Source organism: Frieseomelitta varia, unplaced genomic scaffold (genome assembly GCF_011392965.1).
Source record: "Frieseomelitta varia isolate USP_RPSP 00005682 unplaced genomic scaffold, Fvar_1.2 scaffold_14, whole genome shotgun sequence".
Taxonomy (NCBI): domain Eukaryota; kingdom Metazoa; phylum Arthropoda; class Insecta; order Hymenoptera; family Apidae; genus Frieseomelitta; species Frieseomelitta varia.
Genome location: NW_025109083.1, coordinates 109,884 through 180,317, shown reverse-complemented (window position 1 = coordinate 180,317; position 70,434 = coordinate 109,884). Strand labels below are relative to the sequence as shown.

Sequence of the window (70,434 nt, the reverse complement as noted above, 5' to 3'; positions counted from 1 at the left end):
CATCTGGACTAAAATCCCATTCTAGAAGGTCAAGATATGCTTCAGTTAGAAGGCAATGTGTTAGCTGACGCACAGTATTAATGTCAGACGAACTACTTGAAACATTTATTGAGTCAAAATGCCTTAACAACCATTTTTTTGTAAATTGTAGACCATTTGTATTAACTTTTAAGAATTCAGCAAATTTGGCTTTTTCATATTCAATACTTGAAGCAACTATATTTGGTCTCATCATAGTAATGGTAAAATTTGCTAAATCAAGACGCATTAATTGCAATACTTCCATTATTCCTTTGAATATTTCAATAACATCTGTTTTTTGACTAAGTTCTCGAATTTTTTCATCCCTTACTGGTGCACAAATTTTACTCATAATAGATATCACATATTGTGCATAATGATGGAAGTTCAAAACACAGTTTTCTGCTTGCTGTTTAATTAAATTTACATCAAGTACTTCATTTAAATTTTCTCGAATTTTTGCATGATGTGGTAATACTAGTTCATCTAATGTCTATAAAAGAAAAAGATTATTAAAAATAAATATAGAAATTATTCATTAAAAAAAAACCATGTAAATATATTACTTCTTTAATTTCCTGTAGTAAAACCAATGCTTGTGTATAATTTGGAGGATCTTCGTCTAATTGTTCTGCTAATAAATTCCAAAAAGCTTTATGCATAATTTCTTTTACTTTCCTGTGAAATGTGCCATCATCAGGTTCCAGTTTTTGCAACTGAAAATTTTTATCCACTGCAATTTCATGTGCTAATGCCATATTCTTCATGCCATTTGCAGCTTTTATAATTTCTTCAAGAGAAACAAATTTTGGTGGTGATGCTCCTATTAAACCACCTACCATAAAATTTGATGTTTTTGGCCTGTATGATATGTATTTAATTACAAAAGATATTAATATAAAATCTCAATATATTCATTGATGAATAAATTAAAAGAATAATTATATTATATTTTAATAAGAAGAAAAGGAAAGTGATTTATACCCTTTTACAGTTTCTTCTTCTGTCTCAAGATGAGAATCAGATTGATAACCTACAGGTACAGATGTGCTAGCTTCTTTGACATTGCATTTTTGTTCTTCATCGTTTTCCATTTTTTGTTTCCTATAATAATATATATTATTAAAATTTAATTGTAATAACAAATAGAATGTTTATTGTGATAAATAACAGTTAATAATATTAAGACAAAACAAAATATCATGAAAAATATAAACAATAAGTCAGTACTGATTAGTTGTTAAATATTCACCATTCAATTAATTAAAAAAAAGAATTATTTTTCATAATACACTAATTAAACATGAAATAGAATAAATAACACTAAAGATCTCACTACACAAGGACACACTGACCAAAATAAAATACCAGGAATAAAATTTAACAGTGTCGTTGAGTGTGAAAGTTTGCGACTAATAAAGAGATAACAAAGAGTAATACTCCATATTATTCCAGCACCAACCAAAATTTTGTTCCTAATAAAATATCATGTGTTAGACATTGGTTAACATATTTAAATCTATTTCAAACTATAAAAATATGAAATTTTTATTATCATAATAATCTTGCTTATAAAAATGAAATTGTAAAATAAATATGCATCAAATAATAAATTAATTAAGAAAAGAAATAATCTATTATTCTACTTCATAAAATTTAAATTTGCTTGCAGTAGCATTTTTTTAATAAACAAATTACTTTTGTAATTAAATAATAAAACATAATAACTCACATAATTGTACAATACATATCATTATACTATTATATATATATATATATATTACAATTAAAATATATAAAAAATATACCTATTTGGCATGATCAATTTTTTATTTAACTATTTTGTTATAGCATGATCAGCACTCAAAAACAGCTGGCACTTGAATGCAATAGATATTGAAGAAAAGGAGGTCAAATTTTGTCTATAAAAAGAACATTCACAAGGTACATATAAGAACAATCCTTCCTACTTGACTTTAAAAGATTGATATATTTTTTATTTTCAACAACTTATATCAAATTTACATATATATATATATATATATATATATATATATAAAATCTACTACATATTGAATATATGATATTACAATAATTCTTAATTATATTATGTTTCCTACTATGTATTAAAGTATTTTGTCAATTACATTAAATACTTTTCTGTTAAACAAAAAATAAAACTTTTATTTATAAATTTTCATAGACATTTCTATTTTTTGTTTAAAATAACTTATAATTTTTATATTATATTTAATAAAAAAAGTGCATCTTTAGTTTCCAAATATTTACATGAAATCAGAGTTTAGATTTCAAATATCTTATATTAATTCAATTTACAAAAAATAATAATGTATGCGTATTGCAAAATATTTTTTTTAATGCGATTCTATATTATTTTCTAATCAAACAATGCAATGTATATGCTGATCTGTTTACAAATAAAACTAAATTTGTAATATCATGTTATATATTATATAACTTTTTTTAATTATTGAATTATTTAGAAACGAAAGAATACGAAAGTGCTTCTCTAGATTTAATTACATTTAGAAATTTGTAACTTAAATGAAAAAATATATTTACACTTTTACTAGAAAGTCGAAATGCGTGAAATGATATCTGATGCTTTACCAAAATAATTCAATGGTTTTTCATGTTACAATTCACATTTCTGTTATAAATTTCTCGGTAATTTCATATATAGATTGTCATATTGAAGAATCAATTTTGTTCCAAATAACTACGAATTATTACAACTTTTTAGGTTGATGTTCAACAGTGGACTTAGGAATACATTCAGTTTTAAAACAGTGGCGTCCTCTGCTAAATTGTCTTTTCTTAATTTTCGCGCAATTATTATTTTGATTATTTCGACAGAATTATCTCATATTTTTTTATGAATATTTATATTTTCGTATGTTATTACATAAAAAAATTAATATCTATATTTAATACATTTAATACTAAGAAAATTGAATAAAATAGTATTATAAGAGTATAATATAATTTTGCAAATAATTAATTTAAAATAATATTGTTTAAAAGATAAATTGTCTATGTATATATAATAAAGTAAATAATATGAAGTAATATAAGGTGATTTGATATATATATAATATGTGAATCATAAAAAAGATAACAATTACAAATATTATTTTCTATTTACTTCGAATTTACGATTACTCATACTATTTCTTTATAATATATAAATTCGCGAAATTAAACCATTTATTAAATATTTAAATAAAAATCATATAGTGCTTGAAGAGTTGATTGGTTTGATTTGCAACATTTGTACGTGGCGTTATTATCGTAAATTTTAAATGTACTACAATGCAATGACAAATCAGATCTTAAGAATTTCAAGGAACACATGAACCATCTTTGGAAATATGTAATGAGTCATTGCTGTCTTGTCGACCTTGACTCTTACGTTGCATAGATATTAACAAAACATAAAATATTCTTTGTCACAAAAAAATAATTTAATAAAACAATGTATTTAATAATTATACTATTCTTTAATCTTTTAAATAATTCATTTATCTTATGTTTTTCACATATATAAGCAGTTATGCAATAAAAATAAGTAGCGAAATATAAAATTTTAATTATTATAAAATCAACATAAAAATCAACATATAAAATCAAAAATTCACAATAATGACATACTTCAAAATTTGCAGTTTTTTAATTATTAGCACTGAAAAAACAATATATTATATTTTCATTTATTTTTACAAAGAATAAAAGAAAACATATTCCGGTCAATTCGGATTATGAACTCAAGTCCTTCACTTGCTAGATATGTAGTTGCTCTAACCACTGTTTTAATTAAAAGCTTATATTTAATATATAATGAAATTATATTATAGTTCTTAATTTAAAAAGAAATACATTACTTTCTCAATCTTTTTCTTATTTTGATGATATAACCGATTTCTCATTTTAACGATATGTTAAAGAAAAAATCAAAATCATCAGGAAAATCAGGAAAAGACTGTAGCGAAATGGACAAAATTTGGAAAAGTCAATAAAATGAGTTATATAATAGTATAATATCTTATATATATATAATGAGTACTATATATGAGTAATAATATCTCAGGAATTAATAGAGATCTGCAGCTAAAATTTTATATTCGGAGTATTCTATTAGGAATATAAAAATAAATCAAACAGTCAGTGCTGGCCCGGGCCCCATATGGAAACTGGAATAATGGCCGAAACTTGGAAATTGATCATTGCCGTTGGTTCTTTTACCCATTTTAATCTGGACCCACCGGCAGAAATTTTGTCTAATGTCTAAATAACAAGAAGATGCGATTAGGAATATTTCATGACGCGATAGTGGGACCACACGTATATATATGTACGTGTATCATACATGCGAAGGGTACTGCTCGTATCACATAGTGACACCATTTATACTAAGGTAAAATAAACTTTTTTTGAATTGTATATGTTTATAATTGTTATAATTGTTATAATTATAATACAATTATAATTATATATGTTTGTAAACAAATTTGATATCACAACGATAAATGATATCCCCTATAAGTTCTTAAATTCATGCTTTCTAATAACCAAACATTTTATATAATATTGAAGGAAAAGAGGTGACACTAGCCACGTATGTGTACGTGCATATTTATATATACATACATAATATATATAATATATACATACATAATACATATAATATATATGTTATATTCTCAATTTTAATGTTTCAATGTTATTAACAGATACTCGTACACTTTTTGCTCCACTGCTCCCCACACGAAAAAATCCATTGGAGTTACATAGGTCTGATGAACGCAGAGGCCAATTGACAGCTCCAGCACAACCAACCCATCTTCCGGGAAAATGAATATTAAATTTTTGCAGTGAAGCAAAAAGTGTACGAGCAACCTATTAATTACATTGAAACATTAAAATTGAGAATAATGCAAGCGCGTAACGAAATAATAGGCGTACAGTGTTAATTGGCCACTTCTTCTGTTATTGATGTAATGCTTGTCTCCAAACTGATGGTAATCATTTTGAGCAACATATTAATTACAATAATTACAGACATAATAATTACAATTATTTTTAGTAATAAATACAACAATTTTCTTTAATAATATACGTAATAAACCTGAATTATTTCGATGACATACATTACTAAATCCTACAACTTTAATAGTAAATCTCTTGTAATATCTCTTGGCGATTTAATCTGGGAACACTCTGTATAATATAGAGTATTCCAGGAGAAAATCGAATAATTTTACTAGTGTGAGTGTTTGGTTGGTCTGTTTTGAATAAAAAAGATTATATACGCTATGAGTTTCGATTCACTTATTTTTTATTTATTCCTAAAAATAGATTTTACATTCATATAATTGGATTATAGAAATAATTTTTGTTTTTCATGTATTTTACATCTTTTTTTACTCGTATGAATTAAAGGAGGTATTCAAAATGACGACTTTTCTCTCGTAAACATAGATCTATTCGAAATTTTAATAACCGTTGCCAATTCATTCTAATTTAATTTTTAATAACATTGCGTATTTCTTGTATTATACTGTATACTGCTTTACGAAGATCGTTATTTTTTTTTATATAAATATAATGTATATAAAATAAAATATAAATATAAATATATATATATATATATATTACATATGCATTTATACTATATTTTTATTTCTTATTTTATCACATATATACTTACATCCTTTAGATAACAGAAATAATCATTTATTTAATTATTTATATATTAATAGTATTAAATAGTAAGATTACCTAAAATAAATATGTAACTGTATTAACTTTTTCAATGAAAATTTATATTATCATAAATCTATAATAATTATTTTGGGAAAATTAACTCTTTGAGTATTACGGGAGTATGTATGCGCTCACAAAGAAAAATAAACTCATTATCTATGGGCGCTATACCGAAAAGATTAAAAACAATATTAAGAAATTTAATTTTATTAATTTATAATAATGATTAAATAATTAAACAATATTAATACATGTATATATGTAAACAACATTAATTATATAATTAATTATGTTAATACAAATTAACTCGAAAAATGGGATAAGATGATTAAAAAAAACTATATAATTTTATCTCATTATCTTCTATTTTAAAATAAATTTTTCTTGCAATAGAATTTTTTATATAAACTTATCAGAGTTTAGTATAATACATTTAGTATAATACATTTAACAGGAATCCGCTGATTTTCCCCTCTACTAGTGACTTCTCGTTAATATACAATTACAATTAATATACAATAGGAAGTGGATTCAAATAAACAAAGTTCATATAAATTGAACGTACTATGATGTTTATTTTATCAATTCATAGTTTGAAACAATTTTCATTCCGAATTATTTTACGTTCACATAAAGAAATTAATCCATACTTTATCAAAATAATTTCACATTTATAATTTGTAATTTCATATTTATAATAACAATAATAATTATTATTATTATTAATTTACAAATATATAATCTTACATTATTTTTTCATTTATTGATATACATATATGTTTTATTTGCATTGGTATGAAGTTATGCAACCATCATTATTATAGTACATGCGGTCACGGCTGTCATTCGTTATTAAATTGGACTAACGATTGGATTTATAATACAAATTTTAATATTGTTTATACAAATTTTTCATGTTGTATAGAAAAATTTCTCAGGAAATATCTCAAAATCGATGTATCGCGAGTACAAATTGTTTATTAAAGAAATTTGGTAATGGAGTGTCATGTGTCATTCAAGTATAATGAGAAAAGTATAAAGCGACTTCCAGTCGCGGATGATAGAACCGGCCACATACACTTGCTCCATATTGCATAAGGCCGAACTTGGCCAGTCAAAAATGTTAAGTGGTAGAATTATAGGACGATTGCCAAAACTTACGAGGCATTCACATGTCAATCATTTTTTTCGACCTCTAAAATATATTGGCAAGTATTAATACACTTTATTTTTAAAAACGTGATTTTTCTTAATTTATACGAATTTTTCTTCTGCTTCTAAGCTTCTTAGTATTTTCCACAGTAAATGTTAAGCTTATCTTTATTCGACATTTTAATAATAAACATTCAAATAATAATTGTATGTATACGTTTAGATGACAATACCTTAATAGTTAATATTTTGTTAAATTTTATGTGGCATATTTAATTAGAAGTACACCACGCGATATAACCTCAAAGTTGAATAGCGATTATACATATTTTTTCAATGTATCTTTTTTATATGGTATTATTGATGAAAGCTCTTTTATTAAAGTCAAAACAATAATTCTTTTATTGCATATTATTCTATTAAAGCCATTTCATAATTATAATATTTTTCTTATAGTGAAACAATTACTAATTTTACTTATATTTAAACAATTTTTTAGCTAGTAATTAATACGAATTTTTATCGAATTACATCCTAAAATTATTATCCTGTTACTGTTATTTTATCATTATCTTTAATATTTCTAAAATTAAGAATAATATTTTTTTTAGGAATATTTAGTGTTCATAATTTAAGGTATAATAGCAATGGAAATAACAAAGTATATAAACCTCCGGGAACCACCATAAAACCAGAAGAATGTATACCTGAAAGTAGGTATTTCAAACAAAAGAGAACTGTACCTATATGTGAATCTCATCCTAATGCATCTTGTCCACCTTCTTGTTATGAAGTTTGCGGAAAACCAGATGATTCGCAAAAATCAAATGACAAAAAGCCTTCACCACCGTATTGGAAAATATTGGCAACTTTATTCATAGCAGGAGTTACAATATATGCAGTATAGTATTAGCAATTTCATTGTATATTATGTTTTATTTGTATTGCTGATTATATATATATATATATAATCAATTTTATATAATTAATTTTTTATTTTCTTTCTTTTTAATACCTTCATTGAAACATATTCTGTAGATATCTACCTCAAATTGGTTTACTGCAAAAAAATCAGATTTGCAAAAGGATGTAAGTAAGAGTAAGTTGAATAAAAACTTGTAATTATAGAAAGTTTTTTAAAGTGTAAGAGTTCATGATTAACTTATTTGCATGTTACATATTTAGGAGAAAAGAATGGAAGGCGAATTAGAAGATCATTTCAAAAAAGTAAATCTCCATCTACTTCTAATTCATTCCCTTCAGAGATACCTTATCTTTTAATAGGAGGAGGAACAGCTGCATTTTCTGCATTTAGGTCTATTAAATCTAGAGATCCTAGAGCTAAGGTACTTTGTAATACTAAAACTTCCTTCATTTATTGAGTTAAAATATAATAAGTTTAAACAACAAGTATTTTCATTAGGTTTTAGTAATAACAGAAGAAGAAGACTTGCCATACATGAGACCTCCATTATCCAAAGAACTTTGGTATAATAGAGATAGAAAAATAAGTGCACAATTACTTTTTAAACAATGGAATGGTGCTCAGAGAAGGTAATAATCATTTATGCTAATAAAAGTGTGTTATATTTTTATACTTAAATGAAAACACTTAAATAGTGTTTTATTCTTGGTTTTATAAAAAGTTCATTATTTCATGAAGCATATGTAATGATAGAATAAATTTTTTTTCACAGTCATTTTTTTATATATGATTTTAAGATCAATTTTTTTTCAAATGGAACATAAATAACATATTTTTTTATATACCAATCTACGCGTTTTTTTTTTTATTCTGAATACAAATACAAAAGTATTAAATATTTGTATTTGAAAATGCTTGATTTAAAAAATATTTCAATTACATTTCATCAAATTTATATGACATATATAAAAACATAAGAATATTACTTTTATTTTTAGGACACACATACATAAATATACATATATACATAAACTTAAGAATACTACTGTTTGTCTTTTATACACAAAATGAAATAATTATAATATCTGTAATACAGATTTTCTTTATAAAGCTATGAACAACAAAGATATTTAAATGTTCCTTTTTAAATGTCATATCTTAAATAATGGTAATTTATCATATGTTATATTTGCAGTATATTTTACGAACCACCAGAATTTTATTCAGATATTAGTAACTTAAGTCAGTCTGATAAAGGTGGTGTGGCTGTAGCAACAGGTTGGAAAGTTATGAAAATTGACGTTCCAAGTAAAACTGTAATGCTTGATGATGGTTATGAAATAAAGTATGAAAAATGTCTTATTGCAACTGGTGAGTATGATTAACTTGAATTTGAGATTTACAATTTGAGATATACAATTTTAATTACAATATATTTGCAGGTGCATCACCTAAAAATCTCCCAGTTTTTGAGTCAATACAAGATGAACTTAAGGATAAAATTATAACCTTCAGAACAAAAGAAGATTTTCTTGATTTAGAAGATATTGTGCATGACGTTAAATATAAAAATATAGTTATAATTGGTGGAGGATTTCTTGGATCAGAACTTGCCTGTTCGTTGGCCCGTAATTGTATGTTTTTATTACATTTCTATGTATTATTAACATTATTGTTTAATTAAGTATTAGTATAAAATAATGATTAATTTTATACTTATTTAGTACCTGAGAATAAAAAAATATATCAAATATATAAAGAAAAATTTATAATGGATCAAGTATTACCGAAATACTTAAGTGAATGGGCAACAAAGAAATCCATGTTAGAAGGTGTTGATTGTATTGCTAATTCTGAGGTAGAAGATTATTCTTATAAAGATGGACAGTTATCACTTGTTCTTTCGGATAATCGTGTTGTATGTTTTATTTAAATATCTACAAAAAATTTTGAAAGTGGCACTTTTCTGATAAGCGAATGATTTTTTTTTTCTTTTTTTTATTTACATGGAAAGATTGATGCTGATCAAGTGATTGTAGCTGTAGGCGTTGAACCAAACACTGATTTGGCAAAAGCTTCACATTTAGAAACAGATCCTGAAACAGGCGGTTTCCTTGTCAACGCGGAACTAGAAGCAAGAAGTAATCTTTGGGTTGCTGGTGATGCAGCTTGCTTTTATGATATTAAACTTGGTAGAAGAAGAGTAGAGCATCATGATCATGCTGTAGTTTCAGGAAGATTGGCAGGAGAAAATATGACTGGTGCAAGTACATTGAGATTTTAATAATATATGCCATATGAATCATTAATATAAAAAATGACATACAAATAAATAATGATAAAATTTATATTTTTGTGTTTACTAGGAAAACCATATTTACACCAATCAATGTTTTGGTCCGATTTAGGACCAGAAGTTGGATATGAAGCAATTGGTATTGTCGACTCGTCACTACCAACTGTAGGAGTTTTTGTAAAAACTACAGACTCAGATACTTCAATAACATCTGTTAGTAGTTCAAATGGAACCACTGAACCTTCTAATAAAGAGGTAATAAATATTAAAATTGTAATTTTATGATTTATATATCTTATATTTTATTTTAAACAGAAATTGAATACACAGACACAAAGTTCACTACAATTAAACTTAAAAAAAGAAAAAAATTCGGAATGTTCTGATAATTCAAAAGTGTTAGAGGAACCTAGCAAATATGGTGATTTTGGAAAAGGAGTCGTTTTTTATTTACGTGATGATATCGTGGTTGGCATAGTTCTTTGGAATATCTTTAATCGGATGTCTATCGCTAGACAGGTGCGTTCATAAAATATTTAAAATACAGAATTTATTTTTTTATAAATATAAAAATATATAAAAAATATATTTTTGCAGGTGCTTTCCAGAGATACGAAATATGATGATTTAAACGAAGTAGCAAAACTGTTTACTATTCATGATGACTGATTTCATTAATAAAAAAATGTGACTATATTATGTCATTATTGTACATAAAGTCATTTACCTATCAGTTCATTTTGTGAATAAAAAAAAAGTCTACAACTGATATTTTGTTCCTGAGTTTAAAAGGTATAACTTGTATAAATATTGCACATATTACGTACAAAGTATTTTCTATAAAAATCTATAAATAAAAACATTCTTATAGACAATAAGATAATTATTCATTAAATTATTACTAGATATGGATTTTCTTAGAAAATAAATGAAAATGTTTTATTAGTTATTCAGAGTTTAATGTTATATCATTCCAATAATACTCATATACATTCATAAATTTACATAATATATAAATTTGCATATACATAAATTTACTTCAAAATCTTACTTACAATATCTAATAATATCAAAAAACATTTTTATTTAATAAAAATACACGATTATTTCCTTTTTTTATTTATAATGAATATTTATTAAAAATGAAATTTTTCAGTATCTTTATAACAAAAATAAATCTTTGTTCTATTATATTTAATTAAATCCTTTAACTGAAAATTTTGGTAAAATTTTGTTTCCATATCTTTTATTTAATGAATCCATAAATTTTATATAATTATGACATCGATAATCATCCAAAACCTATATGAGCAACACAAATAAATTATACATTATGTATATATTATATTTAATATATGGTAGTACATATATTTAATATGCATACATACTATATGTTCTGGCCACAATTTTCCATTAGTAACATTTTCCATTATTGTATATTGACAATGATATAGAAGTGATACACAATAATATATTATATAATCAGGTGAAAATAAAATACAAATTGCAAAAAAATGCATAATTTGAGACCATGGAAGTATGCCCCAAAAACATTGAGATATCATTAAATTGCATATTAAAGACCAATCCACTCCAGATGTATTCTGTATTGAAACATAAATAAATATATAATAATTTTTAACAAAAGATAAATAATGACAATTCATTCAATAATTGATTTTTCAATATATACCTTAAGTACAAATTTGATATGTGGAAGTTCATTACTAATAATACTTTCTAAAATTTGCATAAATGTATATTGTGTAGCACATTCTTCCTTAACATTTTTATCTATAACTTTCCCCAGATTAGACCATAAAAATGGAATTACTGGGAATTGAATTAATTGAGTAATAAACATTTTACATCTGTAATTAATTATCGCATTGTATGATATCATCATAAAAAAATTTAGGTCAGTGATGATAACTAATTGTCTTATGCATATTATTATTGCAATGATGACCAAGTTTTCAATCTGAGACCTACCAATGATGATACACTGACTTGCTAGAGTTACCCTATAATTTGTTTTCGAATAAAGAGTAGTAATTTCAATATTGTTTTATTGAAAGGGTCTTTAAATTATTTATAAGATAATTTTGACAAAGTATTTTGAATTTACTACTAAGGGGTGTATTCGCGGTCAACTGAGGTGTATATGCAATAATAAAAAATTAAAAAATTATTTAACAATTATAAAATCATATTTAGAGTAAAATTATATTATACAGTAATAATAATAATCTATGCATACTTGTCTACATTTCCTTCACAAATAATAAATACTGTTGATAAAAACCAATCAAATCCATCAAATTTTATTGGTCTTTCATATTGTATAAATGCATAACATGCATTTATAAATTTTTGTAATTTTTCTTTCATTTCAATTGTATTTTCTAAAACATTATTTTGTTCTGCATAATAAAAAACTAAATCAATTCCATGTATTTCTTCTGCAAACCAACAATCTGTACTTGATAATATATTTTCCTTCCATTGAAAATTTTCTGTCCATTCTGCAGTAGGAATTGCTTTCTGCATCTGATCCACTAATTGAATTAATATCATGTTCTAGTAAATAAAAAAATTTATTTTATGAAAGTACAGCAGTTTAAAAAAAGATGGTATCAAATAGATATTAAAATTTGTATTTACTTTTATTGGATTTTGTGATGCTGTATATGCTTCTCTAATTTGTTTGACCCAACTACTATCTAATAATCCAGGTTTATTTTCTTGAAGTAAACTTTCTAATTCCGTATCATATTCACTTTCCAAGAAATAACTTTGTTCGTTCAATTTTAGTGGATACAGCTCTGATGTATCATATTCTTTTGGTTTAGAAGTTTCTTCTTTATCTTTATTCTCAATAAAATATGTTTTGGATATAATTTTACGTCGTATCAAAGTATAATTATCAATATAGTTTATATTTATTTCTTCATTTATAATTTCTGTATTAAAGTTTAGAAATCGTAATAAAATGTTCTAAAAAAATTTATATCATAAAAATATGAAAGGAAAATTAAATATTTTAATTTTAAAGGATAAATATATTAACCTGAAAATTTAGTAATTCTAATAGATATAAACAAATGTTCAAATTCCATATTACAATATCTAACGATAAAAGTCCTAAATAATGATAATTTGAGTCAGGATTTATTGAATCATTAAATAATTCTGATAAATTAAGTGGATAATTATGTTCTTCATTATATGACTCTTGACTATTTGTCATAAATGCACAAAAACCTATATATAGAAAATAAATAATTTATAACAATAAATTCAAATTATAATAGTATACAATAAAAAAGTTTTGTCATTATTCTTACACTTGAAATTAAGAGAAAAAATTGTTAGTATATGTAAAAATTTCTGAACATTTGTATGATCCCATGGATCGTGAAAATGGTGTAGATCTTCTAATATTTTACATGTTTCTGCGAGTAAGGTAGATAAAACATGAGGTGCAAGATTGGCAATTACATTGTACCCCAAATGGAAAAAAGCAGCAGATGATACAAAATTAACTACTTCAATTGATGCCCACGACATTTTTAAAGGTACAATAGATCCTTCAATTAATTCTTGAAACACTGATGATTCTTGAACAAGACTTTTCAATCCAAATGGTATAGATACCATTTTGAGTAATAACGCATTTACTGTACTATAAATAAAATACTTTCTTAATACTATAATTAATTTATATTATATATATTGTATGTATGTAAATTACCTATTTATTTGTTGAGTTTTATTTTCATTTCCAAAATAAGATTTATCCAATTTCTTATAAAAGTATGATACAGCTGGATAAAATTCTTTTTCTATTTTACACTGTACTATTTCATATGCATCAAATACATCAAATAACTTTTGTATTACTTCAAATAATTTAACAAGATATTCTATATTCATTATGGAAAGAGGTTGTTGTAACATATTCGACGCTATTATTATAATAAACATAGCTGGACATTTTGATATATTATTTTCAAAATTTACTGTATGTTCTTTGCATTCCGAGATAAGGAATGTAGAACCATCTGCTGTGTCTAACATACGTAGGATAATATTTAATGTATGTGGCCATATGGTAATGTTATTTTCAGAAAAAGATGATAAATGACACAGCGCAATATGATAAAATTCATCATTATATAATGTGATTGACTTGTCTAAAATAAATTGTAAAGCATAACAAGAAACATCATATACATTGTTTAATGTCTTTGTAGATAATTTATTCAAAGCTCTCAAGGAAGCAGTTAAAAATTCAGAAACTGAAAATGGAATGTCTAATGTATTTTCTATTAAAAGTTCACGTCCTGCTTCATAAGCACAAAGTTGAGAAATGAAACATAAACAATGAAGATAAGTTACTGTTTCCACTGTATGCCCATTAATAACAACTTCCATTGGATCATCATAAATAGACACTGCTATAGAATGAGGAGGTTCTTCCAATCCTTTATGTACATAATGCATTATTTGCTGTAATAAATTTGGCGATCTCCCTAAAGCAGTTAAAAACATTTTTCTAGTAGCAAGACTAACAATCCATTTTCTACTCCAATCAGCACGTGGTTCTAATACAGAAATAATATTGAGTGTATTTAATGTTTTTGATTGTGTTACACTTTTAAATTCATGTGTACTCAAAAACATTATAAATTGCTCTATTAATTCTTCTATAATTTTATCAGGATTTCTTGCATTTTTTAATCTTTCTTCATGATAACAAATTATTAGATGCATGATCCGAAATATTCTTTCATGGAAAAAGAATTTAAAATTAATTCCGGAAATTAATGTAGGTAAAATTTCAAATGTTTTTTGTGAATAATATTGAGTATTAAAAGCATTCAATAAATTGGTATATACATCAGACGATTGTAAACAAGTGAGCAATTTTGCATGTGCTTGTAAACTTGCTTCAAAAATAGGCCTACTTTCATCTATCAGACCATCTAGCAGAGCTTTTTGAAATGAATCCCATATAGGATTAGTATTTAGATTTGATAGCTCACTTTTTAATAAAATTTCATAACCAGCTAATCTTACATGAACAGGTTTATTTTGATTAATTTTATCAAGAATAATATTATAAGATTCATCGTTATTTAATGGAGAATTCCAATCTTCACTTGTTTGATCACTGATGCAAGAGAAGGATGATTGTGGTCGCGAATCAGAAATTAAAGTTGATGCAGATATCGAAGCAGATTGTTCAATGATTGTAGTTCTTATAGAGTTTACTAAAACGGACATTTCTTTTGAACGTACAATTTTTCGAACAATATTTATATTATCCACATTTTTTCTCAATGATTCTTGTATATTCGTTTCAAATTCTTTTTTTAAACACCTTTTTATCCACTTTTGAAAAGTTGGAGAAATATTACTTTCCATATTTATAAAATAAATGAATTTAATCAATCAGAATAGCTGTAGTTGTAACTGAACATGTAAATGAAATCTTTATGCTAAAATTCTAATGTTTTGACTATGTTCCTATAGTAACCATCTAAAGCAAATAAAGATATGGCATACTTTATACATAGAGTATAATAAAAATTTAATTCTTTTAATTAATGTAATACATATTACTTACTACAATCATTTATAATCTCAATATTAAAAAAATATATAATATTATAATATTTAACAGTTATTTAAGTTAATAATACTATACAAATAATATAATGAAATAAAATATTACAGGAATATATAGAAATATAATGAAAAATTATATACAAACATACATGCAATGATTCTTTATAAGAAGGTAAAAAACGATATAATAAAATAGAATTAGAAAATTAGTTCTTGAAAAAATCGAATTTGAAAATTTATTCAGTACATGCAAATTAGATTAATACATGTAAGCAGATTATATGATAATAGAATTAGCAGATTATTTGAGAATGAACAAAAAAATAAAAAAACTTCTTTAAGATTAAAAATGTTCTTTAAGATTTCCCCATTTAAGGCGTTTCTTAAGGCTATTTTTTAAAAAAATACAGTTTAGATATAATTCAATTCACAAAATTGAGTGGACAGGTAATGGAAATAGATGAATGAAATTAAATTTAGTCAAAGTGGTACTATTATTATGTACTTAAATTTTATATATCTTTATGGTACATAGATTATTTAGCAAATGATTAAAATTAATATTTACATTGGTGCTGAAATAAGATATACTTAAAGAAAAAGTTAACAGATTGTCGATGGACAAAAATAAATGGACATGTAATAAAATATATAAGAAATATAAAATTAATATTTAGTATGTCCACCCTTTGCTTTAATAATTTCTTCTAATTGCGCCGTGGGATGCTATTTATCAGATTTTCAATGTATTTTTTATCGATATTTTCAAATGCTAATTACAAATTCTTAAAACAATTGTTCTTGTTCTTTTGTTTTTCTAATGGCACTTTTAAATACAATACACTCCATAAATTTTCATTGGATTCAAATCCAGACTTTGTGCCATTCCAACAATTTAATATTTGAATTCACAAAAAATTTATTAGTCTTTAACAGTGTGCTTTGGGTCGTTGTCCTGCTGTAAAATAAATTCTTCTTCGAGACCCATTTTTAGAACTGTCTCTTCTAAATTTTCGTTTATTATTTCAATGTATTTGTCAGCATTTATTATTCCTTCAATTTGTACCAAACTACCAACTCCATTCTATGAAAAACACCTCCATAACATTAATGACTCTCCTCCAAAGTTGACGTGATGAACGGCTTGGGTATGCTTCATATTTTTTTCACATAATAATTTCTTTTCAATTGTTGCAATTCAAATTGCAACGTCAATTGCTTTTGTCACTCCATATTATTTTTCTCCAGAATGAGAGAAATTATAAAAATATTGGCATATTTACATATTTTTTAGCAAAAGCTAAACGTTTCTTCATATTTGTTTGATTAATGTATGGCTTACATTTGGCTTTACATCTTAATCCCAACTCCTGCAACCTACGTCATACTGTTTTTGATGATACATTTAATTCTAACGTTTCTACGATATTTTGCGATGCGATTCTTGGATTCTGTCGACATTTACGAATAATTCGACGATCTTCCTTCGCGATGGTACAACGTTTACGTGCGCGACCACTTAAATTTTTAACCGTTTTGTGTACTAATTATTTTTTATAAATTTTTTCTACCGCACTTTTGAAAACACCGAACTTTTTTGCTATCACATGGTAACTTAATTGATTGCAGCAGTTCGATATAATCAAATAACGAATTTGATTTGAAATTTTTCTTGCTGACATTCTGCTATTTCTTTACAAATAATCTGTCCTGTATAGAAAACAACTAAACAATTTGATACCACAGCGTAAGAATGGGAGCAACGCTTCACATTTGTTTACATTGTTTGCCTTGGAGTAACGAAACAAAGGAGTGTCCACTTATTTTTGTCCATCGACAATCTGCTAACTTTTTCTTTAAGTATATCTTATTTCACCAATGTAAATATTAATTTCAATCATTCGCTAAATAATCTATGTACCATAAAGATATGTAATATATAAAACTTAAGTACGTAATAATAATGCTTTGACTAAATTTAATTCATATCTATTTCCATTACCTGTCCACTCAATTTTGTCCGTAACTGTATATATTGGTAAATATTTAAATTTAATTTTTTTAGAAATGAAACGTTCTATAAAAAATGTATGAATATTATTCGGAATGACCGAGAATTGAGATAAAATTTAGAGAGTGTTATAAGAGGCGTACGAAGACTCTAAATATAATTATATATTAATATAATTATAATTGTATACAATTATAATTAAAAAAAAAAGTGGGAAACAATACGATTATTAGATAAAAATAATCCAGCAATATAGAGAACTTATATCGTTAGAAATAAAAATTTTAGCATCCTTTTATATCTCTTCTAACACCAAATTTTATCTCGATCAGCAATGTGGGCTAAATTTATTCCATATTTTTTTTAATTTTTCGATTTTCTCAAAAATTAGAAAATAACAAAATTTTCTATATTTTTTTCTTATTTTTTTTATGATATAAATAAATAAATAAATAAATAAATTATATANTATATATATATATATATATATATATATATATATATATATATAGAGAGAGAGAGAGAGAGAGAGAGAGAGAGAGAGAGAGAGTATACATACATACATACAGGATGTCTCATCGGTAATACAAGCGAGGAGGGGATGATTGTGTATGTCAGAAATGAAGAATACATTTTTTTGTAAAATATTTCATTTTCGAGAAAATCAAGTTTGAAAATTTATCAAACATACTGGAATTTGGCTAATTTAGTAACAGAAAAAAATTAACAGATTATTCTAAGTGCAAAAATAAGTTGAAGATAAAGAATAAAATTTTTTCAAAAGCTTCATTTTCAAGAAAACAGACTTTGAATATTTTTCCTTAAAAATTGTATTGATACACACGTATTTAATAAATTTTTAAACTCAATTTTCTCAAAAAACGGAGCATCCAAAAAAATGTTATTCTACATTTTCGATTATACAAGTAGAATAACTTCCTATTAATTATTTTTTTCTATCACGTTTAGAATTGGCTAAATTTAAAATTTAATAAATTTTTTAACTTGATTTTTTCGACAAAACTTTAAACGAAAAAATCTTATTCTTTCTTTTCGAAACTCATCTCTTCCTTGATTGTATCAATACTGGGATATTCTATAATATATACATTTATATAAGTTGTATAATTTTTAAGTATGTTGATGTAAATTTATTATACTAAAAGATGTAGCAATTACATACTTTTATCGCGGTGCTACTATAATGTTTGGAGATTTCATCCGTAAAGCAGAAATTCCTCCTTGTAAAGAGCATACACCCACAACTCCACATTTTATCAAGAAATCTGCAAACTATAAAGGATATTTTAGTTTCAATATTGAATAAATCAAATTTTACAATATAACATTTACCAATGCATTATTTTGATCATGAGGTCCAATAATTACAACAATACTATTTTTATTTTCTACAAGTGGTTTTGCATGTGGTCCAAGAGTTTCGATGTGAGTTAAAGAAAGTTGTACACTTGTAAATGGAATGTTAATACTGCCTACTACAGCACCTCTTTCAAATCTATGTGAAAAAATGATTATCAAAGTAATTTAGAATGATTTAACATTTCTTTTACGGATAAGTTACTCACTGTATGTTATTGCGTATATCTACAGCTATTAATCTATCAGGACTATTATCTAATAAATCTAAAAAATCATCAACACAAATTCTTGGCATCTTTTCAGTACCAGGTTCTGGTTCCAACCAATTTATATCCTATAACGCAATATCTTTCTTTCTAAATTTATACTTATAACAATAAATTAATAAAAAAATATAAAAATTTATATTTCTACCTTTGGTTGATTAAATTGATGTTTTCTATAAGTAATACTAGGTGGTGTATTTTGGTACATCATCATAGAATCTTTAACACATAATTCGATGTCAATTTCAGGAAGGTCAGAAAATAAGAGGATACATTCATTGAAACCGGAAGTTAAAAGGGAATCTCGTAATTGTTTCAATATCGCTAATCCAACTAAAAGTGGAAATGAAGAATCTCCTAATAAAAGTTTATCCCATAAATGAAGTATTTTGTGAAGTGGAAACACATCTAAAATAAAAAATTTGAATATATGCAACAATCAACATCAAAATAGAAAAATTTATCATATAAACAATTTTACATAATTCAAATAGTAATAATAAATGACTTACGTGAAAACATTGTTAAAAACCACGGAATAGCAAATAATTCTAATACGAAGTTAATTGATCTAAGATGATTAGCTAATTGAGGATCGTGAAAAGCTATGATTTGTGAAAATTTTCCTAAATATTCTTGTATAATAGCAGAATTATCTTTTAGAAAAAATTTATGAAGATACTTTGGTATAAATTTAGACAGACATTCAAATGCTCTAGCTAAAAGAGAAATGGCAATAAAATTAGTAAATTATAAAAATAGTATTAAAATAATATATCTGTTACCTTCATTATTAAAATTAAGATATAAAAATGGAGCTGTTAATGAATCTAATCCTTGCCAATAAACATAATGAGGATTATTTCGAACCCATGCTTTGAGCAATCTTTGTAATCTCTCATGACCAGCACCAGATGATAATAACTCACTATATTGATGACATCTTGGTATATCTACTTCTATCTAAAATATTGTTAATAAATTAAAACATAAAGATAAATTAAAGATAAATCCATTGTAATGTAATTTAATGATGAATTACTTGTCGATCTGTATGAGTAGGTGTTTCTTTATCAATCATGTCATAATATTTCTGAATATCGCCAGTGATACCAAGTAATGCTGCCCATACAGCTCCTCTAACGGGTGGAGGTATATCTTTGTGTGCTTCTTCAATTATTGCTTCTCGTGTAATTGGATAAACCTAAATTATCAACATACATAAGCATATAAATATAATTTTATATTTATAGATGTTAAACCATGCAATACATGTCTTCCTAACGATTAAAAAATTAACTTCTAGATTGTACAAAAATTAATATTATCAACCAATTTACTTATTACAAAAAAAGTAATTTGCTTAAAGAAACAAATTATAATCTTAAATTGTAGGAGTACTTGAAATATAAAATGGATATTGATTCCAAAATCAAGTAAAAATTGAACATTCCTTAGCTAAGACAGTTTATCAAAATATAAATTATAATTATGGAAATATAGGAATAACTTTATCAAAATATGTCATAGTTTTATCAATATATAGCTTCATCAATAGATCAATATGTTATAATTTTATCAATTGATAGTTTTATTAAAATATTTTATTACAATACATTACGAAAGAAAAAATATTTTCAAATTTTCTATGAGAAAATTCTATTTTTGTAAATTATCAATAAATTTATGATAAATAATTTTAAACTTAAAAAATATTTAACTTTTTCGTACTTATAAGTAAAACATCTCACTAAATAGTTTGTCTAACATTTCATCAATTCATAAGAGATGTGAAAGAGATTAGCAATATTAAATTAAAAAAATATTTTTTATAAACAAATAATTTCTTTTTGTGCATGAAATAATTTAAAAGTATAGTACTCTATTATATGGCAGTGTGGAATAAACTACTTTATTCTTCAATGCAAAAAGGTTAAAATAATATAATTATCTTTACTAATCTATATATATATTAACATCAGTATTAAACTAAATATTAAATATTAACACTAATGTAATCACCTGTAATAATCTATCATATAAAACAATTCTATAAAATTGGTATTCCGTATCTCTTTCTCTTATAATTAAAGGTAATTGAGAAGCAGCATCTATCAGTTCTTCTTGTGATTGAACACGCATTCTGTAAAACATTTCACAGATGAATTATATAAGATCAAAAGAAAAAAAGCAAAATTTACATTTATCTTTATTACACGTACTGATCTGTTAACCACGGATAATTAGCTATATATGGAATATGAGATAAACGTTGATGTAGTGTATCGAGAGGAATTTTAACCACACGTAAATCGAATAATCCCGCTGTATCTCTTCTGCCAAACATTTGACCTAAAAGTATTACTAAACTAAAAAAAACATTAATAAATAGTGTTTCTTTTTCGCAGAATATGATACTTATAAAATTTTATAATTACTTTGGAATAGACAAAATGGGTGGTCTTGATCTGATAAGTCCTTGTTTCTTTAATTCCACAGTAATATCTCCTCCTGCTAATTGCCATAAATAATATAATTCATCCATTTTTCTAACAATAACATTCATATATAAATTTTTTTCTATCTCTTTCTCATTTTGTAACAAAAATTTTTCAAATATAGGTAACTTCAATAGCTCTTCTGGTATTTTACGTTTTAAAGGATGAATTTGAAGGCAGCAATCTACAAATTCTTTTACTTTATCAGGCAAATCCTAGAACAATAATAAATACAAAATACATATAATGTACTAGAGTTTAATGGTCAAACTATCAGTATGTTTTATGGGTATAATTGAGCAAAAAATATTATATAAATACAGATAATTTAAAATTTTTTTAGAAAATTCTAATTAAAGCATGAAATACAAACAGAACAATACTGCTTCTAATATTGCCCTAATCTTAAAAACCTTTTATGCGTAAATTTTTAAAAAAGAAAAATATGTTTTACATAGTTATTAATATATATAATAAACTTGAATTAATTAATCCGTCAAAATTGTATATTTTTATAAAATAATAATTCAATTTCTTATTGTTGTCACTATTATATTGTCAAAAACAATGACATAATCTTACGAATCTATTTTCATCTTTAACATAATAATCACAAGCCCACTATTATATAAGTTTTTAATAAATCTATAAATATGTTTATATAATATTTACTTGCTTAATATACTGAAAAAGTTTAGCTATTAAACTCTATTCTATATAATAATATATGGAGATACAAATATAAGAAATTATACCTTGTAAATATTATAACAATTAATTTCTCTTGCAAGACGTTCAAATACAGAAGTTTCACAATGTATTAGACTAAGAACTTTCCGCAAACATTGAGATAATTTTACACCTGACCATATTGATTTTGTTAGTAACAATTCTGCAATAATCATGCCTAAAGACCAGGAATCTACTTTTGGGCTACTAACACCAGAACTCAAAAACACTTCAGGAGCTGTATACTTTGGGTAACTAATGAAAAATTGTAATATGTATTTAAATAAACTCTTATTTTTATCAAATATTCAGTCAGAATTAAATTTTATTAAAATAAATCTTGTATTATACCACATACCCAATAGGAAAAGATACATTTTTTCCACAATCTGTCATGAAATATAGGCCAAAATTATATAATTGAACATTTCCACTTTTATTAAGTAATATATTTTCAGGACTTAGATGTCTATGCACTAAGCCTAACTTGTTCATATATCGTAAACCTAACAAGCATTGAAATGCTATTTTTAGAATATCATCTGTATTTAAATTCTTTTTACTATTTAACGGATCTCCATTATATTCTGCGACGACTACTATCCGTTCTAAAAAAGGCTAATTTTAATTAGATGATTATATAGAATATTTTTAATTTCTTAGTTTCTAAATATGGTCTTTACCGTGTTTACTCCTAATTATATCAAGATATGTAGATAAATTTGGATGATGAATAGTTTTTAAAAATTGAGATTTTCCATATATAGTTATTGAATTTGGTGTAAGAGGTAAACCATTACTACCGCAAACTTCAACAGGATGACTTTGGGCAAAAAATGTCATTCCACCAAAACATCGTTCTTCATTTTCTAAAAGTGCTGGACACATCTTTGACTACAAATAAAACATTAGTTTATAATATTTAAAAAAGATAATGTTTAAATAACTAACTTAAGTCCAATGATGATAACAAATTTATATATTATATTAAAAAATATGTATTACAAATTTATATATTATATTAAAAAATATGTATTACAAATTTATATATTAAAAAATATGTATATATTATGTAAATAAGAAAAAACTATAAAATATACGTACTTAATTTCTTAATATATATTTTTGGAAGATTTTAAATTATACATCGATATTCACATTATTAACTCCGATAAATACATACTTGTAGTCATTATCAATTATAAAAATATATTTAATTACTTCTTAAAATGTTTTTATCTATTACTTTATTTATTATATATAAAGTAAATCAAATCACTGATTTATTCATCGATATTATTATTAGTGCAAACAAGATCACCCACTTTATATATATATATATATAGATATGTCATTCCTCAATTTATGTCATTAGGAAACATTAAATTTTAGATTAATTTTTATTTTAGGAAATCAAAAATTATAGCTTTCTTTTTTATTTTAATTCGTAGATTTTGACAAATTTCAACCAGAAATGTAAGTTTTAAAGCGAGGAATCCATTGGTTGAAAAGTTATACGTCTATAAAGTTGAGCATTTTTAGTATTTTTGACAGGTCAGTGCGACGCCATATTTCTTCTATCCATATTTTAACCAATAAGTGAAGTCGCTAGCTATAGGCAGACACCGTGATAACGAACATTTTCGTTAATATAATGAAATACAATATATTGAAATATATTACTAGAACATAAATATAATCTTTATTATAAGGTTGCTTACTATATTAATTATTCAAAATATAAAAAGTTAATGAAAAATAATATTAAATGAAATTAAATGAAAATTTTTTATAGTTTCGTAGTATTTGTATATAACTCCACCAAAGTTTAATATTCGACATATGTATGTACATATGCTGTAAGAAGAGAATGTACAGAATCCAAGTTAACAAAAGAACAAGATGCTATTAGCAAAATTTGTGATTTTCTTATTAAGTTAGTTTCACACGTAGATCATGATATACAGAATGTCCCATATGAAGCTAACACGCAATTCCTTTTAAATTATTCGCTACAAAGAAAAATTTTCAAAACTTATGTTGTTTCGAGGAGAACGTCTTATGATGGCCACAAATTTTGTCTAGGTGGTCATGCTTCAAGGAGATTTCAAGGTGACCTTTATTTTTTTAAAATGGAAGTGTATATTTTCAAGTACACAGTTTCATGCAGCTGACATCAAGGCGAATTTAGCGACCTAAATAATGTTGGTGTATCAAAGTCATTTAAGCTCATTTAACGCCGCTCAAAGCTTATCTTCATTGAGCATCCAGAGATTGTTCCTTATCTATGTATTCAAAGTGGTGACCTTGGGCGTCAGTACGCTGATTTATCCCTAAACAACAATTACACCCTTTCCAATGTTTCGGGAGTAATATGTTAACAAGCATACCTTATATAATTTTTCATATTATGGGGAGTAGTGGATTCTTCCTGAAATACCTGATTTTTTTATAAACCCCACAAGAAAAATGTCTTGCATCTGTCGTTTACGGACAGAATAAATCAGTGATGCCCAAGGTCACTTCGAATATTATAGATAAGGAATAATTTCTGGATACTCAAGCTTTGAGCGTTGAATAATCTTGAATGATCTTGGAACATCAACATTATCTTGCTTGGTTGAATTTTTTTTGACATCAGATACAAAATTTGAAATCTTGAAATTTTGGAAACGTGACTATCTAGACAAGTAGTCACTGAGAGATGTCCCCCTCGAAACAATGTAAATTTTATTTAAAATATTTTTCTTTATAACGAATAGTTCAAGAAAAAAATTGAGTCGTTAGCTTCACATAGGATATCCTGTATATGATATATCAAATATTTATATATATTCTTCGTATCGAGTAGTTGTATCAGTTATCTCTGTATCGATCAGTTGTATCTATCGATCTCTGTCGATTAAAAATATTTTTCTTCTCAAATATGTATATTAAACAAAGATTTTTTAAATGCACGAGTTTGAAGTTTTATTTATTTTAGATAAATGAGTTATTAAAAAAAAAAATTTTTTTTAAAGAAACATTCATCTTCATCTGGATTCATTTTTTTAGTAGTAAGACATTAATAAGAAAAGAAAAAGAAATTTTATACACTATTTAAAATAGTTCAAAATTATCCTAATATATCATATCATTGTTGAATAACACATTCTTTATGTTAAATATGAGTCCCTTCTCCTATGTGAATTAATTTAATTTGTTTCAATGTTTCGATTTCATATGAAAAGTATAGTCAGCGGTTAAGATTTTCGAGATACATAAATTAGTATCACGATACGACACCAATACTATACATTTATATCTCATGGTATTTGTATCTCATAATTTACATCAAACGAACGAGTGGTCGTCCGCCTTTGATAAAATTATATTTTTATTTATGTCATTACGAGTGTTAATATAATAAATCTGTGCAAAGTAGTGAAAAGAAAGCGAACGAATATTCGTTCGTTTGATTTAAACGCACCATTATAAGAACGCCATATGAAATATATATTCAGTATATCATATTCTCGTATGAAACTGAATAAAATTAAAATTTATTCCTATAAGATTATTTACATAGCTCCATTGAAATCTAATTTAATCTAATCTTCAACGACTAAATTTTCCAATAGGATACTTCGTATTGGACTTTTTTGAATTGATTATCTTCTTATTAAATATATCATCCACTAATCTGTGTATTATTACATTTTTTAATAAGTTATTATGATTAAATTATTTAGTTTTAAATTTTTTAATGATACGCAAACTATGTTTTACATTTCATGTATGTACAAACGATATCAAATTTCATTTTAAATATACGAATATGTATAAAGCCGAGTTCACATGAAAGTATACCGCCATCTGTGACAATTTTAGATACTAAATTAGAGATCTTAATATTGATAGACGTAATCCCATCTAGCAAATAATTGTTTTCACTGGGTTTGCTTGCTTATATGCATTCTCTTTCTTTCTGGTTTTAGCCAGACTCTAGGTTGGTTCTTTGCTTTAAACCATCGTAAGGAAGTACAATGACGTGAGTATTTAATCTTTTTATATTTTAAAAATCTAAAATTTTATTTCTTTAATATTATAAATAATACTTATTTTAATATGTTCTCTTAATATTATTACTTATATTTTTTAAAAATAAGCATTGCTTAATACATTTATACTGTATCAACCTCTGGACATATTGTACCATACAATTTTTATTGTATTAATTTCTATACTGTTATAATTTTTTAGGTATGTTTGAAGTGAATTTTAAGTATTTCATAAATATAAATAAATATCTTATTTCTATTATATGTTCAATTCTTTTTGCTTTATTTTATAATAATTTGATATTACAGTAGGATATTAAAAAGGATATTAAACAAAAAAGTAGGTATTACTTATATACCATCAAGACAATGAAGAAAGTTTATATACAAAAATGTTTGTTATAGGTTATTTCTTAATTATAAAAAATTTCATTTTATATCAGAAATATACTAGTATTGATGAATCAGTTAAAAATATTTCTATCTTATATTTCATGTTTCTCACTCTTAAGATTAATATTTTTATTTATAACCAATATAGATGAACTATCTAGTAATAATTGTTTTAAATTTAAATCTTGATTGTAATGATAATTGTAATCAATAGGTCCAAAGTATCACGCGACACTCTCTATGAATGCGTGAATGCTGTTCTCCAACATTCACAAGATAAGAAAAGGAAGTTCTTAGAAACAGTGGAACTACAAATTGGCTTGAAGAATTATGATCCACAAAAGGATAAACGTTTCTCAGGCACCGTCAAGTATGTTTCTACCTGACATTGAGGATTCTTTTCGGTTTCTAATGATTACTATAAAATCTATTTTATTCTTTTTATTCTTTTTGTCTTTTCATTTTTTTGTTTTTAATAAACATCCGAAAAGATTACTTCATGCATAGTCAGGAAGCTAGATTTCATCTAGCGGACCCTCACCCAAGGTCTTAAATAAATTGGGGAGGTTTTTTACCTTTATAATTATCACAGGATCATGACTTGTGATCCTGCGGGTAAGTTAACATTTGGTTAACATAAGTTAACTATTCAGTCAATTCAATTATTCAAACTTCCAATCAGTCAATTCAGTTATTCAAATTACCAATCTTCAATGATGTTGAACCATTTTGCATGTATTATCTGAATAATTTGTGTGGTTATATAATATATTACTGAGAATATTGATAATTATATTTTTATTTTTCAATAATTATAATAAACATATAATATTATGCATGCCATTTATGTCTTAAAGGTTAAAAAATATTCCAAGACCAAAGATGCAAGTTTGTGTTTTGGGAGATCAACAGCATTGTGATGAAGCTAAAGCTAATAATATTCCATATATGGATGCAGAAGCATTGAAAAAATTAAATAAGAACAAAAAACTTGTAAAGAAACTAGGTAATTTAAAATTTTTTATTTTGTATATTTAATCTTTTTCTTTGCCTCTTCCAAAAAGCACCATTGCTAATTTATAATTTGTAGTAGTGGTCGTCTAATGGAAGAAAATTAAATTCTTCACTAGGTGAGGACGTTGTGTTTCATTGCTTCGTACCTCAATCCGTGCTGAAACATTTTTTAAATCAATTTTGTTATATTCTCGTTTTATAATTAACTTGTATGTGCCTTTTGCAGCTAAAAAATATGATGCATTCTTAGCTAGTGAATCCTTGATTAAACAAATTCCACGTATTCTTGGTCCTGGTCTCAACAAGGCTGGTAAATTCCCTGGTCTTCTCTCTCATCAAGAATCAATGGTAGGAAAAATAGATGAGGTGAAAGCTACAATTAAATTTCAAATGAAAAAGGTAAATTTTATTACGTACTTGTATTAACATAAAATTTTGCTATAAAATTTGTTAAAATAAAAAATTATACTACGTAATATAGTAATTGTTCAGAAAGCGGACATCTTATTGATTTTGATGATTTTTAAATATGTTTTTATGTTAACACTTTATCGACCAGTAGCAGTTGATAGGTAAACCGATTAATAGGCTACCGGTCGGTAAAGTGTTAAAATTTGACATTTTATACATTTTTTCCTTTGCATATAAACATCAAACTTTCTTAATTTTCAAAGTATTTGCAAAAAAACTGTCGATATATATATTTAATATTAATTATTATATTATTATTTATAATTACTATATTAATTATCTCTGAAATAAAAAGGAATCCGATTCCAAAGCAGATATGGTCAAAACTGTATTTGAAAAAGATGTTCATCCAGAATTATGCCGAAAGCTGTTTCGAGAACATGATTTTGAGTTACAAGAAAGAGATCGTATATTAATATGTTGATCGACGCATGTGGGTGACAGTCAATTTTCAGTTGCGTCACCCACATAGAATCGCGATTTTATTTTTAAATTTTAAGGCATTAAAAGATGTAATATTTAATTTAAAAAAATTAGTTTTTAATAGTAAATTATTTTTAAATTGACCAAATTAAATTATCAAATAACAATATTATAATAATAATAATATAGTAAGTTATTAAATTATTTTAAAGAAGTAATAATATTGTATTTACATGAAAATAGTACTTTAATAGTTATTTGTAATATATTGGAAAACATTTTTACTAAGATTTAAAGGTCTCGAATTCTAAATGGTCTTATGATAATACTTGAGGGATGCAAAAATGTGTAAAAACTTAATTTGATACGTTAACTCTGAAGCACTATGTCATAAACTTAAAAAAAAAAGAAAAAATAGAATGCCTAAAGAGTGAAGCTAAAACTAAATTCGTGGCTTCGCAAAAAACCTACTCAATTTATGCTCAACGATCAACATGTTAAGATTATACACAAGGAGCTAAAGAATCTATTCATGTATCCATATTGTTATCATATGCCTCTGGATTCGATAAAATATAACGTAATGTAATTCACATTGTTGAGAAAATCGCTTAAAATTGTTTGCTTCATCTAATGTAAATAACAAATACTCTTTACAAAATACTTTACAGTTTATTTTAGAATTTAAAAGATATTGCTCTTAATAAAAATGCACGTATTTTTAAAATGTAGAACTGAGCAAAAGATGATCAAGTCAACTGGTCAGTGCAGACTAATGTTTACCACGAAATATTATAAGATCCTGATTTAAAAAATTTATTGCAACAAATTCAAAATTGCCGTGACGCATTAATAATTTATAACATTTGAGTGTAATTTGATAAATATTTTTTCAGGTATTATGTCTATCAGTAGCTGTAGGACACGTGGAAATGACACCAGATGAATTGGTACAAAATGTACATCTTTCGATTAATTTCTTGGTTTCATTGTTAAAAAAACATTGGCAAAATGTGCGTTCTCTTCATATAAAATCTTCTATGGGACCTCCTCAAAGATTGTACTAATTCAATTAATACAAGTACCATTGATGTACAATGAAAAAATAAAACAAAAGTAAAAATTTAATATATGTATGCTATAATTTATTGTAAAAAATTTCAATTAGAATTATCTCATTGAATACCATACAAATTCTGTATTTATTAAAAAAATTTTTATATTTTAATACAATATGTTGTAATTCTATGTAACATTTAATTAAAAGACATTTACATAAATGTAAATTTATTTTATAGTATATTTTGTTGCTAAAACAAAATCGAAGATTAATTCAAGAACTAAATTTTCGAAGACATTAATATTGTAAATAATACAACATAATTTATGCTAATTTGCTAAAATTTTAAAAAGTTCATTTTGCAGAAAGAGTATTTTAAGATCAAAAATTTTGCACTTAGAATTGAGGCAATCGTATTGATATGTGTTGAGAGCACCATATAGCTGGTTTAACAGCTGGTTTAAAGTATTCCAAATGTAACTTAATCTAATTTCCAATGTTTTTTGCAAAATTTTGGATCTTAACATAGATTTTAATTTTCAAAAATCCTCACATTGTTTTTATTTATTTTTAATATTCCAAATTAGAACATGGGCATTTTCGAAAATAATATTATAGATAACTAGCAGAAAATTTTGTCTGTGGTAGATGGTAATCTTGAAAGGTGACACAGGAAGTGACATTAAAACATTGTAGTCAATGATTAAAATGATAAAAAAATACATGAAAAATATTTACTTTCATACAGCCATAAGTTTTGAACAGTAAATTTCTCAACTTAAAAGTTCTATTTTTAGATTTAATTCATCAATAATTTTTAATCCCCTAATCTTATTAATGATTATATTTTTCATATTTAATGTATTACGTATCTTTCTTTATCTTCTTAAATAATAGTCGATTAATTAATTTATATATTGTATTTAATATTACGTATCTTTTTATCTTCTTAAATAATAGTCGATTATTATATTTTTTCAATTATTAACTATGATAAATGAGATTTGTTTGAAAATATTTTAAAAATAATTGATTTAATTAACTTATTTATACCATACGTGAATAAAAAGGTCATAGAGTTATATTTTTTTCTTTTATATTGAAAATATTGCGAGAATTTGGATGAAATTAGTGTTTATTTGTTAGTTTTATTTTCGTTTAGTTTAAATTTCAAAGATACATAACAAGTCGTTTATATATGCATGACAAAAACTTATTTGTCATAATTTTGGAAGGTAAAGATCTGTTCAAAAAGTGGACTGTAAAATTGACTTTCAGCATGATTCTCAAGGTCAATTCTTTTTTAATGTATTTTTGTATTTTGCTTATTGTAACGTAAAAAAGTTTTTTGGGAAAAAATATTAAAATTATGGAAAATGGAAGAAAAATGAAAAAATTGTTGAAAAGATGAGGCGGCACTTTTTTCTTTCTAAGAATGTTATTGTTTGCATAAAAAATATTTATTGAACAATTAAAACGTGAGATTGTGATTTTTGTTATATATACGTAAATCAGTGTAATCTTGAGAAGAAACTTGGCCAAAATGTAGAAATATGAGTTCACGGTTATTTAGCGAGACAGAAAGCAAAAAAGAAAAATACTGGAATACTTAATAGTGGATCTATGTGCGATGATAGATACTATTTTCCCTGCATTTAACAATAAAATGTAAATATATCATTTATTGAATAAAATGAATTCTATGAAACTTTCAAATGAAACTAATGAAACGTTAATTAAGTTCCATATTTCTTTTGAAAATTTGTCTCTCTATAATGAATAAAATACGATGTAATAACAAAAGTTTCACTTCGAAAATCATACTTATGGCTAATTAATTATTTTCTAAACAAATCTCTACCGATCTAAAGATATAAAATCATCTAAAGCTATAACAAATAATTTTTTAAGACACAGTTAAAATCATAAATTGTATTAAAACTTCAATAACAATTATATATTATTTAGTGATTTTATAAATTTCTCATAATAAAGATGTAAACCACCCACTCATTGCAATAACCATCCATTAACAATAACCTACATACTGCACGAATGTCACACCACAAAAACTCAAAGAGAGAAATACGGAATCAACGCAAACATAAACCTGACTTCTCAAAATGACATGCAAAGAGTATTAAAATATCTCAAAAACATAAACTACTACACACTTATCTAATGGCACCGTCGTCTAATGACCTATCGATGCGACATTAAAGAAGAATAGAAAAAGAAGAAGAAAGATGTAAAGTTTCCAAAACATACGTTTTCATGACAAGTATTATAAAATAAAATGAAAAATTATTAAAATTCGAAAAAGTCAAATTAAATATTATCTTCGTGTTTGATTAATAAGATAATAAATAAAGGACAATTCTGAAAATTTAAAATGAACTTGAGGTTCTTCTTATCAACAATATCATTAGACTGTAGGAGGGATAAATGAAAAGTTGTCGTCATAAAGATTATCAAGAAAATAACTAGCATATCATGTTTTTAAAATAATTCTCCGTACCCTGTTAACAGATTTTATCGATTTCAGTATATAATTCTTGAATAATTTTATTGAACAACAAATTCATTCTTATGTGTCAATAGAAAGAAATTTCGAATAAACCAACTTTTTCTCAAATAAATAGATAAAACATAAGATGTAGAACATATGTTTGTGATTTATCAGTGAATAACAAAGAATTAATTTTTGTGAGATCAGGTAATTAAGAAATAAGTAATCATGAAGTCACGTATTATGTATGATAATTTGTGAAGAGACATTATTGAAATTGTGATTATTATATATACATTGTTTTATTGTTAATATTCGAATTTTTAGAATATTTCAAGCATAGAAATAATGATATACTAAATTCACATAATATATTTTAATATATTTGTGTTAACTAAAATGAAACGCGAATACACACTCGAAATGTGTTAACTCCTAAGTGTCGTCGTCCTTTTGAAATACGGAAAAATGTATAAAACTTATTAATGCTGTAAACTATTAAAATATTTTACTTATTAAATAATTTAACGAATATTAATTTATACAGAAATAATTTATCTAAATACTTTATTTATAAAAATTTACTATAAAAATTTTTCATTTGGAAATTAATAAAACGGTTTGATTTCTGATAAACGATATTTTTTACATATAAATTGAAATGTTTTAAGTTTATCAGAGAAAATAACAATATCGATTCCCTCTTCAATCGTAATGCGGAATAACTGTTTAAGAAATTTAAATTATATTATACATTATATTATACATCGTTTCAATTATATTATAAAAGAAGAATCTTGATTATGTTATATATCACTAATTGCGTTTCGTTTCAATTACGTAATGTTAATTATAATGTAATGTAATGTAATTGGCGATAAGTACGCATAATAGAGTATCATTAAAATATTTAACGTAGTTAATTATATTAAAATAGAGAACTATTAAAATAATAACTATTAAACTATTAAAATTTTGACAATTTTAAAAATATTTTGTACAATAATGAAACTTTGTTTTAATTTGCAGGCTCATAAGTAAGATGATACAAAAAATACGATTGAAAGTATTCATTTACACGTTACAGATCATTTATGTGCTTGGTGAAAATAACTTAATCGACATCGGACAAAATAAAATGGCAAATGTTTCAATGAAAATTTTATCGTTTAATTGCATTGAATATGCCGTATCTTCAAAAATAAACAATTTAAAATCATCTGTGAATATGGAGGAATTCCCAAATGAAACGATGAAATTTGATCAAAATGAACTCCTGCAGAATGATTACCTGGAAGACAACAATATTGACGCATCGATTTTCGATGTAACGATTAATGATTTCGTTCAAAAATTCGAACGTATTTCGTCTATTGAATTGAAAAATAATGAAATTTTATCGAAAAATATATCAATAACATGCAATGAGGAAGGTATAATTATTTAGATATAAAAATATTTAAAATTATACAAATAAAATTCTATTACTTACTTTTGTTTCATATATTATAGACCGAAAGAATGTACAAAATCTAACAATTAATTTAATCAGTACAGAATGGATATTTCTTTCATGGGAACCTCCTTGTAATAATACAACAAATGAAACGTTACGATATACTATCGATATATGCTCATTGTCAAATCAACAATGTTTTCCAAATAAGATTGTAGAAAAAGATACACAATATAATATCACTAATTTAGAGCCGTGTAGCAACTATAAATTTATTGTGAAAATCACAAATTTGAACTCGACTGGAGTTACTGTAACAGGAACAACAAGTTATAATAGTAAAATTTAATATTTCATACAATTATTTAGATTTACGTTTTAATTATTTTATAAAAATTATTTTTAGAAGCACAATAACATGCAATTTATTTATTTTTTTTAGTTACTAAAATCGGAGATATTCGAGAATTGGTTGCACATACTACTACTAACAAAATTATGTTAAGTTGGAAACCACCAGAAAATTTTTCAGCATGTATAAATAATTATTTAGTTACACAATGCCTTGAAGATATTTGTAATAATATTTTAGTTGCACATGAGAATTATACCTCACTAAATTTGAAATCATGTGAGGAATATTTCTTTATGATTAGAGTTGTTTCATATTTTGTACAATCTAGTGGTGTTGATATTACATTAAAAACAAATTCACCAAGTATGTTATTCAATAATATTAGTTTTCATATAAGTTTTAACTATTAATACATAACTGTCAATAACAATTTAAATACAAAATCATTTTTACAAGAATCTAGTCAACCACAAAATCCAACTGTGGAAGCCAATGCATTTTCTGTATTTATTCATTGGCAAACACCAGAAATTGGAGCTAAATGTATTAAGTATTACCGTGTTACTATTGATCCACAAACAACAACGAAACAAGTAACTGGAACAAATATAACAATAAGTGATTTATATGCATGTACTTCATATTCCATTTACATTAATGCAGTAGATGAAGATAATAACGATGGGGAAATGGCCATTATGCAAACAAAAACAGGAGCAGCAAGTAAGAAAATTAATTATAATTGTTTACACATATTATATAAAACTAAATCAAAATCTTATTTAGTATCAAAACCACCAATATTACATATGGAAGAAACAATTGTTACAAATAATAATATAACATTTTCATGGAAAATTGAAAAAGGCAACAATAATTGTACTTTAAAATCTTTAAAAGCTATGTGTAATGCTACAATGACAAATGGACATGGTTACAAAATTAAGAATGGAAAAACTGAAGTACTTATAGATTCTAATTCTAATATTCAAGATGAATATCTTGTAAAGTCAATGATAAACAATATCAGTCCATTTACTACATATATATGTTGGGGATATGTTTTTAATGAAGCAGGGAATAGTGAATTAAGTGAATTAATAAATGTAACAACATTAGAAGATGGTAAGTAAACATAAGTGGATAAAAATTGTTATATAAATGTATAGCTTTAATCTACATGTGATGTTCTTATTTAATATTTTAGTACCATCTGCACCTTCGCTTATTATTACAAATATAACATATTCCCAGTTTATATTTGTTTGGAAACCACCATCATATTTAGCAGGAAATTTACTTGAATTTGAACTTGTATTTGAAGCAGAAATATGTTTCCCTATTCCTGACTGGTGCAAACAAATAGCCCTAAAAACCATTAAACACTTTAATGGATCTACATTTATTTTTGAATATTTTAATGCAACAGCATTCACAAATTATAAAGCAAAAATTAAAGCAAGAACCGCTGCAGGATGGGGAAATTATAACAATGATTTAGTGTTGTTTAAAACACCAACTGGAGGTGATTTTTTTATTATTTTTTTTATTATTTCTTATTATTATTATGAAATTAAAAATATTTGTAATTTTAATTTTAAACTCCATTATTCTATTATTATTATTATATTACTGTTATTATTTATTATTATATATCAGTTCCAGGAATAATATCTAATTTTTCATATTTAATTGTAAACAATAAAAATAATACAAACATTTTGGACACTATTTTGACATGGGGTATTCCATGTTCTTTAAATGGAATATTGGAATATTTTAATGTATCTGTACATGGAATTAGAACTAATTATACACCACATTTTTTTACATTTAAGAAATACATTTCAAATAATATTTACAAAAATGATGCAATCACAGTAAATTTAAAAGAATTGAAAGCAGAATATAATTATACATTTAAAGTGGTAGCAAAAGTTCAGGGAATCCAAGATTTTGGAATGCCAGCATTTCAACATATATTATATCCTGCTGATAGTATGTAATTAACATTAAATAACATAAACAATTTTCATAAAATATTTTCAAATATTAAAACGCCGTTAATAGTCTATTAAAACTTTATTTTTAGAGTGTTATTTATATTTCAGTTCCACTTCAACCTGATGAAGATTATATAAAATCTATAACTATAGACCCAACTAATGCACGTAGATCTACGACAACAGTTACACTTTTACTGCCCTTATTCCCTGATACAAATGGTGATATTGTTTATTATTCTATTATAGTATCAAGAATCAACTATAACATAGCATCAAGTATGAGATTCAGCATAACGGATCACACATGGCCAAACATATCTTCTTGGGAAGAAGCTATGTTACAAGACTTTACAATACCTTATCAGGCTACTAAATTATGGTGGGATCCTTATCGTAGGTGATACACTTTTTAAATTTATACTTAAATTTAATTAAGAATATATGAATCTTTATGTATATTTTTGCAGCCAATTCTATTACTAATTATGGAAAGGTAAAAGCAGTAAAATATACACTTGGTGAAGATATAAATTGTAAAGAAATTTCATCTTGTGCCAATAAAACAATTTATTGTAATGGTCCTCTTAAATCAAATACTTGGTATCATGTTAGAATGCGAGCATTCTCTCGTGGTGGATATTCTGATTCTACAACATTCCTAATAAAAACTAGTAAGTGTTTTCTTAGTCCACACATTTATTAATTTATTTCTGTTATTTTTTATCTAATTACTGAAATACTGTTATTTCAAAAACTGCAAATCACTAATTCCATAAATTATGTTAGATGCTGAAATAAATATCGTACTTGTTAGTGGAGTTGTTTTTGGTATTTTATTCTTGGGAATTTTATTAACAATGATCTTATTATTTCGCAAATGTTCGCTTCATACGTAAGTAAAATTTATTTTTTATTTATTTTAAAATTTTCTCAATCAAAATTTCACAAATATAATTCATAAAAATATAAAATTTTTAATAATAATAAAATTGTTAATAATTTATATCTGCTGCAATATTGCATAAATTTATATTATTATTGTTACATTAATGTTATATTTTTTAAAAGGTATATACTTTCTACTGGGTACATACTTAACTAATATGTTAACATTGTTAGTTGAAAATAAAATAAGGATTACTATATACATATTACTATAGAAATATATACACATTTGTGAAAGATGATATATTTTTTGTGGATCTGTGAAGAAAGAAACCTAAAGCAACAGAACCACAAAGAGTAAATATCTATTGAAAATATTAAAATATATATTGTATAATAACTAATAGTTTTTTATTAATGACATACTAATTGTATTGAAATTGTAAATATTATACTTAGAATTTATATACAAGGTCCCATTTAAAATGTCCCATGCAATTGATCCTAAACTATTTATTATAGAAAAAATATTTCAAATAAAACTTATTTTGATTCAAGAAGAAAATCTTTTAATGATCACAAATCTTGTCTAGGTAAATATGTTTTTGAGATTTCAAAATGATTTGTTTAAATGAAACTATGTATTTTTTCAGATAAACATGTTTGTTGGATGAATTCATTAATCTTTATATGTTGGTATTTCAAGATTATTCAAGATCATGATCATTCAAGATCGTTTACTACCTTTCAAAAGTTATTTGCGTTGAGTGTAAGAAGTTATTGTCTTATCTTTCATATGATGACTTCGAGCATTAATGCATTAATTTACTTTATTTCTAAAAGATAGTTTCACCTTCTCCAGTATTTCAGGGTGTTTCACTTATTATAGGTCGATGAATTCGTCATTGGATTACATATCCATTTAAAAATTACATAGTTTCATTTGAAAAAATAAAGATCATCTTGATATCTCGGAAACAAGTCCGCCTAGACGATTTGTGATCACTAAAAGATATGCCTCTCAAAACAAAATAAGTTTTAGTTAAAATATTTTTTCTATAACAAATAGTTTAACAATAGTTTTCTATAACAAACGTTCAATTGCATGGAACGTTTTAAATTGAATACCCTGTATACTACAATTAAATAAAAAATTTAATATATGAAATTTAAGTATATATGAACTAAAATAATACAATAGTAAAATAACTAAAATTGACAAAAATGAACTGTTACATGTTTTTCTTTTATACAAATTTTAAAAATTTTAAAAATTTTATACATGTTTATATCATAGTTTGATATTATTTTTTTGTTCGTAAACAATAATTTAAAAAATTTATTTTTGAGTAATTAAAATTAGTGAATTAATAATTAATACTGATAAATTATATATCATGAAAAAAAATTTGACTAATTAATGATTTAATAATAATTTATATATATTTTTAGAATATTACGACGATTTCTATATTCTGATATGTCTGGATCACCAATTCCCACACCATTCTCAAAAAAGAAATTTATAGTTCATTGTCAACAACTTATTGATAACCCTGGAAAATTAAGCAATGAATTTCAGTTACTTCAAACTCTTAGTGTTGATTTACAAATGCCAACTAATACTGCTTCTTTACAAGCTAATAAGAAAAAAAATAGATATTCTGATATTTTACCATGTAAAAATTTTAACTATATCATAAAGATATTATATTAAATAAAAAAAATATTTTATTAAATTTATATTTTCAGATGATTTTTCAAGAGTTAAACTGATTGTTATTGAAAATGATCCCAATACTGATTATATCAATGCATCTTTTATTAAAGTAAGTAAACATACAATTATTTGTTTACATTAAATATGAATTATTTTAAATTAATGTAATAATAAATTGTAAATTAAATATGAATTGATTACATATATATATGCAATTAATTATGCATATATAAATATGTATATATGTAATTATACACATATATATTAACTAATTATGCATATTATACATTACATGTATATGTTTAGGGCTACAGTGGTGAAGATGAATACATAGCTTGTCAAGGACCAAAAGAAGAAACTACATTTGATTTTTGGAGAATGATAGAACAATATAATATCAATGTGATAGTTATGTTGACTGAGTTAGTTGAAAAAGGAAAGGTAAGATTTTTGCGCTAAATATACAACTTTGTTTAACATATCAAAATTTAAAATTTTTGTAGGAGAAATGCTATCAGTATTTTCCAACAATTAGAGAAACTTTTAAATATGAAAATATGACTATAAAATGTACAAGTGAATTAGATTATAGATCTTATACACAAAGAACACTAGTATTACAGAAGGTATAAGAGTTAAAAATAAGTAAAGTTAATAAAATATATTTCTATTTATACATTTAATTCTTTTAATTATAAATAATAAATATAGGAGAACAAAAAAAGAAATATAACACACTTGCATTTCAAAGAATGGCCAGATCATGATGTTCCAGAGGATTTTGATCCAATGATTAATTTTTGTCAGATTGTACGTCGTAATGCTATTGCTAATAAAGAATACATTGTGATTCATTGCAGGTAAAAATATATGAGTTCAATGTAATAATTAATCATTGTAATATTATACACTTTAGCATTTTAATATCCGTTAATAATTTATATTTTAAATTATTTTATAAAAACTTATTACATATTTTTACAGTGCAGGAATTGGTAGAACTGGTACTTTAATAGCAATAGATATAATCTTACAACATCTTCGAGATAATAGAAAGTTAGATGTTTTTAGAACAGTATACAGATTACGACATCATAGAATAAATATGGTACAAAAAGAAGTAAGAAAATCTAAAATATTTTATATTAATATTAACATAAATTATACTATATAACATATATTATCTGTATAATGTTTATTAATTTTAAATCATAAACTTTGTATTTGTATTCAAACATTATTAACATTTATTATATTTTTAGAGTCAGTATGCTTGCATATATAATTGTATAAAGCAAGTTTTAAAGAATCCCTATTGTTTAAAGAATTGTAAGTTTGTCATATTTATTTACATGTTTATTTTCTATTAGTTTACATTTTAAGTATTTAAGTTTTTATATCTTTAGATAAACTATCATCTATGGATCCAGTTTATAAAAATAGTACCAATGTTTAGAAAATTCAAAATCCAAGTTTAAATACAACTCTATACTAGTCACAATTTTGAGATAAGTATGTAACAAGTAATTCTAAATATATGTCTTTGTTTTGTATTGTAATTTATATTACAATTATCATGTATACTTATATTTCTAATATAGAATGTACGATTTAATATAGAAGATTGATGCAATAAATATAAGGTATGCTATAATTACAACTATAGTATTTTTTTATTATCTTCATAATTATATACTTAAAATATTCATAATATTTGAATTAAATTTGTTATAATTATAATAAAAGTTTACTCCATTTTCATATAGATTTTATGTGACAATATATTTTTGAAATAAATAGGAAATCTCAAAATCTCAAATAAATTAGAAGCTATCATTAAATTATTATTCTTTAGCATGTGCCCTACGTGAGAAGTGCCAACTTGCTTTGAGTAAGTGTTTATTTTTATTTAAATATAAAAAAACGCATATAAAAAAAAATTAACATGATATATGAAACTAATAAAAATATATTTTTAAGATTAATTATCTAGTCTTTTCTTTTTCTTATTAATTAATATTGATAATTAACTATTAATATTTTTCAAACTAAATTAAGACGGTAAAGAAAATTAATTAAGGTTAATCATCTAGAATAGAGGACACCTCACCGATTTCAATAATCTTTATTTATGTAAATGTATCATACATAAACACTAACATTAACAAATACATACAAAAAAACTTAATTGTATTACTGTGTAACTTGTAATGATATAAAATTTACAAGATCGTAACAATTCGTCAGGATAAAAGTATTCGTTCAGTTCGAAATTCGTCGCATTAATTATGTTAACATTATAATTAGTATTTTGTTGGATTCTCTTTCTGACGAATAACTGAATGTAATCTATTTGTTATAGATAATACTAAATTTTTTATAAAATCTGGGTGTATATTATACTATTCTTTTCTTAACACATCTTTTAGATCGACCTTTGATTTTTTATATTATATTTTCGTATCCTTTTTTCAAGTTCGCACCATATGTGTTCGATTGGGTTCATGTCAGGCAATTGTGGGAGAGTAACATATATATATGGTGGGTGTTATATAATAATTGACGTGCCATATGAGCTGTGTTTCGGATCGCAGTCTTGTTGGAAATAAAATGAAGTTCCAATATCTAGTATCAGCACTTTTTTGTAAATTTTCTTTTAAAATATAAATGTTTATCCATTGTTGTATCTATAAAAATCAACTCTCCAACCCAAGAAGCAGCAATGCACCCCCACACCATGACACTTCCACCTCCATGCTTTACTGTGGGTTTTAAATTCTTTGTCTCCAATTCTGTATTCGGTTTTCGCCACATTTTTTTGTAACCATCTGATTCGTAAATATTAAATTTTGACTTATTTGAAAATATTACATTATTCCAAAAATCAGGATTAACATTTATATACTGTTTGGCAAATTCTAGTCTTTTCTTATTATTTATTTTGCTAATGAACGGCTTCCTTCTTGCTACTGTATCCTGCCCTATGCAATACTCTTTGTATTGTTTTTGGATGTACTTTATTTTGTACTCTCTCCTGGACTTGTGTCGCAATTTCAGATGTATTTGTTTCTGGTTTTTTCTTAATAATTCTAATAATATTTTTTTCCTCAAACTTAATTTTCTGGGCCTACCACACCTTGGCAAATTTTGCAATATTTCATCTTCTTTATATTTATTTATTATACTTTGTATCGTCGAGCGACTTCTTTTGACAATACTTGAAATATTTGCATAAGATTTTCCTTCTTGATGTAAATTTATTATAATTTTTCGTCCTTCTAATGACGTTTTTTTACACTTTCGTCCTATACGTAAATTACTTAATTATTTAATTATAACGTGTTGATGACTGTTTCGAGAAAACTGACTTCAAATTATCAAATTACAATATTTACTCTGATTAAAATGTTTTGATTTCAACGTATGTCATATTTGTCAACACTATACGAATACTTTTATCCCGACAAATTGTTACGATCTTGTAAATTTTATATCATTACAAATTACACAGTAATATAGTTAAGTTTTTTTTTGTACGTATTTGTTAATGTCAGTGTTTATGTATGATACATAATTATGTATGATACATTTACACAAATATATCTAATAAATTAGAAAATATTCGTGTTTTTATTTCGATAAATAGCAGGTATACGAATATTTTTATCTGTCACTGTATGTTCTCGTGATCATTCTGAACAATTTTTCTCCATACATATTATGTACGCAAAAAAATTCGGCGAAATTTCCAAAAACTTTTCACTTTCGATTTGGGTCTAATTTCGCAAATAATTTTATTTTGCATAAAAACAATGTTTACGATAAGGATTTTTGGCGATTCTAAACCTGAGACAAAATTTTACAAAATAGTTTCGAAATAAAAGGCAATTATTTGAAATAGGCCGAATGATTCCATCGGTTTGGTTTATCATCCGATTGACATCAATTTGGGTTAGATAAATGCTCGGTCGGCGAAAACTGGTAAACACCATATAATAATTCAAGAAATAAATCATTTTTAATAAATAAGTTGTCCATGAATTTATACCATTTATTGAATTTATATAAAGTATATCATTTATAGAAATTATTGAAATGAGAAATTGTTCTCTTTAAAAAAAATAAAACTTTTTTTATAAATATAAAATTTATTTAAATTTATTTAAAAATATAAAATTTTTTATGAATATCTCGAAAACTAGACGAGTGGCGATAACAAGTACAAAGGAAAAAATTGTTCAGAATGATAACTTTGACAACATATTTCAAGATCATTAAAAATAAGTCCTGTTTTCTAAATAATTATCGAAGATTTAAATATTAAACAATTTATTCACAAAAATAATGTATTGATTCTTTTATAGAAAATAAATTAAACAGTTTATATAAATTTATAATTGCTATTTATAAATAAATATAAAATAGAAATGCAGTTATAATAAATTATATAAATATATATATAATTACACAGTATTTTTATTTCTTAATACAAACTCAATTATATATCACATTTTCTCAGATTCACAATTAATACAAAATAATACTTTTACATCAATTAAATTAATTAATAACGATATTTTGTAGAATAATCTTTAGGTGACACTACTAAACCTCTACCTTTTCTGGCACCTCTGTAAACTGTTTCAATAATATCAATCATTTCTTGTTTGTCTTCTAATGTCCAGTTTATTTTATTGTTGTTTCCAGTTCCCAAATCAATCATTATATGTTTATTTCGAAAGAAAAACATAACTGTACAAGGATCGTACAATTCATACCTGTAAAGATCATATTTATCATTTTCTCTAGAATCTATTATTTTAATTAATATTTTAATTAATAAAAATTTGTTAATTATTTAGGAAAAGGGGAGGGTTTCGCCGATTTCGACGATTTTTAAATATGTTGTAAAAATCAACATTTTGAACAACTTTTCCCTATACATATAACCGCCACTCGACCTTAGTTACCGAGATTTTTCCTCAAAAAGATCGCTGTTACTTAGGGGTGTGCGGATACCCGAAATTACGGGTACCCAACTGTTCGGGTCGGGCTTACACAAAATCGGGCGAGCTCAGGCGGGTAGCCCGACTATTTCGGAAAAAGTTCAAATGGGATATGAACATAGGGATTATATTGCGTTATCGAAATCAATTATTCATAATATTTAATATATATATATATATATATATATATTTTTTTTTTTTTCTTCAAATGTAATAATAATGTAAAGAAGATAACTGCTCAACATTTTGTGATTATAATTTCGCTCGAGTTGGTATTATTATATTTCCGGATAAAGAAAATAGTCTTTCACTCGTAGTTTGAGTGGCAGGTAGAGCAAGAAATTTTTTTGCAGCTGAAAACAATAATGGGAATCTGGCTGTATTGCATTTCCACCAACGAATGTCTATATTTTTAGCACTAAAACCATCGGTGAAATACATACAGTGACTCTTATTAATATTCGGACATCATGCTATTCAAAATATTGTTGTGGACTTCGATTGTTTATAATAGTAAGTTTGGATTAATTTTTTAATAATATATTAGAGCATTTATTACAGTTTATAGTAACATAAATTTTATTTATTTATTATTGCACATACTTTTCTTAATATCAAACAATAAACTGAATTATGTCGAAATATAGTGTGGCATAAATATTCGGAAACATTTGAGGAACTATAATATTTAAACCTGAAAATTGTTAACATAAACAATAATTAATATTTTGTTGGGTAGCCCTTAACTTCAATTATATATCGCGGACGTCTAGGCATATTTCCAGTAATTTTCTTTAAGTAATTGAGCGGAATATTCTTCCATTCTTCGATTAATTAATCGTTGTTTTAACTCGTCTTTATTGACGTATGACAATTATTAAGTTATTTTTCACCGAGAAAAATGAAAAACGTATCGAGAAATCGGTCATCTTCTGAAATTAGGTAAAAGAATACCGTGGCTGATATTGTATGGAGATACAATGATGAAGACCGAATTGAATCAATTCCTCAGAAAGATCGGCCACGAAAACTTAACGACGGAGACAAACGCATTATTCTAAGAAAAATAAAACTGAATCCTAATTTAAGTGCTTCTAAGTTAATTTCAGAAGTATATTTATTAATGCGAAATACGTTGGATAATATTGGGAGACAATTGGCTATGTCCCCCTTGAACTTTTTCCAACTCGATCCAAAATCATCGGGCTACCCGAAATTTCGGGTACCCGCACATCCCTAATATACATATGTGATTGCTGGAAGGTTTACGATTGTCTGAATAAAGAAGGAGCATTAGGCATTTAAAAGTCAACCACAAAGTTGACCTTGTAGATCCGGAGACAAATACACATACGTAGATCATCGAACGCGTATGGCGAAAAATAAGGGCGGATATTCCAAAGTATGGAACTCGTTAAATACATTATGTAGGCTATTTAGCTGAATTTTTGTTCCGTCGACAATATGATTTTAATGATCGAATAATTAAATTGTTCGAAATAATGACTGAAATCTTTCCAACTTCGGATAATGTCAATAAATAAAAAATTGAAAATTGAAATTAATTTAATTAATTACATAACATAACCCGAACCTAATTCATTAAATTAATTACCAAGTAGAATAATTAGGTTTAAGTAAGGTTTGGTTCAAATTCTTTTATTCCAGCTACTCAAATCGAGTTTTAAGTACATCTGTTTTACTCGTCCATTGCCGGCCGCCTCGATGTATTTATAGAAACCATAAACAATCGGCGACTCAACGTTTACACACACGCTACCACAGATACGTAGCTATATAGGCAATATTCATTGCAGTAGTAGCAATAGTTTTTTGCAAAAATCTCGGAAACTGAGAAGCCGAGTGGCGGTTCCTACACACATGGGAAAAAGTTGTTCAAAATGTTCATTTCTACACATATTCAAAAATCGTCGAAATCGGTGAGACCTCCCTTTTCTAAATAATTACCAAAAATTTAAATAATTGTAATTTATCAGACAATTTTTATTTTTTATTACACAGTTAAAACTTACATTTTATTAAAATCAGGTACTTGTGTAATATCAACTAGATAGATGACAGCAAAATTTTTTACTTTTTCAGCAATATTATAAAGAACTTCATCCATTTTCATACACATCGGATCCCAATCATGGCCAAATCTAATAACCTAAAAAATTACATAATTTACATGCATATACATCGTTGCTCGTATTAATATTGAGACTCTCTCTAAATTTGTATACAAAAAGATTATTTAAATTGTTATTTTTACTATTTATTTATACTAATTTATTATTTATTGTAATTCGTAAATGTATAAAGAATTTATTTATAATAATGACATTTAGATATATAAAATATTTCCTAAATTGTAGTATAACCGGTCAAAAGATGATTCCACATGTAAAAATGAACTAAGAAGAGAGAATAAAATTTTTTCATATAACGCTTTGTTTTCGAAAAATTCGAGTCGGCAGTGTAACAAATTTGTTAAATCAACGCAATAATACAAATGAATCAAGACAATAGCTTAGCTCCCAAATCTATTGTAGTTTAATTAATTAACTACTAATTGTAAGTTATTTTGATCGAAAACACCTCTCAAAATGATAAGAACATTACACTTTTGGTTTTTTTCTTTGTGGCAAAAATATATTACTTTTCCAATCTCTCCCAACTGATTTCTCCTTTTAGTGATATAATAAAGCATTTGAAGAAAAAATTATATCGAAATAAACAAAATTCGGAAATTACTAAAATACGTATTTATCGAAAATTCAAGTACATCAATATCCATGTTTTTTTAATTCGTCGAATATAGAATCTGTCAATAACATAAGGAGAAGCATTTTTAACCATTTGTAATTAATTAAAATAAGACATTGAAATTAACTGCATTCTTTATAATTATACTCAAACCTGTTTCATATTGTTTATAAATTTACATGATAACTAGTTGGAATAACTACATTATGCAAAAGAATGTAGTTATTTGTACTATATGTTCTGACAAATGAATATGATTTTCTTGAAAACGAAATATCACATGGAAAAATTTAATTTTCTTTTTTTGACTTAATTTTGCTTATAGCATCTGTGACCAGTTATACCACGATTTAAGAAACACTATATGGAATAAAATTTATTCCTGAATATTTTTCTTCTTCTTTTGTTAACGTAATCAAAATATATATTGTAAATAAAAATTGTTCAGTTTTAGCTACAAAGTGTAGCTTGTTTTGTTGTAGTAAATTGTTAATTATAAAAATTTTTTTTTTTTTATACAAAGTCAAAGTCATATTAACTTTTTTGAATAGCATTATATATTTTTTATTTCACAGTCTTGTAATTACTATCGAGACGAATTCAACGACCTGCCATACTCTGACAATTAAATAACTAAAGATAAATATTAAGAACAAAACTAATAGAATAATAAAATTATTATAGAATAGATATTATTATTATTATATAATTATACAATATTAATTGTATAATTATAATTAAATTTAATTAATTAATTATAATTATATTATAATATAATATAATAATAATTGCATAACATAATATTAAATAATATTAATTATATAATATTATTATTATAGAATAGAATAATAGAATAATAGAATTATTGAAATTAGAAATCATTCTTAACGATATCGTGCGTGCTGACAACAAACTAAAACAACAAAAAATAACAACGTTTAAAACTTTTAATGTGCGTCCATATTAATTTAATTCGGCATTATTAAAAATAATATCAAGATAATACACACTTAATATTGCAATAGTTGTTGCAACTACTAATTAGGACGAAATTGAAACAACAAATTTCTTTTTTCGCACATAAGAGAAATATCATTAACACACTCATTAATCCATTAATTCATTAATCAATATTATTTATATAATACATATTTCTATCTGATTTTTTAATTTTTTGTCATCATTGTTATAATAAATATTCAAATTACATTATATCCTTCGCAATAGAGAATTCTGCTGCTTCCAGTAAGTTTAGATACATGTGTTCTTCAAAGTCATTTAAAAAAACTTATTGTTAGTGTAACAGATCGTTGAACTCATCTCGATGTCAGCTACAAGTGAAATAAAAAATACATAGTACCATTTAGAAATTTAGTCAAGATATTATTATAATTTTGTATCAAAAAAAGTATTTTGCACATTTTGCACATTTCACTTTGTAGTTGATGCGAAATTATATAAATTTTCACATTTTTGAGTATGTACTTAAAAGTTTAATGTATATCAATTTTTCGCATCAATGTATATCAATACTCTCTATACGCAAGAAAATATGTACTTCTATACTCTATATAATATTATCCATTCCATCATATGTAATCATATTAAAAATCATTTTTATAAAATGTGGTTTATAAAAATTATGGAAAGGAATATGAAAGGAAAATAAATAGAAGTATTATAACATAGAAGTATTTGGATAAGAAAGAATAGAAAGGATATTTTTTAACTATACACAATTTTTTAATTATTTTAAATTTCAATTACTTCTGTTGTTTTTTCTGTTGTGTAAACATATCTAGCTAAATCTAATTAAATTTTTTCTAGTGAATTAATTTAAAACTTTTATATTTTTTGCACAAAAATACATAATTTTATACAGACTTAATAAGAATGAAAAATCCAATTTTTCTGTGTAATGTGAGTAGTATGTATCTATTAAATCTATATATTTTTGGCTATTTATCGAATTAGATAAAATTTATATCTACCTTGTATGATATCCAATTCTGATCTCTATCATTTTTTATTTTATATTTATCCATTATTCTACATGCTTCAGTTTAAGGTTTTCTTTTCTAAATCATGATAGTAAGGATTACCTAAAGCATCTAACAATAAGTTGAATTTCTTATCTCTTATCTCCAATGCTCAGATATTAAAAGAAATATTAAAAGAGAGCATGAATTTTTTATGCTTCAAATGTTTGCATTAGTATAAAACATATATATTTGTCTTATTTGTCATTTTTTTTTTTTATTATCTTTGTATCTTTATAAACGTTCAGCTTTCACATTCTATTAATATTTAAAGTTATCCAATTTTTTTTTGCATATCTTTCAAACTGTAATTTGCAATATTTTCTGATAACATGTTTTTACAAATTATATTTTCTCATAACAAAATTTTTACAAAATATATTTACCACATTACAAACCATGCTTATTTCGATTGTTATGATACTTTTCGAGATGTACATCACGTGTAAACATCGTAAATAGTTATTTTCTTATACTTATGAGAAAATATTCAAAAGCAATTATTAAATGAGTGCACTAAAGGGCCATGATGACCACCAGCAAAATAAACATATTGTGGATAAGGACATGAGTCATATATAATCATATTTCTTATTATTTTGTCATTATATGCTTAAAATACTGAAAATTCTCTCGTGACCCTCTGGGAGTATCATGTAAAACTGCCAAGATATGGCAGTACGTACTATTTATGACATGGACATATTCCTAGACTTGTTGTTAGTCAAACTTGGAATTTTTAGACATTTTTTTTTCACCTCTTAGAGAATTTCCAACCAAGCTCCTTATAAATCTTAGTTAGTTTCAAGAAGTTAATTATATAAAATTAACTTTATTTATTGTGTTATATTTTTTTTTTATTTTCATTTCTGTAAATGTAAAATTTTTATTTATAAAAATGTAGAATACACTCCTGTGTCTTAGCTATGTACATCTGTTTATCACTGTTGACTCGACTTGTTGAATAAAATATAAAACCACCAGGATAATAAAAATGGCTAATATATAAATTTTCATAAAAATTTCATAGAGTTATAACAGTACATCGTTAGAGATTTGAATGATTTTTGTTCTGTAAATATTTTTCATTGTATTATAAACTTCTTCCTGTTTTTGGACCTTTTATTTTTCTGATACAATTTTTAATTTAGTCATTGATATTTCTATTATTAAATAATATTTTAGTCATCTCAAATTTAGAGATAGGAAAATATCTAAATATTAATATGAGTAACCATATATCCAAAAGATTAAAACAGTTTAACATTATTTTTATCAACCCTTGGGATGAAATTAACTGACTCTTTTTAAAATTTTGACTTAAAATTATTTTCTAAATTATTTAATTGCTTTTTTTAAATTGACTTTATATCTTTTCTTGTAATAATTATAAAATTAATTCAGTAAATTTATTTCTCCAGGATCTGGTATACATACATAAATCTATTCTAAAATCATTCCACGTATAAATATCAGTATTATAGGACAAATTTCAATTCTAAAACAAATTTGGAAATCCTCTGTGCCAATTCTAAACATAATTAACAAATCCCACACTATCATTTTTTTATTCAGATAACAAATGTGATTATCATATAACAAATTGCAATTGATCGCAATGATCATGGCAGTAATAAAATATTTGGATATTCACTAGTTATTTTTCAGATATTTACTTCGCATTGAGCTCAATTACAAATAATTTTATTTATACCGTGAAATTTGCATGCTGAATATACTTTTTTAGGTAAATAATGAGAATAAGCTTATAACAATAGTAGTTAATTTTATATATATCTTTTTTTAAATTTGTTATTTGAAAAAATGTCCAGAATTTTGAAAAACAAAAAGTTATTGAAAGAAAGAAATAATATAATTGCTTTCAGATTGATGAAGATGGACAATTTAAAACTGAAGATGACTTATTCAATAGTGAATAGAGAGTAAGAATGATCATTAAACACTGATGATGAAAAGAAAAATATTTTTAATACATATAGGACAAATGATAATGAAAAGAACAGTAGAATATTGAATATACAATATAGAAAGTTGCTATAGGTGGAACAATTTGGCAAAAAAATACAAGCAAATTCTTCACCTGAAAAATCATTTTTTATTATTTCATTATGCAAATTTCATTTTTTATTATGCATCTTTTATTATTTTAAACATTTATTTCCACAATTATCTGCGAATGCAAGGAAATCACTCCTCTTTGTAAAAGTAATATTAATAAAAAATTTTAACCTTAACCATAACATCTATCATAAAAAAAAAAACTTCATTTGTGAAATTTAGTCCTAATACATTTAGGATTAAATTAATTAGCTTAATTTAGAAATCAATTTAGAAATCAAACTAAAAAAAATCAAACAAATATAATTATATATATTATTTAGTTTATCATATGTAAAAAACTTATTGTTTGCGCTGATTACAAACAATAATGTTATTATTATGGAGCGGTAGTAGAATAAAATTTGCATTAAATAAAATTTCGTATATGATAACCTTTGAAAGTTGATGAAGTTCAATCAAAAACTTACAACTACTCTGTCTTCTTCAGATAATATTGCCTGATCCACTTGCCATCCATTGTGAAGATGTGACAACATATAAGACATTTTGTTCCCTGTTTATCAAACACAAGTCGAAGAAAACTGAAAAAAATTGAATATAACCTATATTCTTATATTCAAGTTTAAAACACCTTTTATTACCACATATTACAAACTAAAAATTATAGAATAACAATATATTTCACACAATTGCGTGATAATGATTTACTAATTATATAAGTTTCTTTATATGATTGAGATTACAAATTAAAAATTTTGTTTGAGCTTCGTAAAATGTAATTAAAATCACCGCTGTAAGTTTGTTTGTGAAAATTAAAATTCATTACAACCAACATATTAGCAGTAATTAAAGAAATCCCTAGTTTTCAATTATGTACGAATATTGCTGTACTATCTATTAAATATTAGATTTCTATCTTCATGTATTCTTTTATATATTAAATAATTACAATATTTATAACTTAATAATACAAAAATTTTACTAACCTCCAAACACTCAAAATCTAATATATTTCTTTTAATCATAAAAAAAAATACATTAATAAAATATAATTTTCTACCATAATTTTAAAAATTACAAATTATTTTAGTCGACTTTGTAAAAAAATATAAATATATATTAATGTGACTTGATCTATTCCAAGTTTAAACTTGCTAGCTTTCTATTTGTACATCATGCAGCATGCACATATTGGTGATAAGTAATAAAGAGCTTAAATGTCAACGTGTACATTTCTTGTGTACATACGTCCTATTACTTGTTTTTTTTCTTATTTTGATAAAAATAAAGTAAAAGGTAAAAATGAAAATATCTGAATATTTGAAAAAAACATTACTATTATTATTACTATTACTATTATTAATACTTTTGTTTGTAAATATAAAATTTTTATTTATTAAACATGTAACAACCTAATTTGTTAATACATAATACTTCATAATCAATTAATGAGAATAATATAAAATTCTGATAAATATATTCACTACATATAAATTTTTTATATTTTAAATGATTGCTATTTCATATTATTTTATAGATTATATGTTATAAGTTATATAGATTAGATTCTTCAGTTACAATATGTATTATATATTTTTGTATTGTTTATAATGTTATATCTTTATTGAATATTATATTATAAAACAAATTAAAAAATCAAAATTATATTCTAAATTTATATACTGCGTGTAGAGTTAAACTTTAGATATGTTAATGTTTTATAAATATATTTATATTTTATTACTATTACAATTTTCTAATAAATTTTCTAAAATATGAAATATTTATAATATTATAAAATCAATTTATAATATTAATAAAACATATTTTATAGATGAAATAATCCATTGATTATTATATCATAGAAGTTGTTTATAAAAAACATTATATGATGAAACCACAACAACGTAAGTATATATAATTTAAAAATTATAATAAATGAATTTATTAAACCATTTTTTGATACTTAATATTTATTTTATAGGAAGTGGTCAGACATTAAAATATATTAGTTTAATTACACTTACATTACAAAATGCTCTGGTTGGACTTAGTATGCGTTATGCACGTACGAGATCAGGAAATATGTTTCTTTCATCAACTGGTACATTATATTTTACATTATAAAAATTAATTATTCTATTTATTATTTTTATTACATTGATATAAATTACTAATTACTAATTACTAATATATATGTTTGAAATGTTATTTCAGCGGTAGTAATGGCAGAAGTTGTTAAACTTTTTACATGTCTAACATTAGTTCTTGTTGAAGAAGGAGATCTTGCAAAATTTTTTAATGCAATAAAGTTGACAATTATAAAGCAGCCTATTGATACTTTAAAAGTATCTGTGCCATCATTTTTATATATTATACAAAATAATCTTTTGTATATATCAGCATCTAATTTAGATGCAGCAACTTATCAGGTATGTATAATACTTATATAACTATATTATATATTACTAATTTTTCATTTATTAATCTTATTTATATGCTTTTATATTTATTATTTTTTAGGTAACATACCAACTAAAAATTTTAACAACAGCATTTTTTGCTGTGATAATACTGCGAAGGTCTTTAAAAAGTACTCAATGGGGAGCTTTAATATTATTAGTCATAGGAGTAGTATTGGTACAATTAGCACAAAGTTCAGATATTACTTTACCATCCGGCATAGAACAGAGTCATTTACTCGGATTTTCAGCTGCTTTAAGTGCGTGTTTTCTATCAGGTTTTGCAGGAATATACTTTGAAAAAATACTAAAAGATTCAGATATATCAATATGGATGAGAAATGTTCAATTAAGTTTATTATCATTACCTTTTGGATTAATTACATGTTTTGTAAATGATAGTGAAATGTTAAAAAAACAAGGTTTCTTTTTTGGCTACGATTTATTTATTTGTTATTTAATTGTACTTCAAGCAGGTGGAGGTCTCATTGTTGCAATGGTAGTTAAGTATGCAGATAATATACTTAAAGGTTTTGCTACGTCTCTGGCCATTATAATTTCATGTATAGCTTCTATATATCTTTTCAATTTCCATTTGAATTTCCAGTTTTCTTTAGGTGCAATTTTAGTAATATGTTCAATTTTCATGTACAGTCATGAACCAAAATCCACATTTGTTGATAGGCATTCTCTAACTGATAAAGTTTGATGTAAATCAAACTAAATATTCTTTAATTCAGCGAATATTTTAACATGTTCATTCAATAATATTTGAACTGATATATTTTTTCCATATGAAATAGCAATTATATGGTTAAAGTATTAGTATCTACAATCAGTCACAAAAGTTTATACACACTTGATAAATTTTAAATATTTAAAGAAAAATAAGAACTTCCAACGTTATTAAATTAATTTATTTATTAGATAAAATTACAGAAATTTTGAAAAAATTTTTATATCTACTTTGTGTGCGTGCAAGTGTGAAAAACATGAATAAATCGGAAAAAATTGACAAAATTTGATAGAATTATCGACAGTATATTAAAGCTTATAAAATGAATTCTTACAATAATAATATTAGTATATATATATATATATATATATATATATATATATATATTTATAATATTATATATGTACATATATAATATATATAGTTATAATCAGAATAAATTTCATTGTCTTTACTATACGATAATTATACATAGATTTTTGTAAAATCCTGTTGTTGATTTATTTTATATTGTTTTGAACTAATGTAAGAAATATCAATATTTGAGAATTGGTCTAAGGTTCTAAATTGGTCTAACTTTTGGTTTTAACTAAGAAATTAATTAATAGCCACAAAATTTTTCTGTTTTTAGTTTAAGTAATGAAATTTAATAAATACATATAAACTTTTGTGATTGATTGTATTATATATTTTATCAGTATTTTATTATACTTTTTAATAAAAAATGACTCTAATAACTATAATAGAATAATTTATTTGTACAAAAAATATAATCTGTCAATAGGCTATATAAGAGAAATTCAAATACATAAATATATAATTGAATAAAGTGTGTCAAATTGACAAACATCAAGTGAATACATATTTATTCAAATTAATAAATCACATGTATTGGTATATAGAAATATTACTTTAAAATTATATCTTAAACGTTAAAATACATTTCCAGAGAATTATATATAATACTTTGATTAAAATAGATATAAAAAAACATGAATAAAAATAAAATTATTCTTTTTTAATTTATATATTTTTATATAATGTTACAATTTTTTATTATAGATATAAGTATACGTATACACATATTAATACAATTGTATCACACAATTTCATTGTTTATATTGTACTTAAGTTTTGATAAATATGTATACTTAAAATGCACATATATTTGGAATATATTTATATTTCTTATTTGAAAATATAACAATTTATATAACAACATATATAATTTATATAATGAAATAATAAAGAACAAATTGAAATAACCCTTTAATTCTGTAATATATTTAAATAATAGTAAAAATATATCCAGTTACAAATAAATTAGCAGAACACGGTGATTAATTCAAATCGCTCTACACCAATATTTGCCAACATTCATAACCACTTATTTCATTAGTTTAACCATATCATCGAGTTTTATTCTGACGAACAGAACAATAACAGAAATATGAATCTACATATTAAAATAAATAAAAAATGTCATTCTAATTCATATCCAAATTAATATCATATTTCTATTTTTCCTAATATTTTTTTTAAATAGATGTAAATAATCAAATATGTAATAAATTTTTCGTTCCACCAACTACTGTTCCAGATTATTATATTCTTTTATTGATGAAATATTACCACGTTATCAATTCAATAAATAATTCTGATGTGACAACACTGTCCATATTTCTTGATTTTAATTATTATCACTACTGCAAAACTTGCCTAAATCAGTACGACAGGACTATCAGTATAACATATAAATGGTAAAAGAGCTCTAACTTCAGAACGTGTAATACAAAATGCATTGGATATCGGATTTATTTTGTATCTTGCCTGTGATATTATTATTATTATGTACAGTAAGAAGCATAATTAAATACATAATGATACAAAATTGTCGATATTTTGAATTATTATAACTTCATAAAATACAATCATACAACAATTACTTGATCTTATTTTAAACTATTTTTTCTACTTTGACTGCCTTAATTTTATTTTTTCCAAAGATGTTTTTCTATTATGTAGTGAATAGAAAAATTGTAAAAATTCAAACATAAAAAAACTTTTTTCATGATTCGAACCACCGAGATTTTGAAAATTAAAATTTCCTCTTTATAACGATTCTTTAAAATTCACTGTACGATCTTTTGCCATTTTATTGTACTTTGAACGTTAAGATTAAATGATGAAATTCAATATTTAAGACTGTGGATTTAGTCATAAATAAAAATCTTCAGTGTTTTTACATACATGTGAATTTTTACAATTTCGTTTAAAGAAAAGAACATTTTTTCACGTACTATATGATGTTAAAATATCGGGAGAAAAAGGATTCAAGGCAATCAAAATAAAAGCTTTACGCTTTAAAATGAGACTAAGTAGATTGTTATACGATTCTTTTTTACGTTTTAGTATCGAATTTCCGTTTAAATTAATTCTGATGCAAAATTGATTCCATGAAAATAGTTTGTATCTGTCAGAACAGTGATGATAATGGTCGTAAAATTTTTGGGAAAGTCAAAACATCCTACAAGACACTACATATTTTGCTCTTTTTGTTTTCTACTTGTAAATACTCAATAAAATATTACATATTTACGTTAAAATTCCAAATGCGTAATTAGTTTTGTTTATCACGTTATTTTATAAACCGTGTTTGGGTCAAGCATTTTTTAATCGGTAGCCAAAAATTCATTCCGGTTAAAACATGCTTGACTCAAACACGGTTCGGTCGCCAAATAATTAAAAAATATCTTGGATCTTAATTTTTGAGTCATTAAAAATTCTAAACATTTTACGATCTTAACTTTTGAATTATTAAAAATTCTTTTTGTAAATATTCTTTCTTAAGAATGATCTGTATGAACCAATCAGATTATATGTAAAAACCAACATGGCGTCATACTAACCTATTACATGCGCTTGAAATGCTTAACTTTAGCTATATAATTTGAACTTTGGATTCCTAAATTTAAAACTTATAGTTTTGTCAATTCGTTGAAATTTATCAGATCATAGAAAAAAATCTATGATTTTTTATCTAAAACAAAATTCAAATATTGTATTATTGAAATTGTAAGGTATTTCGTTTAAATATTTGAATAATGTTGATTTCAACTAAAAAATATAAAATTATACTTACGTAATGCAATATTAAAGGGAATTAAACAGTTCTATACAAGTTGGCAATCGTGTACAATACTGTAAATGCTGATCACCCCTCAGCCTAAGAAGCAGAATTCTCGGTCTCTAATCGGTATATAAAAGAATTGATAAGAATGAGCGAGTCTCAATCGAAGAAAGTCAAGATGAGCTCATTGGCGCAGTTAAAAGAAATTACAACAATCGTCGCCGATACTGGTGATTTTCAAGGTAAGCAAATAAAAAATTTTCAATAAAAGATTTTATACTTAATTCATGTATGATCAAAGGTGAAGGTGACTATCAAAAGTACAGGAAAATTCCAATGGCGCATTTTTCATTTATCATTTAAACATAAAAAATGTAAATTATTTGAAAATATTTTTATCTTTTTATTGTATATTTGTATTATAAATGTATGCAAGCATAAGTATAATAGTAAAACAAAAATTATTTTACCAGAAAACCAGCAGTTTAAAGTTCAAATCACGTTGTACATGTAGAAGTAGGGGAAATTACAAAATCTTCCGATCATACGATTGCTTTTTTTTTAATAGTTTCATAATAATGTTTTTTCTTATTAAAAAATAAAAAAAGGATAAATAATAAATTATTATTTTTCATTCTAAATTTTTAAATAATTTCATTGTAATTGTTATATCATTAAAATATTTTCTATTGTAATTTATAATGTTACTTAATTAAAAATTTCAATTTTATTTCAATTCAATCCAAAATAAAATAAGTAATTCTAATTTTATTGATTTATTTTTAATTCTATTATGAATATTCTTCTTAATAATATTTCAGTAATATCTCATCAACTGGAAAAAATTTTTACTTATCATGTAATTTGTCAAGGTATATGTTACACAAATATGTATTGCTTTGACCTGTAGATATTAGAGATGACGTAATATGTAAAACATCTTATAATGAAATTTATCTGATTATATAAAATAAAATATTTTATTGTTACAACAAAAAATTGTTATCAAAGCATTTAATTATATTATTAAATTATTTTTAGCTATGGAACAATTTAAACCAATAGATGCAACTACGAATCCTTCATTGATCCTTGCTGCAGCGAATCAAAAAAAATATGCTCACTTAATAGATAAAGCTGTACAATATGGAAAAAAGTCTGGATCGTAAGTATATTACATGTTATGCATGTTTAATATTAAATGAACAAAATAAAAATTAAATATTATAATAAATATTTTTAATGAACATTTTATTATTATTTAGATACATAATTGTTTAATAAATTTTTAATATATATTAAATTTACTGATAGTATATCTTACTAAAATATTAATATTGAAGCATGAAATGTTTAAGACAATAAAAAAAATATATTTTTAACTTAAAAGATTACTATATTAAATTATTTGTAATTTTTAATTGACAACTATTTTTCACTTTAATAAATAGATTTGTAGATATAGAATTTATAGCATAGTAAAAGTTAATTTAAGACATTATAGGAATTATAAATGATATACATGAACAAAGTAGTATACATATAAAGAAATATAGAGGAATTAAAATAAATCTATATGAAAATAAAGGAAATTCTGTGAAAATTAGTATTAGAAGTGAGAAAATATTAAAATTTATAAAAATGAAAAATAAAAGGATGTGTATGCAGCAAAAGGTATGAAAGAAAAAAAAAATTCATTTGATATGATAACACTGGTAATAATTAGTATGATAATTTTGTGGCTTATGTAATTTGTTAATCAGAAGAAATAAATTACTTATAAACCGATTTATTTGTTTCAGTACTTTAAAAGAACAAGTTGAAGCAGCTTTAGACATTACATGTGTCCTTTTTGGTAAAGAAATCTTAAATATCATACCAGGTAGAGTTTCTACAGAAGTAGATGCTAGGTTATCCTTCGATAAAGAAGCCAGCGTTGAGAAAGCCAAACGGTTAATTGCTTTATATGAAGAACTTGGTGTAGATAAAAATCGTGTTTTAATCAAACTTGCTTCTACATGGGAAGGTATTCAAGCGGCAAAGTAAGTTGAACATTTTTATTATCAACCAATCGTTTAATAAAAAGTTTAAACTCAAACTAACAAAACTTTTATATATTTATATAGAGAGTTGGAGGAAAAATATGGAATTCATTGTAATTTAACACTTCTATTTTCTTTCGCTCAAGCAGTTGCATGTGCAGAAGCAGGTGTAACTCTCATATCACCATTTGTTGGTAGAATTTTAGATTGGTAAGTTCAATGATATTTTTTATGAACATTAAAAAGTTTTACAAATGAAATGGTTTTTTAGGTATGTGGCAAATATGAATAAAAAACAATACGACTCTAAAGATGATCCAGGCGTTTTATCTGTAACTAAAATCTTTAACTATTACAAAAAGTTTGGATATAAAACAGTTGTTATGGGTGCATCGTTTAGGAATATTGGTAAATATTTTTAAAATTATTTTGAAATTAATTATAGTTACTAAAATTGACGATCATAATGAGAATTATGTTATGTAATTTTCTTATTGGGGATCGCATCATATAGGTGAAATAAAGGAACTAGCCGGTTGTGATTTTTTAACTATAAGTCCCAAATTATTAGAAGAATTGGAAAGAAGCTACGAACCAGTTTGCAAAGTACTTACACTAGAAGCAGCAACGAAATCTAATCTTCAAAAGATCAGTTTGACTGAAGCTGAATTTAGATGGCTTCTTAACGAAGATCAAATGGCAACGGATAAATTAAGCGATGGTATTCGAAAATTCGCAACAGATGTTCGTAAGTTGGAAAAACTACTTCACGAAAAAATACAATCTTAAATATAAGTAAAATATTGTCCTTAAACATACGAATCAAAATGTAACAAATATTCTATCGTAAATACTAAAACATAATAATTATTCCTAATGATAAATTGTAATTATAACATTCCATTCTTTGTATTTCTATATTGTATAAATGTACATAGAAAATATATTTTTATCATCAAATAAAAATGGGATATTAGCAAAATATATACTTCATAAAGAATTATTTTATGCATATCTTAATTATTACTGACAAGAGTAGACTAAGATTATATATATATATATAGCAACAGTTCCTTATTTTTCATAAATTTCATGTTTTCTTATTATGTTAAAGGATGTGCTTAAAGTGATGGGTGTGCTTCATCTTATAGATATTTATTCAATATTTTAATAATCTACCATTTCTTAGAATTATTATTTCGAAGGTTATGTAAAATCAAGAATGCGCAGTATACAAGGTGATGCATAGACACATGAATTAATACAAACAGTAACATTATTTAACACGTGGAATGCTGAAGCAGTTTAACTATCCTGCCGCATGTATTAGAAATGGTACACAATGAAAAGTTTAGGAAATATATAAAATATGTAAAATTGTGTATTTTTTAAGAACTTGAAATTTATTTATTATTATAGTAAATGTTGAAACCAGAAACTACACTATATAACAAAAAAATAACTTTATTCATATTAAAAATATACAAAATATATAACGAAAAAATTAAAGCATAAAGCGGAAACTTTATTTGGTGTGCAAATGAGGTTCACTGTGTATCAACATATTAAGTAGTTTTCTGTATTAGAAATGAAATTGTTAGAAATTTTAACTGGTGAAAATTGAAAGTTTCTTTGAAATTGAAACAATTTGGTTTTATTGTTAGCAACATTTGATTATTATTATAAATCACATTTGCAAACAAAAAAAGAATCTAAACTAAGCAAATCTTAAGAAGTAAAAATGGTTACATATTTTTCTACTAATAGTAGTTAATAACCCTTGATATTGATGCGACTTCAATAGACTTCATTAGAACTACCAACAATTACACACATGATCTTATATCTCGATAGTTGTATGATACCGAAAATATAGCCTTATGGAGTCTTTCACATAACAATATTACGATAGAATCATGAAAAATTCTTGTAAATATTAAATTTGTCTAAAATGATGGATCAATTAGATTTATATAGAAAAATAAAGTAAAATTCAATCGTATTTTGGTTTAAACCTTTCAAGACACACCAGGTTAACAATTCCTAATCAAAAAGACCTAACGCTGTGTTATGACAGTGAATTGATGTTATCAATTAGTACTAAAGAACTAGCCGTGGAGATCTTCGAAAAAGAAATTTGGCTTTTGGACCTCGTCTTATAAAAAAAAAATTTTCGTCTCGAATGGATTAATAGAATATTGATCATTTATTTCTTACAATTAGTTAAAAAATTGGGAAAAAGTGGAACTGAGCGATAGTGCACATTGAACCTTGTGAATACATTTCACTAGAATTTTACTAGCATTGTAACTTCGTCAGTTGCAGACAAAGAAAGTCGCTGATGACTGACCAAGATTTTATTTGAAAATTAAAATTGTGATTGTGTTTTGATATATCTCACAAGAATAGCCATTGTAATATACCTATTGTTATATAAAAACTAGCATTTAGATTAAACGGACAAACGCTTATTTGTTCTCCATTTCGATAAAACATGCTCGTTTAGTTTAAATGGTGATTAAATTCAATGAATATGAACAACTGTAATTTGAGTATGATCGAGTACTTATATAAGACTTGAATTTTGTCGAAATACATAAATAGTTGTAATTCGCGTAAGATATTTTTAAATAAACTGCTTTCTATATCTTCATGGCAGGTCATTTTAACCAACTGTGCAGCCAACGGTGCATTTTCTTTAAATGTAATTTTGACAATCACTTAGATTACATGGATTAAATTATAGACTACAATAAAATTTTTGCTTTCGAATAACGTCAGTACATATGATATAAAGTTTTATAAAATTAGATCTGATCTATAATTATATTGTCAATATTAATTAAATTGTCAATATGGTATATTTATAGTATATTTTTAATTATAACATATAATTAATTATATAATTACAGTGTAATATTCATGATTTAATTTAATTTATAAACTTAATTAAAAAATAATGAAATTATTATATACAAGTATAGTCTAAATATACAAAAATAAGTATGTGAAAGAATTTAGAGTCGAATCATTCAATTAAAATGAATATGCATATCTTATTTCAATTGACTTAATATACATATTTATTTCAATTGACTTATTGGATAATATGACAATGTTTATTTCAGTATTCATATTGAAGATATTTTACATATATTTTCAAGTATCAACGTCATATTAAACTATTTAAAATGCCAAAAAAAAAGACAGGGCAAAGGCGAAAAGCTGAAAAACAAAAATTAAGGCAAAAAGAAATTAGAACTGCCAAAGATCAATTAGATTTAGCCAAATTTCCATGCAATGCAGTAATGGCAAGTATTATAATACAAGTCAATAGTACCATAATTCAATTGATTTACAAACATAATAAAGATAAATATTTTTTATATTATAAATCTGTCAATTAATGTGTGAATTATTAATAGTATTAATTAATATAAAATATCTAAAAAATAAACCATATCTCATAAGCAAAATATATCATATTCCAATATCTCACATTTTTATTTAATTTTTAATAAAGGAATGTGACAAATGTGGCAAAAAACAGAAAAGTAGAGCCTTTTGTTATTTTTGTCAAACGTTACAACGGTTACCAATGTGTGCTCATTGTGGAAAAATAAAATGTATGCTGAAAACAGGAGATTGTGTTGTTCGTCATCCTGGTGTGTTTACTACTGGTTTAGGTATGGTGGTAAGTAAATATATCTTATTTACAATTAAAGTATATTATATGATATAATAAATTATAAGTGTACAAATAATAAACATAAATATTTAAAGGGAGCCATATGCGATCATTGTGAAGCATGGGTTTGTCATGGGAGACGTTGCCTCACAACTCATGCCTGTATATGTCCATTAATAGATGCAATTTGTCAAGAATGTGAAAGAGGTGTATGGGATCATGGTGGTAGAATATTCCGATGTTCATTTTGTAATTGTTTTCTCTGTGAAGATGATCAATTTGAGCATCAAGCATCATGTCAAGTTTTAGAAGCAGAAAGTTTCAAATGTAAGATTGTTAAAAAGAAATGGAAATAATTGTTTCTTTGCATACAATTACTTTTATATAATCATTGTTTTGTTAGGTCAATCATGCAATCGATTAGGACAATATTCTTGCCTAAGATGCAAAACATGCTATTGTGAAGATCATATTCGAAGAAAAGGATTTAAATATGAAAAGAATAAACCTATACCTTGTCCTAAATGTGGTTTTGAAACATCTCAAACAAAAGATCTCAGCATGTCAAGTAAGTAATATATTTAGTTTGGCTAAAATATTGTAATCTTTAAGTAATTATTCTTAAAATTATATTTCTTATTTTATTGTAGCAAGAACTCATAAATTTGGTAGACAAAATCAAGGTGGAACGTATGAATCTGATGATGAAAATGAATATAACTATTATGGTAAAGATATTAATTATTTTAATTATTATCTTCGAATTTATTGTAATATTCAAAGTACAAAATACTTTGTATTATAAATGTTATTCTTTTTTTTATAGGAAATCAGTCGCAAGACTATGTTTCTGAAAATTATACTTCTTATCAGGAAGATGAAGATGAAGATGATGAAGATGAAGATGATGATGATGATGAAGATGATGATAATGACGATGACGATGATGAAGAAGAGCAGGAAGATGAAGAATTAATGAATGAAAATGAAAAAAATTGCATCAAATAGAGCATTAATAAGAATGTTTAGCAAAAATCAAATTTTTGTAACACAAAAATACAGAAGTGAAAGAATAAATATATTATATTGTTGTTTTTGTTACTAATTACAACGGGCTATTTTATAACCTGAAAAATGAAAAATAAGAGATTATGTCAAATTTTGTGTATTTTATTTTTATAATGAAATACGTATAAGATGAATAAAATTGAGAATTTTCATAGTCCCTAACAATTAAATAATGACGCAAAAATGTTACATATATTGATTTTATGTAAAGTAAATAGAAATTTTACAAAGCAATGAATATGGACGTATCGCATATACAAAAATGTACATTATACACGTAATGAGGTATATTCAGATGGAAATGCGAAAGTATGAGAGCCAAAGGCATTAACACTTGGTAAAAGTCCAGCATTTGGAATAATATTCCACGACAATGTTAATGTTACATTCTTATTACCCCTAAAATATAAACATTAAATATGTAACATTTGATTAATTTACAGCAATAATATATTTCTATTAATTAAACGATTTATAATTATTAGAAAAAATTACCTTAAACCATTGCCATCATCCCAAAAATAATATTTTGTATTCATGTTTTTAAAATTAAATACTGTTTTATCCCCACGAAGTACTATTTTATCCCATAACACTACCTAGAATGCAGACATTTTAATATAATATGATTATTACATTAAATTAAACTAAACATAGTAATTGTATATTATAATATTTACATCATACCTGATTAAAATCATTATTCTCTGTTTGATATTCTGCTGTGAGATATAAAAATAACTGCTTAACATTCCAATTAAATAACGGAGTCAGATGTATATACTTATATATGTAAAGAAATTATATAATATTTTATAATTATACTATTATAAAAACATGAAAATTAATGTAAACATAAACAAAATCATACAAAAATTTAATAAATATTCCTATTAATTTGCATTATATTTCATATAGCATATTTATTATTCTACATTTTTAATATAAGACATATATATATATTCAAGAAAGTACAATAAATAAATAAAATATCAGTTTTTAAGTCAAAAATTAAATAAATGAAAAAAGGATATCAGTTTTTAAATCAAATGTTAAATATCCCAAGTCATTTTTTTCTCTTGAAGCACTATAATCTGCTACATTTTTTCTGTAAAATAAAATTCATAATTATTGACTGTATGTCTGTTAATGAAAATGAAAAATAATAATTTCAATTAAAACATTTACGTGTATTATTGATCTGCATAAATAATATTAAAATTTTGTTTTTCATAACGTAACATGTTACATTTTAATATTATGTAAAAATTTATATTTTCATGAAATAAATTCTATATTATAATTAATATTTAAAAAAGTGAAATATGGTAGCAAAATAATATGTGATGAACAATTGTGAACAATTGTGACAGATTAATTTCATTTAGGAAATTAAGTTCCGATTTTTATAGTATTTATAAAATAAATTTCATTATACTTACACGACTACTTTTACAGTATTTAAAGTTGCATTTGCTCTGTAATCAATAAATACAGTAGAAAGAAAACAACAAAATGTTAAACACGCCGAAACACTCAAAGTATATGCTAGAATAGCATTGGCCCGTGTAAAAACAGTATGCATTATTATATTTTGATATCAATGATCAAAGTATACAGATATTTCGTATATAATAGGTCAACTAATTAAATCTTACATCAGAAAATTTTAACCAAAATCATCATCAATCGCCTCGATTTCAATTTTCAACGTCAGCACTTCAATACAGCGAAACACCGGTTCGAAAGCGTTCCAAAATAAATCAAGTAGTTCATTGTGTTCACAAACATAAAGTAAATTTCATTCAGTCAGGAATTACGGTAATTTACTCAAATTATGTAAATTTATTTATTTACTGGTTCGATTCTATAGACACGTTTAACAATATTTACAAAAATATTACCGCGAAATTATTAAAGAGACATTAGTTAACATTAACTTTTATCTACTGTTTAAATTGTGATTTTATTAAAATCCATATTAATTCTAAAAGAAATACTGAAAAAAAATAGAAGCATTAATGTAGAAAATGTAGATTTCGTAAGATCTGCTTTTTAAGAAGAAGTTATGAAAATAATGAATTTTATTAAGATCGAAAGAATTATTATTTTTATAATAATCTGTATAATGTTCAAATAAATAATATTTGAAACAATCAATATTTAAAACAATGGTTTATATACAATATTTAATATTTATAGATGTATATGTACATACATATATATATGGTGATACATATATTTAATTGATGATTTAACTTGCTTCTTGTAAAATGTGAATATGTGCACACACGCATGTTCATCGAATATTTTCAGTTTATAACAGTTTACTCTTTTATCTGCAGCAACTTCAAGGAAGTACAGATTACTATACAACGATGTTTATGCGAGATGTTGTGTATTGTTTGAACGAGAATGAATAATTCACCTTAAGAAAGGAGCCAAATGGTTTGGATATGTCGCATTTGGTAAATATTTAAATGTTATAAAAGTATTTTTATGATTTTAATTCTAATTTTAAACCGTTTGTTTCATTTAATCGTATACTTTCAGAATGAATTTCAAGATTCATTTCATAAATTGTTTTTTAAATTGTTTATTTTTATCGTAATTTACTTTTACATCAACATAACACGCACCTCTAAATGAAATTGTCTCTAAAAGAATTCTTAAAAATTGATGACAAATGTAATTAACTGTGTATAATGATTACTTATTAGATTATATATTATAATTTTTCTTTTTATAATTTTTATGTCCTGTACTAAATCTTGGAACATGATTGAATTTAATTTGGATTTATGATTTATTTTTTAAGTCCAATTTCAACGTTGACTAAAATGTTTATTATGTGTTGGATGTTTATATTAAAGATGATGTGATTTTTTTAATTTCATTTCAGAATAAAAAAGAATGGGTTGTGTAAATAGTCGAACAGATATTAATGATTTACATCCAAATGTTTTTCAAGTGATGAATGTAGATGACTTAGGTAATTTAATCACACCTGGACGTTTAGAAGTCACAGAAGCTGATATAGTACTTCACCAACGTGGTAAACAACCTATTAAGTGGCCATTACGATGTTTAAGGCGATATGGCTACGATGCTGAGATTTTTAGTTTTGAATCAGGAAGAAGATGCTCTACAGGACCAGGCATTTATGCTTTTAAATGTCGTAGAGCTGCACATTTATTTAATCTTGTGCAAACAAATATACAGGTTTGTTTATTTTTTATAATATAAAATATGAAATATACATGATATTTTGCATACGATTAAAAAATTCATTATAGGTTTGTAATAATAGCGGAGATGATACAATATCTAGAGAACTTCCAGTTGCTTCTCATTCTGGTCCAATAGTAACAAGAGTGACAATACCAGTTGAGCCTAATTATTTGGATCCCATATTAAATAGAACTAACAATCATGTGGGTCCTAGATTTGCATATAATCAACAAAATGGAGTTGGAAGGCTAGATAGTGTGGGAAGCAGTACCGGTCTCCTACCATCGCAAGGAAATACGAGTTCTCCCACATCACCACCAGTGCTACCACCACCACCACCACCATTTCCTCAACCACATCCGTCCTCAGTTTATATGAATGAAGAAGTGTTGTCTTCTCTATCATTAGAAATGGAACATAATAACAACAAAAGCCTTAGACGCACAATACAAAGGTAATTAAAAGTATAATTATATTATTATTATATTTATACTATATATATTTATACTATACTTACTAATTATATTATTTATATTATTTAATAATATTCATTTTTTATGTTTTTATAGATCTTGTACAGTCAGTAATTCTATCTCTGATAATGGTTCAGCATCGCTAGAAGTAATGTCTGTAAACAAAAGTTCAGAAGTCATTTCTCAAATTAAATCACCACTTTCAATAGCAACTTACATGAATGTAGATATTAATACTAATATTAATCCACTTTCTCCAAGTCACAGTGTTTCTGAAACAATGAAATTTAAAGAAGACAAAAATGAAAACAGTGAATCTGGACATGCTTACATAAATATAAGTTCCGGTCAAGAATATCCAGAATCTTTCGGTGCTAAATCACGACCTTCACCATTGTCATCTATTCATTCTGATGTAGAAGAAACAACAAGACATTGTTATGCTAATTTAGAGCCAAATGAAATTGAAAATTTAAGAAAAAGATTTTCTGGAGTATCTACAGCAGAGAAATCACCTTTGCCTCCATCAACACCACCAGGTGGTCCAGTTAGAGAAGTAAATTATGCTATATTAGATTTGGATACAAAAGATGTACCAATGAACTCACCATTAGATCCTTCAAATTCTACCGCATCTCCTCCAGAGTCTCCAAATAAAATACAAAAAGGGTATGCTACAATAGATTTTAATAAAACAGCCGCTCTTTCTCATTCAGTCAATCCAAATCTTGTGAATGATAATGAAGGTTCAAGGAAAACACGTCATAATTCCACAATTAGTGATTTAGCAGCCTCTGGTAGACGTAGTTCATCTATAAGTGAATAATCTCTTTTTTTGTTTCCTGACTGTACTTGCATAATGAATATTCGTAACATTTTATAAAAAGCACAAATACGCTTTTCTTTTTTATTGAATTCAAATATTGAATAGTGCAAAACCAAAGAAGAAATATTAAATTAATTTGTATACTTTTTGTGTACTTGTTTTATATAATATTAAACAAATGAAATTTTAGTGCGTAAAAATATGACAATTAAGAAAATCGCATTTCATAATTTGTTTTACAACTTATTATTCATTTGATAGCATTTAATTATATACATTGTGCACAAAGGACATTACAGTATTTTTATGGAGTAAGTCTTTTTTTAAAGTGCTGTTGGTATATACAGAGGAAAAATCTTTTATATAATATACAAATATGTTTATAAAACATTGTATGTAAAATGATTTTTTAAATTGACTATTGTAGGAAAATTAGAAGCAAAAATGCTCTAATTCTCCTGTATCATAGGAATTGATGAGGCTCAAATAGACTAACTGAGATAAGAGTATATGATATGATAATATAAAAAGATAATGATAAAAGAATATATTATTTTAAATGGCTACTTTTAAAGTAGTCAATTAAAATCTAACAATGGCTATAATTTGGAATGATTTTGATAAATAATAGTTATATACATATTGCATATGTACGTGTGTGTAAGATATGTCACGAAACAGTTTCCATGATTTTTGTACCATTCCGATAATCTAATGAAAAAAATATTCAGAACTCAAGTTAGTCAATATTTAATCAGTAATAAATTATACTTTGTAAATTACGAAAAATGTTGTTGAATAAAAGGTGAAGATTACGTATATTTTTTCAAATAGCACTATATTTTTTCGACTTCGTAGCGATATTTTATCGATATCGAGACGAATACAATCAGCTACTATTAGGCCTTTATGATGACCTCAAATTGAGAAATCATTTTGAATCGTTTGTCATGTTAGTTGCAGAACGTAGAAACTAGTTCAAACATTTGCTTTCATCACTGGATACAAGTACATCCTAAATAAAATTTAATTTCTAGTTATTTGTATTATTATATTATCATATATATGCTTCGTATACATATGATTCTCTTTTTTTTTGGCGTGACAATGTTAATTCTTTTTATTGTGGCGTGACAATGTTAAATATTGACGAACGATTGGTGACAATTTCTAAATTCAATATCACAAGGATTGGTTGTTGTATTCGTCTCGATATTGATTACAATAGTATAAAGTCAAAAAAAATATAGTGCTATTTAAACACGTTTCATAACAAAAAATCTTTTATTCCACAAAACATATTTGCATAGTTTATAAAGTTGTAGTTTATTGTTGACCAAATATTGACTAATTTTTGTTTTGTACAATTTTTCATTAGATCATCGAAAGTGTTATAATTATATAGGGATTGTTTTATAATGCATCCTCTGTATGCATACGGACGTGTATGGATACTAAGTTATAGAGTAGTTAGAAAATAGTATCTAAAGGTAGACATCTAAATATCTTCGTCAGTTGTGATGATATAAAAATTTGAATTAATTTTAAGAATTAAAAGTCACTTGAAATTAATGTCAATATCTTTGAATTTTAATGCCAAGTATAATATGCAAAAAAAGAATATATGTTTATATGAAAGCAAAATATTAATAATCTTGAAAAGCTCGGAAAAAAATGATCTTGGGATAAAGATATCTTTTGTAGCATATTTATATGATATTATTCAAATTACATACAAGATATTTTCACAACTAAAATTCAGATATTCAGATGATTTTCTTTAGATGGACCACCCTCCATATAATTTTATTACTAAGGAAAAAGATTTTAAAATAATTTTAACAATGCATTATT

At 24.7% G+C, this 70,434-nt stretch overlaps 12 protein-coding genes across 29 annotated transcripts in view; 7 read left to right on the top strand and 5 right to left on the bottom strand.

Annotated features, from left to right (window-relative positions):
- LOC122532218 (T-complex protein 11-like protein 1) overlaps positions 1-2,838 on the bottom strand; it is a 4,601-nt gene extending 1,763 nt beyond the window's left edge. Inside the window, exons 1-6 of one of the 7 annotated variants that reach the window (XM_043660803.1) lie at positions 2,605-2,838; positions 1,830-1,943; positions 1,377-1,496; positions 1,006-1,125; positions 588-882; positions 1-514 (exon numbers count right to left, since the gene is read on the bottom strand). The exon at positions 1-514 is cut by the window's left edge and continues 5 nt beyond it. In XM_043660803.1, coding sequence (XP_043516738.1) covers positions 1-514; positions 588-882; positions 1,006-1,125; positions 1,377-1,496; positions 1,830-1,840 — 1,060 coding nt within the window. In that variant the 5' untranslated portion in view covers positions 1,841-1,943; positions 2,605-2,838. Of the gene's footprint in view, positions 515-587; positions 883-1,005; positions 1,126-1,376; positions 1,497-1,829; positions 1,944-2,604 lie in introns of those variants that run through there. The other 6 variants (XM_043660810.1, XM_043660818.1, XM_043660827.1 and 3 more) reach the window with 6 other exon arrangements.
- A 3,786-nt stretch (positions 2,839-6,624) lies between these two features.
- LOC122532103 (apoptosis-inducing factor 1, mitochondrial) lies at positions 6,625-10,947 on the top strand. Of its 2 annotated transcripts, XM_043660594.1 has the most exons (13): positions 6,625-7,013; positions 7,569-7,670; positions 7,752-7,858; positions 7,996-8,056; positions 8,143-8,303; positions 8,381-8,511; positions 9,078-9,253; positions 9,325-9,516; positions 9,607-9,800; positions 9,897-10,149; positions 10,249-10,433; positions 10,494-10,697; positions 10,776-10,947. In XM_043660594.1, the coding sequence occupies exons 1-13, from the start codon at positions 6,863-6,865 to the stop codon at positions 10,845-10,847; spliced, it is 1,989 nt and encodes a 662-aa protein (XP_043516529.1). In that variant the 5' UTR covers positions 6,625-6,862; the 3' UTR covers positions 10,848-10,947. The 2 variants fall into 2 exon arrangements, with proteins under 2 accessions (XP_043516529.1, XP_043516520.1); XM_043660585.1 differs by having other exon boundaries at positions 7,569-7,858.
- Positions 10,948-11,115: 168 nt separating this feature from the next.
- On the bottom strand, positions 11,116-15,816 carry LOC122532064 (protein broad-minded-like). The gene is made up of 8 exons (XM_043660500.1): positions 13,933-15,816; positions 13,526-13,863; positions 13,249-13,442; positions 12,843-13,175; positions 12,439-12,758; positions 11,872-12,049; positions 11,567-11,782; positions 11,116-11,480 (listed from the first exon to the last, which is right to left on the bottom strand). The coding sequence occupies exons 1-8, from the start codon at positions 15,606-15,608 to the stop codon at positions 11,373-11,375; spliced, it is 3,363 nt and encodes a 1,120-aa protein (XP_043516435.1). The 5' UTR covers positions 15,609-15,816; the 3' UTR covers positions 11,116-11,372.
- On the bottom strand, positions 13,114-26,281 carry LOC122532071 (TBC domain-containing protein kinase-like protein). Of its 8 annotated transcripts, none has more exons than XM_043660556.1 (15): positions 23,801-24,112; positions 23,380-23,590; positions 23,055-23,304; positions 22,723-22,951; positions 21,908-22,182; positions 21,692-21,838; positions 21,492-21,612; positions 20,512-20,673; positions 20,255-20,432; positions 19,982-20,188; positions 19,618-19,877; positions 19,410-19,537; positions 19,177-19,339; positions 19,007-19,116; positions 13,114-13,141 (listed from the first exon to the last, which is right to left on the bottom strand). In XM_043660556.1, exons 2-14 carry the CDS (start codon positions 23,582-23,584, stop codon positions 19,009-19,011), a joined length of 2,433 nt encoding a protein of 810 aa, XP_043516491.1. In that variant the 5' UTR covers positions 23,585-23,590; positions 23,801-24,112; the 3' UTR covers positions 13,114-13,141; positions 19,007-19,008. The 8 variants fall into 8 exon arrangements, with proteins under 8 accessions (XP_043516491.1, XP_043516455.1, XP_043516482.1 ...); XM_043660520.1 differs by lacking the exon at positions 13,114-13,141 and adding an exon at positions 18,691-18,919; XM_043660547.1 differs by lacking the exons at positions 13,114-13,141; positions 23,801-24,112 and adding an exon at positions 26,261-26,281 and having other exon boundaries at positions 18,957-19,116.
- Positions 26,282-26,621: 340 nt separating this feature from the next.
- Positions 26,622-30,165, top strand: LOC122532211 (60S ribosomal protein L10a). Its single transcript, XM_043660791.1, has 5 exons — positions 26,622-26,726; positions 27,344-27,499; positions 27,987-28,135; positions 28,370-28,542; positions 29,934-30,165. The coding sequence occupies exons 1-5, from the start codon at positions 26,722-26,724 to the stop codon at positions 30,102-30,104; spliced, it is 654 nt and encodes a 217-aa protein (XP_043516726.1). The 5' UTR covers positions 26,622-26,721; the 3' UTR covers positions 30,105-30,165.
- A 2,339-nt stretch (positions 30,166-32,504) lies between these two features.
- On the top strand, positions 32,505-40,919 carry LOC122532270 (receptor-type tyrosine-protein phosphatase F). Of its 3 annotated transcripts, XM_043660894.1 has the most exons (21): positions 32,514-32,813; positions 33,636-34,039; positions 34,119-34,400; positions 34,505-34,780; positions 34,874-35,140; positions 35,204-35,542; positions 35,625-35,942; positions 36,077-36,415; positions 36,529-36,816; positions 36,891-37,094; positions 37,210-37,315; positions 38,761-38,987; positions 39,061-39,137; positions 39,335-39,469; positions 39,532-39,654; positions 39,740-39,888; positions 40,013-40,148; positions 40,291-40,357; positions 40,435-40,540; positions 40,630-40,671; positions 40,795-40,919. In XM_043660894.1, the coding sequence occupies exons 2-19, from the start codon at positions 33,649-33,651 to the stop codon at positions 40,482-40,484; spliced, it is 3,774 nt and encodes a 1,257-aa protein (XP_043516829.1). In that variant the 5' UTR covers positions 32,514-32,813; positions 33,636-33,648; the 3' UTR covers positions 40,485-40,540; positions 40,630-40,671; positions 40,795-40,919. The 3 variants fall into 3 exon arrangements, with proteins under 3 accessions (XP_043516839.1, XP_043516829.1, XP_043516822.1); XM_043660887.1 differs by lacking the exons at positions 40,630-40,671; positions 40,795-40,919 and having other exon boundaries at positions 34,874-35,542; positions 40,435-40,617; XM_043660904.1 differs by lacking the exons at positions 40,291-40,357; positions 40,435-40,540; positions 40,630-40,671; positions 40,795-40,919 and having other exon boundaries at positions 32,505-32,813; positions 34,874-35,542; positions 39,780-39,888; positions 40,013-40,102.
- Positions 40,920-43,482: 2,563 nt separating this feature from the next.
- LOC122532315 (thioredoxin-like protein 4A) lies at positions 43,483-51,655 on the bottom strand. The gene is made up of 4 exons (XM_043660993.1): positions 51,633-51,655; positions 51,392-51,505; positions 46,068-46,204; positions 43,483-43,806 (listed from the first exon to the last, which is right to left on the bottom strand). The coding sequence occupies exons 2-4, from the start codon at positions 51,467-51,469 to the stop codon at positions 43,593-43,595; spliced, it is 429 nt and encodes a 142-aa protein (XP_043516928.1). The 5' UTR covers positions 51,470-51,505; positions 51,633-51,655; the 3' UTR covers positions 43,483-43,592.
- On the top strand, positions 45,685-54,463 carry LOC122532287 (UDP-galactose translocator). 2 transcript variants are annotated; one of them, XM_043660941.1, is made up of 5 exons: positions 45,685-45,974; positions 52,759-52,831; positions 52,909-53,028; positions 53,142-53,356; positions 53,448-54,463. In XM_043660941.1, exons 2-5 carry the CDS (start codon positions 52,813-52,815, stop codon positions 54,093-54,095), a joined length of 1,002 nt encoding a protein of 333 aa, XP_043516876.1. In that variant the 5' UTR covers positions 45,685-45,974; positions 52,759-52,812; the 3' UTR covers positions 54,096-54,463. The 2 variants fall into 2 exon arrangements, with proteins under 2 accessions (XP_043516876.1, XP_043516866.1); XM_043660931.1 differs by lacking the exon at positions 45,685-45,974 and adding an exon at positions 51,985-52,220.
- A 2,843-nt stretch (positions 54,464-57,306) lies between these two features.
- LOC122532295 (transaldolase) lies at positions 57,307-60,178 on the top strand. Its single transcript, XM_043660954.1, has 6 exons — positions 57,307-57,494; positions 58,294-58,417; positions 59,055-59,294; positions 59,379-59,504; positions 59,566-59,702; positions 59,809-60,178. Exons 1-6 carry the CDS (start codon positions 57,401-57,403, stop codon positions 60,081-60,083), a joined length of 996 nt encoding a protein of 331 aa, XP_043516889.1. The 5' UTR covers positions 57,307-57,400; the 3' UTR covers positions 60,084-60,178.
- A 1,298-nt stretch (positions 60,179-61,476) lies between these two features.
- On the top strand, positions 61,477-64,189 carry LOC122532299 (zinc finger protein 330 homolog). Its single transcript, XM_043660970.1, has 7 exons — positions 61,477-61,708; positions 62,423-62,605; positions 62,818-62,988; positions 63,078-63,309; positions 63,386-63,550; positions 63,633-63,710; positions 63,809-64,189. Exons 2-7 carry the CDS (start codon positions 62,486-62,488, stop codon positions 63,988-63,990), a joined length of 948 nt encoding a protein of 315 aa, XP_043516905.1. The 5' UTR covers positions 61,477-61,708; positions 62,423-62,485; the 3' UTR covers positions 63,991-64,189.
- A 51-nt stretch (positions 64,190-64,240) lies between these two features.
- Positions 64,241-65,858, bottom strand: LOC122532307 (signal peptidase complex subunit 3). Its single transcript, XM_043660982.1, has 5 exons — positions 65,493-65,858; positions 65,085-65,158; positions 64,738-64,826; positions 64,546-64,649; positions 64,241-64,449 (listed from the first exon to the last, which is right to left on the bottom strand). The coding sequence occupies exons 1-5, from the start codon at positions 65,633-65,635 to the stop codon at positions 64,320-64,322; spliced, it is 540 nt and encodes a 179-aa protein (XP_043516917.1). The 5' UTR covers positions 65,636-65,858; the 3' UTR covers positions 64,241-64,319.
- Positions 65,859-66,376: 518 nt separating this feature from the next.
- Positions 66,377-69,620, top strand: LOC122532280 (fibroblast growth factor receptor substrate 2). Its single transcript, XM_043660918.1, has 4 exons — positions 66,377-66,518; positions 66,953-67,272; positions 67,347-67,735; positions 67,851-69,620. The coding sequence occupies exons 2-4, from the start codon at positions 66,964-66,966 to the stop codon at positions 68,578-68,580; spliced, it is 1,428 nt and encodes a 475-aa protein (XP_043516853.1). The 5' UTR covers positions 66,377-66,518; positions 66,953-66,963; the 3' UTR covers positions 68,581-69,620.
- The last annotated feature ends 814 nt before the right edge of the window (positions 69,621-70,434 follow it).

Coding starts and splice junctions, on each gene's coding strand:
- LOC122532295 (XM_043660954.1), top strand. CDS start 57,401: ATGAGCGAGTCTCAATCGAAGAAAGTCAAGATGAGCTCATTGGCGCAG. Junction 57,495..58,293: donor CGATACTGGTGATTTTCAAG/GTAAGCAAATAA, acceptor AATTATTTTTAG/CTATGGAACAATTTAAACCA. Junction 59,505..59,565: donor GTTGGTAGAATTTTAGATTG/GTAAGTTCAATG, acceptor ATGGTTTTTTAG/GTATGTGGCAAATATGAATA.
- LOC122532280 (XM_043660918.1), top strand. CDS start 66,964: ATGGGTTGTGTAAATAGTCGAACAGATATTAATGATTTACATCCAAAT. Junction 67,273..67,346: donor TTGTGCAAACAAATATACAG/GTTTGTTTATTT, acceptor AATTCATTATAG/GTTTGTAATAATAGCGGAGA. Junction 67,736..67,850: donor CTTAGACGCACAATACAAAG/GTAATTAAAAGT, acceptor ATGTTTTTATAG/ATCTTGTACAGTCAGTAATT.
- LOC122532315 (XM_043660993.1), bottom strand. CDS start 51,469: ATGTCTTATATGTTGTCACATCTTCACAATGGATGGCAAGTGGATCAG. Junction 46,205..51,391: donor CTGAAGAAGACAGAGTAGTT/GTAAGTTTTTGA, acceptor GTAATTTTTTAG/GTTATTAGATTTGGCCATGA. Junction 43,807..46,067: donor GTACCTGATTTTAATAAAAT/GTAAGTTTTAAC, acceptor TGATCTTTACAG/GTATGAATTGTACGATCCTT.
- LOC122532103 (XM_043660585.1), top strand. CDS start 6,863: ATGATAGAACCGGCCACATACACTTGCTCCATATTGCATAAGGCCGAA. Junction 9,517..9,606: donor CTGTTCGTTGGCCCGTAATT/GTATGTTTTTAT, acceptor ATACTTATTTAG/TACCTGAGAATAAAAAAATA. Junction 10,698..10,775: donor GGATGTCTATCGCTAGACAG/GTGCGTTCATAA, acceptor ATATTTTTGCAG/GTGCTTTCCAGAGATACGAA.
- LOC122532064 (XM_043660500.1), bottom strand. CDS start 15,608: ATGGAAAGTAATATTTCTCCAACTTTTCAAAAGTGGATAAAAAGGTGT. Junction 12,050..12,438: donor TGTGAAGGAAATGTAGACAA/GTATGCATAGAT, acceptor AATTAATTACAG/ATGTAAAATGTTTATTACTC. Junction 11,783..11,871: donor ATATCAAATTTGTACTTAAG/GTATATATTGAA, acceptor GTTTCAATACAG/AATACATCTGGAGTGGATTG.
- LOC122532287 (XM_043660941.1), top strand. Junction 53,029..53,141: donor TATGTTTCTTTCATCAACTG/GTACATTATATT, acceptor ATGTTATTTCAG/CGGTAGTAATGGCAGAAGTT. Junction 53,357..53,447: donor TAGATGCAGCAACTTATCAG/GTATGTATAATA, acceptor ATTATTTTTTAG/GTAACATACCAACTAAAAAT.
- LOC122532307 (XM_043660982.1), bottom strand. CDS start 65,635: ATGCATACTGTTTTTACACGGGCCAATGCTATTCTAGCATATACTTTG. Junction 64,827..65,084: donor AACATTTGATTTAAAAACTG/ATATCCTTTTTT, acceptor ATAAGTATATAC/ATCTGACTCCGTTATTTAAT. Junction 64,650..64,737: donor AGAATAATGATTTTAATCAG/GTATGATGTAAA, acceptor TCTGCATTCTAG/GTAGTGTTATGGGATAAAAT.
- LOC122532211 (XM_043660791.1), top strand. Junction 28,136..28,369: donor AAAACTTGTAAAGAAACTAG/GTAATTTAAAAT, acceptor TGCCTTTTGCAG/CTAAAAAATATGATGCATTC. Junction 28,543..29,933: donor TTAAATTTCAAATGAAAAAG/GTAAATTTTATT, acceptor ATATTTTTTCAG/GTATTATGTCTATCAGTAGC.
- LOC122532299 (XM_043660970.1), top strand. CDS start 62,486: ATGCCAAAAAAAAAGACAGGGCAAAGGCGAAAAGCTGAAAAACAAAAA. Junction 62,606..62,817: donor TTCCATGCAATGCAGTAATG/GCAAGTATTATA, acceptor TTTTTAATAAAG/GAATGTGACAAATGTGGCAA. Junction 62,989..63,077: donor CTACTGGTTTAGGTATGGTG/GTAAGTAAATAT, acceptor AAATATTTAAAG/GGAGCCATATGCGATCATTG.
- LOC122532071 (XM_043660547.1), bottom strand. CDS start 23,584: ATGTGTCCAGCACTTTTAGAAAATGAAGAACGATGTTTTGGTGGAATG. Junction 21,613..21,691: donor TATCCGTGGTTAACAGATCA/GTACGTGTAATA, acceptor AATGTTTTACAG/AATGCGTGTTCAATCACAAG. Junction 19,878..19,981: donor GTTTTTAACAATGTTTTCAC/GTAAGTCATTTA, acceptor TTTTTATTTTAG/ATGTGTTTCCACTTCACAAA.
- LOC122532270 (XM_043660887.1), top strand. CDS start 33,649: ATGATACAAAAAATACGATTGAAAGTATTCATTTACACGTTACAGATC. Junction 36,416..36,528: donor TATATTATATCCTGCTGATA/GTATGTAATTAA, acceptor TTTATATTTCAG/TTCCACTTCAACCTGATGAA. Junction 36,817..36,890: donor ATTATGGTGGGATCCTTATC/GTAGGTGATACA, acceptor ATATTTTTGCAG/CCAATTCTATTACTAATTAT.